This window comes from Camellia sinensis, chromosome 11, assembly GCF_055761805.1.
Source record: "Camellia sinensis isolate YWXY chromosome 11, ASM5576180v1, whole genome shotgun sequence".
Lineage (NCBI taxonomy): Eukaryota > Viridiplantae > Streptophyta > Magnoliopsida > Ericales > Theaceae > Camellia > Camellia sinensis.
Genome location: NC_138971.1, coordinates 90,281,907 through 90,353,995, shown reverse-complemented (window position 1 = coordinate 90,353,995; position 72,089 = coordinate 90,281,907). Strand labels below are relative to the sequence as shown.

The window sequence follows — 72,089 nt, the reverse complement described above, 5'->3', positions numbered from 1 at the left end:
AGCTTCTTGGGAAGGATTCTTAAGCTCTGAAAACTGGTTTCCACCCCTTGAAGTTGCTGGTTTCGAAGAGGGTCTTCAAAGGTGAGCATTTCTCCCATTTTTGCACTTTCTTGCACGTTGCTTTAGCCCTCTTTGCATATTGATTTAGGCTTTGATTATAACTGGAAAAAGTCTTGTTTTCAAGTTCTTTTTAAGTTTGGTTAAGGTCATTTTTCTGTTTGGGGTGTGTAGCCCCCTTGCATGCTTTGTTTGGCTTTGTTTCAAGCCATATCTTGAGGCCTCCAAGCTAGCCTTGGTTTGGCCTTCCTACCACTGAAATCTAGTGGGATTTTGGTGGTAGAGGTGTGGTTTTGAGGTCCTAAATCAGGGGGGGTTAGTCCGCTCTCTTTGTGTTCCTCTTTGCTTACATTTTTGGCCTTCCAAAGGACCATCCCTCTATGCATTTTTGAGGCTTGGTTCAGGCATATTTTTGTGACTTTTAGGACCTGCCTTGGCCCTGTCCATGGCTGGTTTGGTTATATTCTACTTGCATCTAGCATGTGTAGTGTAACTCCATTCATAGCTCATCAAAGTAGCATATGTGCTTAGCTTGTGTTGAGTCCATTTTTGTAGGTTTTTGGTGATGTTTTATAATGCCATGAACCTGTTTTGGGTTGGTTTTGTCACTCCATGCTTGCATAATACACTTGTAGTGTAATTTTGCTCCCTAGCCATAGCTTGTTTCATGTTTTAGCCTATCTTCGTAACATGTGCTAGCTTAACTTTGGCCTGCAATAGTCCATATTTTGCTATGATTAAGCTCTGTTTTGAGGTGTTAAGGTAGCTTGTGCATTGCTTTGCATGGTTATGGTTTAAATGCTTAGAATGGCCTAAAGGAGAGCATGCTTTTCTAGTTTGTTTTGACTATTTTCCAGCATGTTTTAGGCCCTAAATTAACATGTAGAAACTCTGTTTTGGGCTGGATAAAACTCTCATGCATTGCATTACATAGTTGTAGTTCATGTGCTTCAAGAGTCCATTGTTTGGGCATATCATTTGAGCTTGTTTTGGTGTATGATCATGGCATTTTCAGCATCAATATGGCATGTGGGGTGATTATTTTGAGGTGTTTGAGACCTGCAAGCATTGTATCATATAGCTCTAGTTTATGTGCTCATTGGCCTCTTGCATGAACATGCTTAATCAGGTTGTTTTGGCCTTGCTTCCTTGCACTTTGGCCACTGTTTTGGGATGGGCTGAGGTCTGCCCCTTTATGGTTTAAGCCCACCAATGCATATTTGATATGTTGCATTACATTGGTCACATGCTTGCATCATATCACATTCGCACGTTTGCACGTCATTTAGCTAGTTGCATTGTGTATCCTTGTTGCATACTTAGTGTGTTTGTGTTACATTAGCTTAGTTTGCACACTCGCATGCTTAGTTGCATAGTATTTGGCATGCCTTGCATATTTGAGCCTCAAATTGCATATTTGAGCTACATAAAGCATACATGCATTGCATTGTTCGGATTAAGTGTTAATCCGAGCACGGGAAACGAGGGACGTTTCATTCTCCGAGTGATGAAATGTGTCTCAATTCTCGGTCGCCAAAGCTCTTGATGATTCATGATAGAGTTCTAGGCTTTACTTACTTTATTTGTGCATTCATTTTCATATTGATTTGCACAAGTTGGATCTTTGGCCATCATGCATCGGGATGCGTGATTGATGGTCGTGGATCCGACTAGGCCTCTCCCTTAATGTTTTGAGGTGATTTGGAGTGCCACGGTGCGTACATATCCTTGGAAAACCCTCCCTTTTCTCTATTTTGTGCTTCGTTCCAGTTTGGTGTCACAGCACACCAGTGGCCGGCAGCCTATCACTGATTGCCGGCAGTGTGCCACCCTTGGCCGGCAGTGGACCACCTTTGGCCGGCAGTGATCCTTCCATGGCCGGCAGGCCACTGGTAACTTCCCCTGCAGTGTTTTGGTAAGGTCCAGCAACAAGCACTGGAAGACACCCTGCAAACAGAGCCTCTAAAGAGCAACCGGAAGGCGTTTCAAGGCAAGGAACCAAAGCGAGCATGCATACCGTCCTCTTCTTCAAACAGAGCTGGAACAGCATCGTTTACTGCTTTCCCTATTTGTTTGTTGTCTTTCATTTGATAGTTAATTAATTTGTTAATTAATTAAGTTGTGTAATAATTAGTTGTAGTTAGTTATTCATTTGGTTTTGTAATAATTAATTAGCTCGTGGGTTAGTTAATTAGGTGGCTTGTATTATTTATTCGGACCCCCCGAGCGAGGGCACAATTGTAATAAGTGTGCGTGCGTGTGATGTATGTCTTCCAACCCCACGTCTTTCTCCCTTTTATTTACCAGCTTATGATGGTTAGATTAGGGCATGTTTCAATTAGCATACTTATGATAGCATGTTTGCATTCGTTCATCTATCTTGCATGCACTGGGCTCAGCGTATCATACTAACTGCATTGTATTTCAATTCCGAGTTGAATACTTGTTAGTTGTAGCATTTCGCATGCCATTGTAGAATAGTCGAGCCTATAGTTGCATTTTGCATGTGTTGCATTAGGCATTTCTGTATAGTTAGGATCATGCATGGATTTCTAACATAACTTTTGTTTTGGCTTGGAGTACTCGGTAAATTTTATGCTTTAAGCATCCTTGCATGCGTGTGAGTGACTGCCATGATAGCATGCTTACCATGAGGCTAACTGCTTATGTGATATACCTGCCTGAATGCCTGCGGGTGAAGGTTGGGTTATTTGGATTGGAACAATTCATCGATTGTCAGTTTTAAGCCCACTTGAGAGTGGCAAATCCACGTCTTAGCCTACTTACGAGTAGCACCATCAAACCATTTTCAAAATAAAGAAACATGAGATGTGTCGTTCCAATTCAGGCGATCCAGTCTATATTTGTATGTTGTGCGCATCACATAGTAAATCTAGGCTAATAACCAGAATAGGAACGCATAATGTTTTCAAAACTAGATATCATGGTTGGTAGAGGCCAATCTTTGATCGGGCGAGCGGGGGTACTCACGAAGTGACCTTTCCCAATCGTACCCAAGTTCCCGAGCCGAGGCAACTTTGGTGATGATGGACATGTGGCCTTAGGCACGAGTCAGGGTTTCCTAAATTTCCCCCAAAATAAAATATTTAGGTGGCGACTCTGTTTCTGGCAAATCAGTCCATGTTTGGCACTTCTTTCAAAAAATTTGTTTTCAAAAACGATTTGCCAGATTTGGACTCTTTGATGATTCATCGGTCTTGCATTGCACTCTGCGAGATTATATACAGGACCGTGACATTGAGTCCTGAACTGTAGTGAGCCCAATGAACAAAACGGGATTCACCCTCCCAGGACGTTCGAGGACATCTACAGTTTTTGGCGACTCTGCTGGGGATTTAGAGAACTTGACTTGAACTCATGATATCCTTTTTTATTGCACTTGTGTGTTTCTTTGCATTGCATGTGCATTGGTGCGCCTAGGACACCGTGTTTGCCGTATGCTATTCCTAAACGGTTTGTCGGAGGCTTGCTTCGAGAAGCGTGCCATAAGGCTGACTGGTTGCGGGCTCTGCCACGACGGGAACACAAACCCCAGTTTTACTGGGGCACCCTTTTCGACCATTCGACCTAGTGCACATTCGGAATCCATAGTGACCATTCCAAACTAGGACAGGTTGCTTACCCGTTTATAGGTTGTTTGAAACCGCTGCGTGCGTAGTGAAACCCTACCTCCTGACAAAATAGGACAGGGAAACCTTACCCCAACATAGGTGTATTTTGGCTCTCACTTGTTTGTTATGTGCTTTTAGAGTGCGTCTCTATACGAATGCATGTATCAGTTTACAAGTTTAGGCATCAGGCCTGCGGGCACCAGTTCAGTATTTTGGGTATTAGGCCTGCGGGCACCATTTCAGTATTTTCGGAATTGGTTATCTGCGGGTATCAGATTCAGCTTCGGGGACAGTGATTTGGGAGTAATGATCAGTCTTTGAGAACAGTGTATCAATTGCGTGTTAATTATACCTGACTGTGCGTTGTGTTTATTTACGCTGTTATGCTGTCCGTTTGTCTGCTCGTTTATTCACTTATTATTGCTTTATTTATCTTTTTGCTAGGTAGTTTAGCACAATTGCTTCAAACCAAGCAGATATTCCCCAAGCACTCTGGACAAGAGGTTGCCGACTCAATCGATTTGAGGATCTGGTCGACAGACAACCAATGTTCCACTCTCTACCCCCGGTTATCAGACGAAGGCCGAGAAGACGCAGTGTATCCGAGCAGAGATTGCCAGATCGGTGGACTTTGAACAGTCAGGTTGAGCTTTCTAAGGTTACTCCAGAGTTAGACCTTCCAATATTTCAGAGAGATCAGGGCAGTATGGCGGTACCGACAGGAGTCGAAGAAATGATGCGTCAGATGCAGGACACCATGAGAGCCATGCAGCTGGATGCTGTTCGCCGAGATGAATTTGCCAAACAACAGGCCAAGATCATGGCCCAGCAGGCAGAGTTGATTGCCAGGTTACAACAACAAACTGGGGCATCTGCTCCCAACCAAGTTCCTCCCCCACCAGGAGTCCCGACACTCGGGGAGGCACCGAATGTCCAGGCAGATACGGGCATCCCGACGGGGCCGGCTCCGCCCCCGATTCTACCACAGTTATCCAAGGCACCTACGTCTGTCAATCAACTGGACTCTCCCTTCGAGTTTGAGGTAGACCACACAGCATTGAAATTGAGCAAGCTTGAGAAGTTGTTCAAGAAATCGCAGGGGGTGAAATCCATTCTAGACATCGAGGACGGATATACCGATGTGGCTGTGATGCTGTCGGATAGGTTCAAAATGCCAAAAATCGACCGCTTTGACAGATCCGGGGATCCCATGGTCCATCTTCGGTTATTCTCGGATATACTGCGACCGATGGGCCTCACCAGACCACAGAAGCTTTCACTATTCGGTCGGACCTTGTCAGGTGTGGCCGCTATCTAGTATGCAAAGTTAGAAGATGATGTTAAGCGGAACTGGGACGAGATGGCCGAGGCTTTCATTGCACAGTACTCCTATAACACTCAAATCGAGATTACAACCCGTGATCTCGAGACAACAAGGCAAGAGCCTAAGGAGAGCTTTTCAGATTTTGTGGCCCGGTGGAGGGCGAAGGCCTCAATGATGACCCTAAGGCCTACAGATAAAGATCAAATCCGGATGATTGTGCGCAATCTCCAGCCAAAATTGATGTAGAAAATGATTGTGCTCCCCTTCCCTACCTTTTCAGATTTGCACGAGATGGGGGTACAAGTAGAGGATGCTATGAAACAAGGTCTGATTGACCAAGATAGAGAGCAATCCCAAAGAACTTTCAACTGCAACAACAACACAGGCACCAGCAATGCCGCAAATTCTAGAGCTTCAGAAGTAAGCGTGGTCACCACCATCCCCCCTCCCAGACCCATGGCAGCTACACCTTTCTCCGGCGTGTCCAGAAGCAACACACAAACCACCCGATTCCAACCCAAAGGCCAAAGAACCTTCACCCCACTGTATATTCCCCTGTCCAAGGCTCTGGGGGTATTAATCAGGAAAGGGCACTTGAAGCCCCTGGAGTCGAGCCCATTGCCAGAAAAACTTCCCCCTTCCCACAATCCAACCAAATATTGCGCATATCACCAACAACACGGTCATGACACCGACCAATGTTATAGATTGCGTCACGAGATTCAGGATCTCGTTGACAAGCAGGTGATTGTGCCTCCAGAAAAACCCAACGTCACAACAAACCCTCTCCCATCACACAACCAAGCTCCACCTCCCAAAAGAATCAACTTCATCCAAACTGGGGTCGTGTCTTACGATCCCAGCATATATATCACTCCTTCCCACCTACCTAAACTGGAGGTGCTCCTTCCTGACTGCACTGACTCTTTGTGCATGTTGGACATCTCCAGAACCCAACCCGAGCCAATGGTGGTGACTGGCCAAGACAGAACAGAGGAGATTTCAGAGGAGGATGGAATTGTTCAATCAGGGTTTGAGCAGTCTGGGAGTGTTGCTGAGGAAGCCTATGATCCGAGTGATTACATTCGGCCAGCAGGTCAGTTTGAGCCTAATATTGAATTGCTAGAGAGGGCAGAGCTGTGTGTGATCTAAGGAGATGGATTTGAGTAGGGGACAGATGGTTTGACGGCTGTGGAAGAGGACTTTGCCAACCTCCATTTTTTCAATGAACAATAGCTAGAGGGCATGGTGGTCAACTAGTCAGATTTTGAGGAGTCAGCAGAGGTCACCGGGTGGCTTGATGACCTGCCAGACGTTGTTGATAAAGCTCAGTTGGAACAGGGCCCGACAAGGGCAAGAATATCAGTGGTGGCCGGAAGGGCCGCAAATCAGAATGAATCGCCGGAGAGCGCCGGTGCTAAGAATTTCGCTCAGGACTTGGGCGTCGTGAATGCGGGAGTTGTTGAACAGCCAGCTGTACTGACACAGTTGGAACAAGAAAGGTTTAAGGATGTCGAGAGAATTAGGAAAGCTAAGGGCCCTGAGGGGACTGAGAGTGTTGTGTGCACGAAGAGAGAAAATGCTGCGAGCATGTGGACGGAGAGTACTGCCGGTGCAATTGAACCGGAGCCAGACAGGTGCCTGTTGGCTACCGACGGAATGTGGTGGGAGGACGATGATTTATGTCTTGCCCACACGGATGAGGATTGGGGGAGTAATCAGCCAGATGATACCTGGTATATCGGTGAGGTTGATCATATGACGAGAAGTGGGCGGTATTTCAAGCCCCCGCACCTAGACCAGCCAGAGACATTTGGGAAGGATAAGGAAGCTGAGACACAGAAAGAGAAACAAATCGAAGAAGAGGCTGTACTGAGGCAGTTAAAGAAGATACAAGCAGACATCTCCATCTGGGGACTGCATATGGCATCGCGAGTGCATTGACAAGCTGTCTTATCGGCCATGGACAAGGCCAAGCTCTAAATAGACACCACGCCCGAACAGCTGGTGGGCTTAGTTTTTCCGGGAGGAGCTACCCCGATGTTGACCTTTTCTAACAAAGAACTACCACCTGAGGGTGCAAACCATAACAAGCCACTCTACATCTCCGTGGAGTGTAGAAACAAATGGATACCTGTGGTACTTGTCGACACAGGGTCCGCCATCAATGTGTGTCCAGTAAGGACTGCCTATGCAATCGGTTTGAAGACCGTGGATTTTGTGCCAACAGCCCAGGTGATTCGGGCATACGACAACACAAGCAGAGAAGTCATGGGGACAGTGAAAATTCAAACCAAGGTTGGGCCGGGGAAGCATGAAATTGACTTTCACAACCTAGAGGTTCCCGCCACTTTCAATTTGCTTTTGGGACGGCCATGGCTACATCAAGTGAAGGCAGTTTCTTCTACCTTGCATCAAATGGTGAAATACCCCCATGGAAAGGGAGTAGCCATTGTTTTTGGGAATTCATCGATCCATCCACCGCCGGAAGTATCTACGCCTGTTTTGGAAATTGAGCACGGTATGGAGAATGTATTCTTATCCGATTTTACCCTAGCTGAGGCCCGGGTCGTGCAGAACATCTTGGCTGTTAATGAGGGGGTGTATGTTAGTGCTCAATCAGTATACCTCATGAACAAGCTTCAACACATCCCCGGGATGGGATTGGGAAAGAGCGGCCGAAAGGGCGTCGCAGCATTGGTTGAGGTGCCACACAACCCACATACCTTTGGCTTGGGTTATCTGCCCACCAAAGAGGATTGGATAAGGAAGGGTAAGGAGATGGCTGGGAGAGCCAGAGCGAAGAAGGCGGGAAAGCCTTTTGACTTAATGCACCGGCCCATTCAGGGTACCCTAAATGGATGCTTCGTCTGGGAGGGGGAGGACTTTCCGTTTTGTGGCTTCCCAGAGCCGTGGCTAAACGCGGAGAGGAAGTGCATGCCAGGTTTTGAGATTTTCTTTGACCTGCAGTTACCCGGGGATGACGTTGCCAAAGAGCAGACAGACCCATTAGCTGAGGTTGAGCAGAGCAAGAAAGTGGAGTCTGAGGACGCCGAAAGCGAAATGGGGGTAGCGCTGGCGTGTCTACTTTCAGATCCTCCGATCGAACAGAAGTGCTTGGGGGATAACTTCTCGGTATGCAAAATCGGGAATGGAACGGCTGCGGGCCTACCAGCAACTATTTTGGATGCATCTATCACACCCTCTCTCATTTGGCAGTATGAAGAGGGATTTTTGTCCAGCAGCACCGGGTCAGGTAGTGAGCCGGAATCTGATTCCATCGAATCTTGTGAGTCGGAATCAGGTTCTAGCTCGACTAAGTCTGAGTCTAGTAATCCTGGGGGTGATAACCCGAATGCCACAGTCTTGTCCAGGTCGTCTTTTTCTTTCTCTTTTGAGTCTGTTGTAACCGAAGAATCGGACGATTTAGATGTGCTTAATGAGAATCAAGTAGCTGTGGTTTTTGAGTACTTTTCTGTGCCCTTGATTTATTGCATTAATTCAGACTTTCAAAATTTTGATGAAAACGATGAGGAAGAAATTCCTCCGATTTTGCAATGCTTAATTGAACAAGGGCAGGAAAGATTTGTTAAACCCTTAATGGATGAAATCACTACTGTGAATGTCGGTACTAAGGAGGACCCGCGGCTGGTCCAGATCGGGTCCACGTTGTCTTCGGAGGAATGCGAGCGCTTAGTCGCTTTATTAAAAGATTTCAAAGACGTTTTCACGTGGTCCTACGATGACATGCCTAGAATCGATCCTGAGATCGTACAGCACCGGATCCCTCTTGACCCCGAGGCCCGACCCATTAAACAAAAACTCAGAAGGATCCGCCCGGACTGGGCTCTCAAGATTAAAGAAGAGGTCACCAAGCAAATTGACGCAGGTTTCCTACTGGTATCCGAATACCCGACTTGGTTGGCCAACATTGTTCCAGTACCGAAGAAGGATGGCAGGATCCGGGTATGCGTGGATTTCAGGGACTTGAATAAAGCTAGTCCGAAGGACGACTTCCCCTTGCCGCATATCGATGAGTTGGTGGACTTCACAGCGGGGCATGCTTTGCTTTCGTTTATGGATGGCTTCTCAGGCTATAACCAGATAGTGATGGCACCTGAAGACCAGGAAAAGACTGCATTCACCACCCCGTGGGGGACCTACTGCTACAAAGTGATGCCGTTTGGGCTGAAGAATGCTAGAGCTACATATCAACGGACCGCGACCACAATATTGCACGACATGATCCACAAAGAGGTTGAGGTGTATGTGGACGATATGATTGTCAAGTCCAAGGAAAGAGAGGGCCACTACACCGCCTTGTGAAAGTTCTTTCAAAGGATCAGAGAATTCCGGTTGCAGCTGAATCCTCAGAAGTGTACGTTCGGTGTCACAGCAGGGAAAATGCTGGGGTTCCTCATTACACAGAGAGGTATCGAAGTCGACCCTTCCAAAATCAAGGCCATCCTAGAAATGCCACCACCAAGGACTAAAAAGGAGGTGCGAGGCTTTCTGGGTAAAGTGCAATTCATAAGACGGTTTATCTCAAAATTAACCTTGACTTGTGAACCACTTTTTGGCCTCTTGAAGAAAGGAAAGAAATTCCAGTTGGACGGCCAATGCCATGCTGCTTTTGAAAAGATCAAGCAATATTTACAGAACCCACCCATGTTGTCACTGCTAGAGCCGGAGAGACTGTTGATATTGTACCTTTCAGTAACTGAGACCACAATGGGCTGCATGCTCACGCAAGAATCAGAGGACAAAGTGGAAAGGGCCATCTACTATCTGAGCAAGAAGATGCTAGAGTATGAGACTCGCTACACACCATTGGAAAAGGCTTGCTTAGCCTTAGTATGGGCTACCAGGAAGCTGTGGCACTACCTGTTAGCTCACTCTGTAATGTTGGTTTCGAGATTAGATCCCATCAAATATCTCTTCGAGAAACCGACACTTACAGGTAGGCTAGCTCGTTGGTTGCTATTGCTTTCCGAATTCGATCTGAAATATGTGACGCGCAAGTCAGTCAAGGGAAGAGCAGTAGCAGAATTCTTAGCTGATCACCCGGTGGAAGAGGGCGAAGCAGTTGAGTACTTATTTCCAGATGAGGCCATTTTGCATATCGACGACGAGTTTTGGACGATGTATTTTGACGGAGCGTCCAACCAGTACGGGTATGGGATAAGAGTGTTGCTGATAGCACCCGACAATTCCCGCATCCCTTTGGCCTTCAAACTCTGGTTCAAAGTCTCGAACAATGAAGCAGAATATGAGGCATGCATTGCCGGTCTAGAAGCAGCTCTGGAACTAGGGGCAAAACGGTTGGACGTCATAGGGGACTCGAATCTCGTTGTGTCTCAAGCAAAAGGAGACTGGAAAGTCAAAGAAGAAAAGATGATAATGTATCACCAAACCTTAGATCTGATGATTCCTCAGTTTGAGAAGCTAAACTTCACTCATCTACTAAGAGAAAACAACAGGTTCGCAGATTCACTAGCAACTCTATCTTCCATGATAGACATCCCGTTTGGAGTCAGGATGCGTCCAGTCATTATCGACTAGAAATTTGTGCCGGCTTACGAGTCAATTGCTGCTATAGATGAGGTTCAGGATGAGAACCCCTAGTATTACGATATTTGGAATTTCTTGGAGAAAGAGTTGTATCCACCAGGGGCAAATGCCAAGGATAAAAGGGCAGTCAGAAGAATGGTCGTTCAGTTCATCATCTGTGGAGGTAAGCTGTATAAGAGAGGTCATCTGGGAATGCATAAGCTGTGCGTAGAAGCCGAAGAATCGAAGCGCCCGATGGAGGCCATCCATGGAGGGGAATGTGGTGCACATATGAACGAGGTAATGCTAGCCAGGCAGATCCTCCAACCGGGTTACTACTGGTCCACCATAGAAGAAGATTGTATCAGCTTTGTTCGGCGATGCCCCAAATGTCAAATCCATGCAAACCGCATGAATATCCCACCGTCAAAGCTATACAACATGACTTCGCCATGGCCATTTTCAGCTTGGGGAATAGATGTGATCGGGGCTGTTACTCCGAAGGGGTCGAATGGGCATGAGTTCATCCTGGTCGCGATAGATTATTTCACGAAGTGGGTTGAGGCCCAGTCTTATGCGGTGTTGAAGGCTTCACATGTTGCGAAGTTCATCAAAAACAACATCATCTGTCGCTATAGGGTCCCAAACGAGGTCATTTCAGATAACGGTTCCCACTTCAAGAAGGAAGTGATTGACTTGTTGGAAAAATACAACGTGGCTTTTCATAAGTCATCCATATACCAGCCGCAAACCAATGGAGCGGTTGAGGCCGCCAACAAGAATATCAAACACATATTGCAGAAGATGGTGGAAACCTACCAGGATTGGCCAGACAAGCTGCCGTTTGCTCTATAGGGGTACCGGACTTCAATTAGAGCTTCTACTGGGGCGACTCTGTATTCCTTAGTTTATGGGATAGAGGTCGTTCTACCTATTGAAATTAAGGTTCCGTCTTTGCGAGTATTGGCTGAGTGTCAAATAGTCGAAGCAGATTAGCAACAGAGTAGATTTGAAGAACTCATGCTTTTTGACGAGCGCAGACTGAAAGCACTGTACCATGTTCAAGGCTATCAATGCAGAATTGCCAGGGCTTTTAACAAGAAAGTTAAGTCCAGGAATCTAAAAGAAGGAGATTTGGTGCTCAAGGACAACCGAGCTCCCATCCACGACCCTAGGGGCAAGTTCAGACCCAATTGGACTGGTCCCTACATCATTAAGTCTATCTGGTCAGGTGGAGCTGTGGTTCTAATGGACCTAGATGGCCTAGAGTTCTCCCAACCGATCAATATGGACAAGTTGAAGAAATATTACCCCTAAGAGGCTCGCTAGGCCGAAAACCCGAAAGGGCGACCTAGGCAAAAGTTAGAGCACAGAAAATTGGAAAATATAAAAACTGAGCTCGCAAGGTTGAAAACCCGCAAAGGGCGGCCTTGGCAAAAGTTAGAGCGTAAAAGGAGAGTGAAAATACTCGAGTGAACCTCAGCCTGAACTACGCAAGGCTTAATTCCCATCTTTGGGATACGTAGGCAACTTCATCCTGAAGTTCAGTCATAAACTTTTCCCCAATCAACTTAGTCCATTTGATCATCTCGGCCATTTTGTCTACTCGGCATTCAAGAGTTCGGTTATGATCTCCAGTGCAGTGCTCTTCAGACTAGGGGCAACTTTCCGTTGCTGCGCAGTGCTGCGGTATTATTCAAACTAGGGGCAACTTTCCAGTTGCTAAGATCCGAGGTTCTGCATCTCAGTGACAAATTTCAAGCGTGTCCAGTTCTGATCCATATCGAAAATGGTTTTGAAAAGTTTTAATAAAAGTTGACTTTGTTCAAAATTAATCTTTTTACAACTTAGACCATTTTTGGACCAAAGAGGAAAATTTTCAGTACCCGCAACCTTCAATTTCATTGATTTCAATACAGAGTTCTCCTGCTCTTGCATACAAATTGAAGTTGCTTTTTATTACAATCATAAAGAAAACTTGAAAGTACGAATAAAGCAATAAATCCGGGGCATAGCTAAGTCAGGTGTTCCTGCGCCCCCTCCCAGAGCTGGTCAAAGCCTCTGATGCCAAAGTGGGCCCTTCATGTGCCTCTTCATTGAGCCAATCCAAGCACTCATCAGACAAAGTGCAACTGAAAATGGAAGCGGGGGCCAGGAGCTCTCTAGTCCTCCATGCTGTGGCATACCGAGCAAGCTGTGCGCCTCGAATCTGGAATACAGCAGGATACTCTATCCCTTCCGGCGGGCAAGTTTGATCATGTCCGAACAGGCGCTGGAACCGAAAAGGAAAGTAAAAAACACAATGTGTCATGCTAATCAATTGAATCCAAGGTTGACGGGTCATATTGTAACTCATCGCCGGCAGATTGAGCCAAGGGCAACGCCAAGCGATGCGGTTTGCGGACAAATTGCACATCCAGCTATACCACCATCCCTCATCAAGGGCATCGACCAAGCATTGTCGAAAAAAGTAGCCGCGAGCTGAGTATGCGGGGCAAGACTCCACAATCTGTAATTTGTCCATCAACCACACCTGGGGAGGGATTGAAAATGAGAGAATAAAGAATAGAGAGATGTACAATGAGAGAAAAGTAAGAAAAGGGTTTTGTGAGAAAAACCGAGCCTGAGGGCCAAGTGATGTGAGCAATACATATGTAAGATTGGGTGGGAAACATTACCTACAGTAGTAGTGGACTCCCCGCAAATCTGGTCGTCTCTCGGCGATAGAAAGCATCTAAGCCCATCAATGTTTTAGCCAATGTCATGGCAGTGCAGCTCTTGCCCTCCTTCATGCCTTGGGCAATCTCGATCAACCGAACACTGAATCCTCCGGAGCCCGGGGCAAACAAGAAATGAGATAGCAAGCATAGGCAAAGCGCGTGTCGTCGATGGCCCTGTCGATAATGGTCGCCGCGATCGCCAGCATCAGAAAACCGACAAACCAAGCTTGGGATGTCCAGCCCCTCATCATGCATCAATGATTGAGCATCATGCAAAGTGAGGCTGCACATTTGTCCTAGGGCTTGGACGTGGCCAAATCAAAGTTGAGGCAAGATTTCCTCGTTACGCTCGGATTCCATCAAAGCTTGGAAATCCTCAAAGGTAGGACACATCTCTTGCCCGCTAAAGCTAAAGACATGTGTTACCGGATTCCAAAACCTTGTCGCAGCATGGAGGAAAGGAAGGTGCAGCGGAGTACGGCCCAGCGTGAATAGTGTATTCAAGACGAAGCCCCGGAAGTTTAACTTTTTCGAGCCATCTAGAGAAGCGATCCAATTTGTGAGGTTTTGGGCAAGGAGTGCTTCCATTTGGTGCAAATTTGAGCTGAAATGAAGAGAATCCCGAAGCTGGAACTCATATAGAAGATAAGGAAGTGAGTGGAGGACAGATGTCATCGTTTCGGAGAGTCTGCCATCGATGGCCAGCAGTGGCTCATCAGTGGCCGGCAATGGCACACTAATGGACGACAGGGATCCATTGATGGCCGGCAGTACTTCCCTCTTGCTCATTGGCTCCCTTACTGAAGACCCAGTTGTCCGTTGCAGTGGAGTCCTATCCCTTGTGTCTTTCAAGGTCTTGTTTTGTCTTGTTAGACTTTGTCGTAGGCATATTATTTTATTTTTCTGTGTTAGGTTGTAACTATCTTCCTTTCATTTATCAAGTTGTTGCAATTTGCTTATCGAGTTGTAAACTTGCTAGGCTTTGTTTTGTTTATCGAGTTGTTTTGTTATTAGTCAATTCACTACCTGATTAGTGCAATTTGAGCGTTTGGTCTTCAAAACAAAAACTTCGATTTCATTTACATTGTTGTGTAAAGTAAAGTAATGCGATGCGATGCATGTACAAGCAAAACAAATTTTGAACAAAAAGGCTGCTTTCATTCCGTCATAGTTTCTTTTCACAAAAGAGATTGGTTTTAAACCAAATCTACCTAACGCAGTACAATGTGCAAAACTAGTAGTAAAAAGGAAAATAAAACAAAAGAAGATCAACATCTGAAGTAGCAAAGTGTCTGGATCAGTGCCGGTGGCCTCAAGCGCGAGAATTCGTCCTGGTCCTCTTCCTGGATGAAGGTCCAGGATCTCCACCATCAACATCTGACTCTGACTCTGACGGCGGACTCATCGCCTCCTCATCAGACTCATCATCGTCTGGGGCAGGCCTCCGTGAACTAGTCCCTCGTCCTGCTCCCTCTGCTGCTCGAGGAGGTGTTGAAGGGCCCACCCCTGCTCCTGCTGGAACACCCGATAGGCCTGGCGGCAAGAAAGGAATCTGAAAAAGGGACAATCCACCAAAGTGCATTAGTAATCAAAATGTATCAGGTGCAGGAAAAGGATGTACTGTGAATAGTAACTGATTTGCAGTGAATGTAGGTCGTGAATGGTGTATGGGAACAATGTATCAGATCAATGTAGTGTGCAAGCTATACAAATAATGGTGTGTTAAGAAAAGACTTCATGGCACAAAGTACAGTTTGAACGAACTTACCGGGATGCTGTAGATACTGAGTAGGTCCATGCTCGTCTGTAGCATCCCTATCACTGAAGCCGTCATCGCCAGGGACTGACGAGTGTACTCAATAGGAGCCTGCAAAAAAAATGGTTGAAATCATTAGTACTCTGCAGGATATTAAGTGAAATCAAATGACTCTACAAGGGATAACAATGTAGTACATACCGGAGTCGGGCCGTAACCTCCGATAAGCTCGTGACCAGCTGGAGGAGGAGCAAAAGGAACTTGATAAATCTCTCCAGCTCACCCTCGGAGTGTCATAGTAGCAGGCAGCACTGGCCATCTGGACCCCTGCCTCTCCTCAGGACCTCTCCTCCTACGAGATCTGGTTGCTCCGCCCCTACCTCTCATAGCTGGAGCCCTCGCTCCCTCTCCTCCTCGGACACCAGTCAAAGGCGGCATCAGATGTGCCTGAATGAAGGTCGCATAGTCGCCCTCGGCACGGAAGTAATCTGTCTCCAGCCTTACCATGAACTGGATCACCTGGTCGGCAGATAACATATGTGTCTCCCTCATCGATGGTGGAGGCGCCATTGGTACAAATGGGGCAGGCAACCCTAGAGTCTGATGCATAAAGCGCTCACTCAGAAATCAGGCTCGACAGATCGGCCCCTCGAAGAGGATACGGTACTGAGACATAATCTGGGCAACGCGATACTGATCCCAGAGTCTTGACGGAATCACCTCCCATGGTCGCCATGTAATCTGAGAAAGAGAATCAGCAAGATGATCAGTCGTCAAATAACTAAGGCAGGTGCATTGGTTTAATTGAAATAATCCTATTGCAGACTTACCTCGCCCGCCGCAACCGTGTCAAAGTGCTGCCGAAAGAACATGAAGCCCTTCCGAGTCCTACGACGGAGCGGACCATCATATACATCAAAGAACGGGACCGTCACTGTAGTCTCCTCCACCGGATCTAGAGCAAGCGCTGGGAAGTATGCGTATACCCAAAGCTGTTGAACAGATGTGATCAGTACAGCGTATGAACAAGAATGCAGAAAGCAGAATGCAGAATGCAGTACAGCACATAACAGGGGCAGGCCTAGAAAAGCGGACATTAGATCCAGTGTGCAGTGTATGGTGTGCAGTGTATGGTGTACAGAAAATGCAAAGCAGAAAGCATGTAGTGTGACAGTAAGTACGGAGAGTACAAATGTTGAACAAAGCAAAACGTACAAATGCTAAGCAAAGTAATGAAAAGGGGAATTAGGTTGTGCACCTCCCAAGCTCGCCAGTATCCTCCAACCACCCTCCCACGCATCCGAGAAGTGGAGCTCATGTATCCATGAAGAGTGGTGAGGCCGGCTGCGCCCCAGTTGTAGGAGTGGACCGGCGGAAGCACCACCAGGGCGCTCAAGAAGTACAAGCCCACGGCATTCCACCTGTTCGAAAACAAGGTGGTGCTAGAAAGGAATAGGAGGATGCCCCTGGCATACTGCTCTACCCCCTCATCGGTCTCGGGATGCTCCCCACGGTAGTGCTCCTCAAACCAAGAGTATCTAACTATACCCGTTCGTGCAAGGGGTGGACGTGCTCCAAGCAATACATCCCATGCAGCCACCCACTCCCCCATGTCAGGATCTAGGGGAATAGGATCACCTCCCACATCCAGACCAGCGATCATAGGAAAATCAAAAGGAGTCATGGTCATCTCCCCCGCCGTGGAAAAGTGGAAGGAATTGGGGGTGTCCCACCACCTCTCCACAAGAGTCCCCAGGAGAGGGCGACTCGCTGTGATCCGCATCAGGCTGCAGCAAAATATACCGAAGCCGGTCTCGTTGACAATCTGGCGGACCCCTGTGGGGAGCACATCGTACCAGTCTCGAGCGGTCGTAGCGCCATAGCCTCGAAAGGAGCGAGATCCCTCCTATTGAAAATGCAGGTCAAATCAATTCAGTAGTGTATTGAAAATGCAGGTCAAATCAAATCAGTAGTGTATTGAAAATGCAGGTCAAATCAAGTCGGCAGTGTATTGAAAATACAGTTCAGATCAGATCAATGATGTATTGAAAATATGGTTATATCCAGAGCAGTGATATGTCAAAGATGCATTTGAATTCAGAGTAGTGACGCATGAGATGCGGGTGTGTATAGTACATACAGGGTAGTGATGTGTAAAGTATAATCAGGTGCATATCAGCAATGTATGAAATACAGTTAGATCAAAGCATGCGACGCAATCAGATCAAAACAGCGCAAGAAATACAGGTATTCGAAAGTGATACTACAGAGAAACAAAGGTGGTACCTCCACGGCAATGGCCGACAAATGAGACATCGACTCTCTCAATAAGAGGTCGTCTGGCACATCCTCATTGAAATCGGTGAAAGTATGGATGCCTCCCGCCACCGAAATGATGTGAGTCTCCGGATGGTACACCGCGGGGTCAAAGGGACGTACGTCCAATGGTAACGGCAGAGGCTCAACCTTAGGCTTAGCCGCAAACTCTACCGCTAACTCTACTGGGGGAAGTGCGGGGAAGCCCTCACCATGAGGCACATCGTCAGCCATCTGAGATGGATGCACAAGAATGACGTAAAAATGAGCAAAAATGAGCAAAATATTGAAATTTAGAATAAACTCAAACCCTAAGAGAGAGAAAATTCAAGAAAAGTTGAAAAACCCGGGAAAGTGAACTAACCTCGAGAGAAAATCGGGAGAAATGATCCTTGAATGAGGGAAATGATGAAAGAAGCCTCGGATGCAATTTCTGATCGGTTCAAATCGAAGAAAACCAAGAATCCTTAGTGATGCAAGGTTGTATAGGGTGTTGGGAAACGCATAAAATGCGCAAATCTAGAGAGAAGGCACACCTAGGAAGGAAGGAAGTTGATTTCTATGGGAGGATTTGTGAGGAAATGGGTTGGTTTTTAGCCTATTTAAAGACCCACGGCTTGAAAGCCCTCTTTGCCCAAATCTGCCACCGATGGCCAGCAGGTGCCCATCGATAGCCGGCAGACTGTTGTCGATGGCCGGACTGCAGATGGCCGGCGGTGGCCGGTGGTTGTCCCTGGTGACCACCAAACCTTTTCCAGCTTTCCTGATCTATTTGATCTTGGAATATGTTCCTAGGTCCCAACAATCCCGCGGAATACTCAAAACTTAATTCGAAATGTCTCCGGGGGAACTCGGGAATCATGTCCTCAACATAAGATGGTAGACATCCATCAATGCGCGCTAGGTGTATCCTTTTTACGCATCCTAAACCCTCCGAGAGGTAAACCGGAGGTCTCCTTTTAAGATGTCTTTATTGAACATCTTTTTCTTTTGTTAATGTCAACTAGTATTCATCTGTTACAATAAACATCCATCTAGTTCACATGCATTGTTTTGCATATCTCTTATATGCATTGTCATGCATTTTCTTATCTCTATTATGCATTGTTATGCATTTTCCTTATCACGCATCGTCATGCGCACCTTACATGCATTGTCATGCATTTTCTTATCTCTATTATGCATTGTAATGCATTTTCTTTATCATGCATTGTCATGCATGTCCTTGTCACACATCATTATGCACTTCCTTATCATGTGTTGTTACCTTTGCTTGATTACACATTGCATGCGTTTCCGCATGTGCTTTACTTACATGTGTTTATGCATTTCACAGGAGGTTACACATTGTATGCGTTACTGCATACTTTACTTACATGTGTTCATTCCTGCCATACACATTGCTTGCATTACTGCATGCTTTACTTACATGTGTAAATGTATTCTTAGGTGGTTACACATTGTATACGTTTCGACGTGTGCTTTACTTACATGTGTTCATACCTTGCTTGCTTACACATTGCTTGTGTTACTGCATGCTTTACTTACATGTGTTTATGCATCTCACAGGAGGTTACACATTGTATGCGTTACTGCATACTTTACTTATATGTGTTCATTCTTGCCATACTCATTGCTTGCGTTACTGCATGCTTTACTTACATGTGTATATGTATTCTTAGGTGGTTACACATTGTATACGTTTCGACGTGTGCTTTACTTGCATGTGTTCATACCTTGCTTGCTTACACATTGCTTGTGTTACTGCATGCTTTACTTATATGTGTTTATGCATCTCACAGGAGGTTACACATTGTATGCGTTACTGCATACTTTACTTACATGTGTTCATTCCTGCCATACACATTGCTTGCGTTACTGCATGCTTTACTTACATGTGTATATGTATTCTTAGGTGGTTACACATTGTATACGTTTCGACGTGTGCTTTACTTACATGTGTTCATACCTTGCTTGCTTACACATTGCATGCGTTTCCACGTATGCTTTACTTACATGTGTATATGTATTCTTAGGTGGTTACACATTGCCTGCATTAATCCCGCATGCTTTACTTACATGTGTTCATACCTTGCTTGCTTACACATTGTATGCGTTACTGCATACTTTACTTACATGTGTTCATTCCCGCCCTACACATTGCATGCGTCAATCCCGCATGCTTTACTTACATGTGTTCATACCTTACCTGCTTACACATTGCATGCATTTCCACGTATGCTTTACTTACATGTGTTTAGGCAACCTCCCGCATTATTATGCTTGTTTCGAATCGCATTGTTATGCACGCGCCTGCGTCGCATTGTTATGCACTCCCTTCCACCTGCATTGTCATGCATCTCCTTACTCGCGTTGTCACGCACTTTCCATTGCATTGTTATGCACACTTCTAACAAAATCGTACCTGTTAAGTTTTGTTTCTCTTTCAGTCACGATATTGTATGTACGGCTCATTTGAAGCTGGCATGGCCAGACGAACCGCACAAGTATTATATGCACTTCGCGTGAAACATGGTAAGAATTGCATAATTTTCTTACATCCTTCCTGTTGGAATATGTAGGACTGTTGTTCACATGCTTAAAATTGTTGCATGATTTGCTTCATTACAGCATTCTTGGCATGATTACTAGTCATGCTCTTGCATCTTGCACATCATTTGCATTATGGCCCAGCCTCCGGGCGCATTTCCGCATGCTTATATTGACTGATTGTCTGAGTCTTCGGCCTTGTCAAAAATGGGTCGTCTCTGGGCTTTGACACTCACTCCCGTCACTTTGTGACTGTTGAGCTCTGTCAAAGAGGGGCAACTGTAGACACCCCATTTTTGACCATCCTCGGGACTTGGTTGTGCTAGCAGGTACACCCAACAACTAGTTCGACTGCTCGCCGAGTACTCGACTGTCGCGGCAGAACGTCACCGGTTCAAGCTTCCCGGACCCTATATCCTTTCTGCCTCATTTTTGGACCCTAACTAGGTCCTGTCAGAGTGGACCCTGTGGTGCACTGTTGGCCATGGCATGGCACTGCCGGCCATGGACTTGTTCCTGCCGGCCATTGATGAGGCCCTGCCGGCCATAAATGAGCCACTGCCGGCCATTGATGATGGCCGGCACCCCCCTGTCTCAGCTGGTTTTCCTCCAGATCTTTTGAGCCAGCTGGTTTTTTGTTTGCTCCTCTCCATACACGTGTATGGAGGGATGAAGGGCTTGCAAAGCTTCTTGAAGAAGCTTTGGCTTTTCATTCCTCTATATAAGGAAGAGGCTTCTTCCTTAAATAGGGTTCTGAACTTTTAAAGAGGAAAACCTCTCTTTCTCTCTATATTGCTTGAGTTTAGTGCTTAGAAATTGGATTTCCTTGCACTTTTACACTACAACACATAGAGACACACCACCACCATTGAACCAAGCTTCTTGGGAAGGATTCTTAAGCTCTGAAAACTGGTTTCCACCCCCCTGAAGTTGCTGGTTTCGAAGAGGGTCTTTAAGGGTGAGCATTTCCCCTATTTTTGCACTTTCTTGCACCTTGCTTTAGCCCTCTTTTCATATTGATTTAGGCTTTGCTTATAACTAGAAAAAGTCTTGTTTTCAAGTGCTTTTTAAGTTTGGTTAAGGTCATTTTGCTGTTTGGGGTGTGTAGCCCCCTTGCATGCTTTGTTTGGCTTTGTTTCAAGCCATATCTTGAGGCCTCCGAGCTAGCCTTGGTTTGGCCTTCCTACCACTGAAATCTAGTGGGATTTTGGCAGTAGAGGTGTAGTTTTGAGGTCCTAAATCAATGGGGGTAGTCCCCTCTCTTTGTGTTCCTCTTTGCTTACATTTTTGGCCTTCCAAAGGACCATCCCTCTATGCATTTTTTAGGCTTGGTTCAGGCCTATTTTTGTGAATTTTAGGACCTGCCTTGGCCCTGTCCATGGCTGGTTTGGTTATATTCTGCTTGCATCTAGCATGTGTAGTGTAACTCCATTCATAGCTCATCAAAGTAGCATGTGTGCTTAGCTTGTGTTGAGTCCATTTCAGTAGGTTTTTGGTGATGTTTTACCATGCCATGAACCTGTTTTGGGTTGGTTTTGTCACTCCATGCTTGCATAATACACTTGTAGTGTAATTTTGCTCCCTAGCCATAGCTTGTTTCGTGTTTTAGCCTATCTTCCTAACATGTGCTAGCTTAACTTTGGCCTGCAATAGTCCGTATTTTGCTTTGATTAAGCTCTGTTTTGAGGTGTTAAGGTAGCTTGTGCATTGCTTTGCATGGTTATGGTTTAAATGCTTAGAATGGCCTAAAGGAGAGCATGCTTTTCTAGTTTGTTTTGACTATTTTCCAGCATGTTTTAGGCCCTAAATTAACATGTAGAAACTCTGTTTTGGGCTGGATAAAACTCTCATGCATTGCATTACATAGTTGTAGTTCATGTGCTTCAAGAGTCCATTGTTTGGGCATATCATTTGAGCTTGTTTTGGTGTATGATCATGGCATTTTCAGCATCAATATGGCATGTGGGGTGATTATTTTGAGGTGTTTGACACCTGCAAGCATTGTATCATATAGCTCTAGTTTGTGTGCTTCATTGGCCTCTTGCATGAACATGCTTAATCAGGTTGTTTTGGCCTTGTTTCCTTGCACTTTGGCCACTGTTTTGGGATGGGCTGAGGTCTGCCCCTTTATGGTTTAAGCCCACCAATGCATATTTGACATGTTTCATTACATTGGTCGCATGCTTGCATCATATCACGTTCGCACGTTTGCACATCATTTAGCTAGTTGCATTATGTATCCTTGTTGCATACTTAGTGTGTTTGCATTACATTAGCTTAGTTTGCACACTCGCATGCTTAGTTGCATAGCATTTGGCATGCCTTGCATATTTAAGCCTCATATTGCATATTTGAGCTACTTAAAGCATACATGCATTGCATTGTTCGGATTAAGTGTTAATCCGAGCACGGGAATCAATTCTCGGTCGCCGAAGCTCTTGATGATTCATGATAGAGTTCTAGGCTTTACTTACTTTATTTGTGCATTAATTTTCATATTGATTTGCACAAGTTGGATCTTTGGTCATCATGCATCGGGATGCGTAATTGATGGTCGTGGATCCAACTAGGCCTCTCCCTTAATGTTTTGAGGTGATTTGGAGTGCCACAGTGCGTACATATCCTTGGGAAACCCTCCATTTTCTCTATTTTGTGCTTCGTTGCAATTTGGTGTCACAGCACACCAGTGGCCGGTAGCCTGTCACTGATGGCCGGCAGTGGACCACCTTTGGCTGGCAGTGATCCTTCCATGGCCGGCAGGCCACTAGCGACTTCCCCTGCAGTGTTTTGGTAAGGTCCAGCCATAAGCACTGGAAGACACCCTGCAAACAGAGCCTCTAAAGAGCAACCGAAAGGCGTTTCGAGGCAAGGAACCGAAGCGAGCATGCATACCCTCCTCTTCTTCAAACAGAGCTGGAACAGCATCGTTTACTGCTTTCCCTATTTGTTTGTTGTCTTTCATTTGATAGTTAATTAATTTGTTAATTAATTAAGTTGTGTAATAATTAGTTGTAGCTTGTTATTCATTTGGTTTTGTAATAATTAATTAGCTCGTGGGTTAGTTAATTAGGTGGCTTGTATTATTTATTCAGACCCTCCGAGCGAGGGCGCAATTGTAATAAGTGTGCGTGCGTGTGATGTATGTCTTCCAACCCCACGTCTTTCTCCCTTTTATTTACCAGCTTATGATGGTTAGATTAGGACATGTTTCAATTAGCATACTTATGATAGCATGTTTGCATTCGTTCATCTGTCTTGCATGCACCGGGCTCAACTCATCATACTAACTGCATTGTATTTCAATTCTGAGTTGAATACTTGTTAGTTGTAGCATTTCACATGCCATTGTAGAATAGTCGAGCCTATAGTTGCATTTTGCATGTGTTGCATTAGGCATTTCTGTATAGTTAGGATCATGCATGGATTTCTAACATAACTTTTGTTTTGGCTTGGAGTACTCGGTAAATTTTATTCTTTAAGCATCCTTGCATGCGTATGAGTGACTGCCATGATAGCATGCTTACCATGAGGCTAACTGCTTATGTGATATACCTGCCTGAATGCCTGCGGGTGAAGGTTGGATTATTTGGATTGGAACAATTCATCGTTTGTCAGTTTTAAGCCCACTTGAGAGTGGCAAATCATCTTGTTTTCTAAGCCCACCTGAGAGTGGCAAATCCATGTCTTAGCCTATTTACGAGTAGCACCATCAAACCATTTTCAAAATAAACAAACATGAGATGTGTTGTTCCAATTCTGGCGATCCAGTCTATATTTGTATGCTGTGCGCATCACATAGTAAATCTAGGCTAATAACCGGAATAGGAACGCATAATGTTTTCAAAACTAGATATCATGGTTAGTAGAGGCCGATCTTTGATCGGGCGAGCGGGGGTGCTCACGAAGTGACCTTGCCCAATCGTACCCAAGTTCCCGAGCCGAGGCAACTTTGGTGATGACGGACACGTGGCCTTAGGCACGAGTCAGGGTTTCCTAAATTTCCCCCAAAATAAAATATTTAGGTGGCGACTCTGTATCTGGAAAAGAAGTCCATGTTTGGCACTTCTTTCAAAAAATCTATTTTCAAAAACGATTTGCCAGATTTGGACTCTTTGATGATTCATCGGTCTTGCATTGCACTCTGCGAGATTAGATACAAGACCGTGACATTGAGTCCTGAACTGTAGTGAGCCTAATGAACAAAACTGGATTCACCCTCCGGGACGTTCGGGGACGTCTTCAAAGGGCTTAAAGCCATTTTAGTTAAAAAGGGGCCTAAGGCTATTCTGACATTAGTACAGAATCATATTAACTACCTGTCTTTTATATTATATACGCTCTGATTTGCATTATAATTCAAGTTGAACATTGAGTTATTCACGTACTATTATTCACTGAGGTTATCTCACTCTGTATTTTGTCTGATTTCGTAGGTCCTACGTTTGGAGGTCAGCCACAACTCTTAATGCTCGTCTCCCTTTGTTAGCCTCTGTGTGTCCAAGCATTTGGGTGAAGCCTACCCGTTTTGTGAAGTTTTGGCTTACATTCTGATTGTCCATAATATGTTGTAAATTCTAATGTTTTTTTTTTTTTGTTATACGCCCAAACACGGGCGGGGTTGTATATGTGTATGTAACTATTATTATCTGTCTGTTTGTGATCCTGGCATGATAGTGGTCGCTCAATGGATGTAGCACTTTTCTTGCTTGTTATTATATAAAATTTATGCTTCCACTCAGGCCCCATATGTTATATATAGCAGGTTAAGTGTCCGTTTCTGAAGTGGTCATGCCCAAACTTCTAGGGGCGGGTTTGAGGCGTGACAAGTGGTATTAGAGCACGAGTTGCTATCTCACACACAACTCCATTGAGCTTTGGGATGTCTAGAAAAGACTTAGGCATCATGCATGACATCCTTAGTACATATGAAAGGAATTGATAGCAACGATAATGGTATATGTAATGACGCTAACCGCAATGGTTATTATTCATGTCTGTTATACGTTTCTTGTATATATTGTGATTGATTGCTATGCAGAACATGGTAAGATCTGCAGATGGGATTAAATCAATAAAGTTGTGCAGCGGAAGCGTGGTGAGGGTTCGAACTGGTCAGTAAGACGACATATATGTAAAGATTAAATAAAATGTATGTTGTTGGTTGTTAGTCATTTGTGAGAAATGACGACGATATAATTAGGCTTTTTAGCATCTCTCTAAGTGAATTGGTGAATTGATTAAACTCTAAGCATGGGATATTTCTAAGAACAAAGGAAATACTATATGTGATACTCTAACTTTAAGCTAGAGTTATGTCTTCCTTACCATGACAATGTTTAGATCTGTGATTTTGAGAAAGTACTGCATTTGAGTAGTTTTATAAAATGTGGTTGCATACTAATTGAAATTGTATTGAGTACGATTGACTGTAAGAAGAAGTTATGCATATAATGACCTCTCTTAGCGAGTGTAATTTGTTTATGGAAACCTGTAAGCTAAAATGTGAATTTTGAAATCTGAAATCTAACTTTACTATTTGTAATCTGTTTTGTTATGTGTAAATTGTAATCCATAATCAATATTTCTCTACATGATATGTATAAAGAAACAAAAGGCTAAGGTTTATGAAATTGTAGTGTTTTGACTTGACTAATGGGAAGCACAAACACGTTGAGTTCTGGAAATATGAAATGATGAGAGACATTAGAATTATGGTAGTTGACAACTCATGGAATTATTATGATTGAAATATTTAATGATTGATAATGAGCATGGAACTAGTGATCAAGAGTTAGAACGTTGAAATTGCTACCTGGAATGTTAATAAATACAAGTATCATGATTTGTGATCACATAATGTTCGGTAGAATTTTATGGAAGTTTAGTGATATAGGGAAGTTGTGTTTCTTTTGTGGACTACCATTTGTCTGAAGGATATAATTTTGTTCTGATACGTTTCCATTCTGAACCTAGCGTATTGTTACCATAAACTCACCATTATTAATTAAGGATGAGATATTTGTATGAGAATTAATTCAAGGCTTGTTCCTTTATTGTGATTTGCAAATGAGTGATCATTAGAATGAAACTTATGTGATCCGTGTTATTTAGAGATGTTATACCATCAATTACATTCGGTACTTCTGACAAGTGTGACCTTGTGTGAGTTGACCATGGACCTAAGTGATTAATGTCTTTGTAAAAGATACGTTTGTATAAATGACTATGCTATACAATGTTTAAAGAAATCCATATTTTGTGTTACGAAATGTTTTATATGATAAGTATTTTCTTAAATGATAAAAATGCTATGAACTTCCGACATGTTTATGATATGATAAGCTTTCTGGGTAATTTTCCCAAAATGACTAGATACGCTACGAAACTCCGAATGTTCAAGATATGACAAGTTTTCTGAAAGAGATATTTTGCTATGCATGAATGAGTTCTTCATTTGATAATTTACTGTGGCATACTTGATGAAGGCTCTATGTTGAGCTTCAAGCTATTCTGTCTTATCTGTTATAAGTTGAATCGGAGATTGTTCTATCAAAGTTTAAATAAGTTTAATGCTATTGGGAATTATACCATCATCTGATATCTTTGAAAGGTCTGATAAGTTTCTGAATAATATCTCTAAACAACGTATTGTATGTAATTATGAAGGGTTTGAAGAACTTTAAGTATTACGTATTTTTGGAAAACATTTTTGTCCATGATAGGAACATTTTACTAAATATGGAACAAGAATATAATAACTTTATGGTAAATGTATTATGTGCTTGATGTCATGATGTTGACTTTGAGACCTTCTAAACCAGTATGGATTTTAAATGAGTATTACTTCACTGTAATTTGGGAAGTATGACCATTAAGGTTTGATCTGTATTTGATTTTACTAATACTCTACTCTGAACATGTAATTCCTTGATATGAGATTTAAGTTGGTATTTGGAGTCTGTTAGAGATTTGATTTGAACTAATAAGTCTAATTCAGATAATGAACAAAGAGCCACGAAGTCGTTGATTTAGAACTTAATTGCTACTATGAGTCTAATTGTTGTACGAAGTATATACCTTTGACACATGATTATGCCGTGAATGTTTCCTTAACCTTTGAGAAATTATGATAATGTGGGTTATTTGTGAACTTAAAAAGTTTGAATTATGTTTGATAGTTTATGAGTTACATGCAAACGAATACTTGAAATGAATTCATTTCTGAATACCCTTAAGCTGTTATATTATGTGGAAGATATGATTTGTGGAGTAATAAATGAAAATGTACAAGGTTATGAATAATGAGACGATGTTTTGATGTTATTATGTAGTATTATCAAACTCCATTGAAATTAACTGTATAGGATTGTGAATGGCTAAATGATTGAGAAATGTTATATGTTCAGGACGGAACTAGACTTGGGACAAGGTGAATCAAGTTTGGAGGACCAAACTTCTTAAGGTGGGGAGAATGTAATGACCCCAAAATACATAGAGGAAGTAGGGGTTAATGTGTTTTAATTCAACTATATCTATTGGAATTGAAGAACTATCTGTTGAGTTATGACTTTAAAACTAGAATTGACGACCTTTACTGTAATGATCTGAAATTTTTCCCTCCGCTCGAGCTGGGGGAGTTGGCGCTCAAGCGGACTTTTGGGATTTCCAGTAATTTTGCAGGCGGGTTGAAATTCTGGGAGTGGTGATTTTCCACTCGAGCGTAGAAATGGTCGCTCGAGCGGATGGCTTTGTTGGTCTCCGTGCTCGAGTGCAAGGTTGGGCGCTCGAGCGGGCCGCCTGGTTAAGTTTGAACTTCTGAGGCACATGGGCTCATTTTTAACATTCTTATTAGTGTATTTGGAATGTTCTTATCTTATTTTGGGGTATTGATTGAGGTGGTGGTATAATGGTAATGTAAGATTGGACCAAAGAATATAATCCGGATAGTTATTTTACGATCAGCTGTCATTCATTTGCCCTTTTCTTTTTCCACACTTTGAATTTGAATGTGAGGTTAAAACCATTGGAAAGCTTATTTCCGGAGCTTCAATTTGGACACAAAAACGACCTAAAACGGAGTCCAGATGGGAGAGTTATACCTGTTTGAAATTTTGGAATCTGTGCTGGGAGCAGGTACGCTCGAGCGTGAATAGGGACGCTCGAGCGGGTTTCGTGAGCACAGCAGCGTAAAAATGGGATTTTTGGATCATTTCTTATATTTTCTTCTTCCCTCTTCCTTCCTCTCTTCCTAGGTCCGAAAACCTAACCCTCAAACCTTTGATTTCATCCATTCTCACCAACAATCCACCATGGATCGTGCATCAAGGATGAAGAAGAAGTGAAGATCAACTTTTCCAACCGATTAGATTTTGAGATTCTCGAGAGGACGCTTTCGATCTAGCTTCTTTGCTTCCAATCTTGAGGTAGGGGGTTCTCTTAGCCTTGAATGTTTATGATTCAAAGTGATTTTGTTGCCACTTTGGGATTTTGTTGACATTTTGGAATTTTGAGTTGATTATGGGTTAGAAACATTAATAGCTTGTTGTTTACTTACAAATGGGGTTTCCACTTCAATTTTCAAAGGATGTTGAATGTTTTTAGCATATTGACAAATAGTAATTGTTGATTTAAAGATTTAACTAAGAAAAGAGGAAAATCCCCAATTTTCATTAAAATCCTAGGTTGATTAATGATGATAACCAATGATTTGGCCCAAATTGAAAGTAGAATAATGAAATTGAGGTATTGAATTATATGTGTTCAAGTTTAATTGGAATTTAGAAATGTTTGAAAATTATGTTTAAAAATTTGCGAATGAACTACGTTATGAACATTGTAATTCATGCTACAATGTGAAGGGAAAATTGGGGAAATAATCTATGACTGACATGGATGATATGAACTCGGTTTTGGAATGTTGAAATGAGATTCAAGGGTTTATTTTGAATTATGTTGAATTGCAAATGGTGTTAATGAACTAAGTGGTGTTGACTTTGTTGGATTATGTTGTGTTGACTAATATTGAATTGAATAATGTTGTACTATGATGAATTATGTTTGAATTACGTGAATTGTGTAGGGTCAGCTACAGGGGCGGACCAAGCACCTGAACACTGTGAGTAGTAGTACGGAGATTGTACATTTACTTACTGTTAATGATTTTTATGCTTAACACTTTGTTCTTTGCAAGTAATTATGTTCACATTTATGTTAATTGGCAACCGGTGCGAATGAATGGGAACGTTGAAAGACTCGTTTACATCGGTATGACTCTAAAAATAATATGCACTCCGGTTATGATTAATGGTTATCGATAATGTGCCATAATATATAAATTACCTATGGCTTTGCATGAGAATGGTATACGACTTATTAACGTTTGGTTAGTTTAAAAAAAAATCTAACTGGATTCGTTATGCTAAAGAATGTCCTGTGTTATACAAAAACAAGAGTGATGTGTTTTAAGAGAATGGTTGTACTGTGTCCTGTATCCGAGAGTTCATACGGTGGAATTAGTTAACAGGAAGAAATGGTAAATGTAAATTGTTCTGTCTTTGTTAAGTGTATCGTAATGACATGACATGGCATGACAAGAAATGTTCTATTTTCTGATATGTTACATTTTGAATCAACGAATGATAGCCCACACACATATATATATAAAAGTATGCATAGCATCCTTAGCACAAGGCCCTTGCCCGAGGGTAATAATATCGTGGTTCAAGTATGTTACAAGTTATCTCTTGCCATCGACGGTCTTGTACGGATGGTACCACCGACGGTCTTGTACGGGTGGGTTATGATCAAGCATAAACTCTGATTTCTGTTTTTGACTCAAGCATAATATTTATCCATTCCATTTATGCTATGTTATGCTATGATATGAATTGATCGGTTTTTAAGATTTAATGATTTCCGGTATGGAACAAAGTGCTGTACAGAACTACGTGCTGCAATGCGAGTCACCTATAGAATCCGTACGAGCCACCTCTTGAGTCCATACATATGTGAACCGGGCTTAAAGCCGATGTGAAGGTTATGAGGCCTAAAGCTGTACTGTGAAGGGTATGAGGCTTATAGCCGTTCGGTAACATTTATGAGGCCTGTGGCCAATTTGTGACATCTAGGCCTATGGCCACTCTGTATGATCTATTGGTGTGAAACAAAGCGCTGCTATGCGAGCCACCTCTTGAGTTCATGCCATTCTGATAAGGGCTATAATGCCATTCTGATTGTAATGCCATTCTGATAAGGGCTTAATGTCGTTCTGTTAAAGGGCTCAATGCCACTTTGTTCAAGGGCTTAAAGCCATTTTAGTTAAAAAAGGGCCTAAGGCCGTTCTGACATTAGTACAGAATCAGATTAACTACCTGTCTTTTATATTATATACGCTCTGATTTGCATTATAATTCAAGTTGAACATTGAGTTATTCACGTACTATTATTCACTGAGGTTATCTCACTCTGTATTTTGTCTGATTCCGTAGGTCCTGCGTTTGGAGGTCAGCCACAACTCTTAATGCTCGTCTCCCTTTGTTAGCCTCTGTGTGTCCAAGCATTTGGGTGAAGCCTACCCGTTCTGTGAAGTTTTGGCTTACATTCTGATTGTCCATAATATGTTGTAAATTCTAATGTTTTTTTTTTTTTGTTATACGTCCAAACACGGGCGGGATTGTATATGTGTATGTAACTATTATTATTGTCTGTTTGTGATCCTGGCATGGTAGTGGTCGCTCAATGGATGTAGCTCTTTTCTTGCATGTTATTATATAAAATTTATGCTTCCACTCAGACCCCATATGTTATATATAGCAGGTTAAGTGTCCGTTTCTGAAGTGGTCATGCCCAAACTTCTAGGGGCGGGTTTGGGGCGTGACAGAAAATATCTCCCGCATTTACCGGGTACAATACAACAGAACGTGGGCAGCCAAAATCATCTATTTTTCCGCTTTTGCTAACTATTATACGGCAAGACCAGTGGACACCCAACAACATTTTCCCACATTCGTCCGGCGATATGTGCAAACAAGGCAATTGGACACCTTAACTCCCCGCACGGTTACCAACACAACACAAGTTCTCAAACCCGACTCTCTACCCCGGACTCATACTCAATTTTCCTCCCCTTGAACCGTTTTCAAATGAACCACTTTCTAACATCACAAGAAATAAATACAGAAAACAAGATTTATAATTTCATTTATATTAAAATCACAATCTCAATTCAACTATTAACTTCCATAGCTTCCATCCTCTAATCATTCATAGAATTCCAAGAATTCAAAGTAATTTTGGTCACAAATACACTATTCATCAAGATCAAAATTAGGATTTCCAATCATTTTGGAGCTTTTACTTTATTTTAAATTTTTAACATCAATAATCATACTCTATGAAAGATTGAGTAAAACTCTAACTATAATCAAATAAAATTCCCCTCATTATCAAATACAAGTTTTAACTCAAGTCTTATATTTACAGTCACACCACATAAACATCTTCAAATCAAAGCGATACTAACTTAAAAGTGACCCTACCTTAAGCTAAGAGCAAGTAAGTCAAGCTTCGAAGAGAATTCTTTGCAAAGACAAAATCCAATTAGTAAGGAGGATGATCTTCACGTGTACTACACTCCTAGCAAGTGATTTGGGATAGATCTTAGAGAAATGATAGAGATTTGGAGTAAGAAACTTAGGGTTTCGGAAGGGAAGAAAAAGGAAAGAAGAGAGAAAGAAAAGGATAAAGAAATGATCTAGAAAGTCCCTTTCTAAAAAACTGAGTTTGCGCAGACCACTCCAGCGGTATTTTCATTGCTCGAGCGGCGAATGACATGCCTCAATACTTTTGTTTGCAAAACGAGATACTGGGAGCCCTGCATCTTCACTCGAGTGACCATTAATCAGCTCGAGAGGTCCACCCTAACCTGCAAAACTACTGGATGGTCTTCATCTTCGCTCGAGTAGTGCTTTCATTGCTCGAGCGGTCACTTGGAACAAAATGTGACATCTCTAGCTCACTGAACCGAGATATGTCTTTTGTAATTTTGTAAACAAAATCTACAGTTCAATGGGAAAGAGAAACATTTCTGTGGAATTGTGTTATGCATTTAAAAGGAAGTATAAGAGTGGGGTGTTACACATGCCAGCTATATACTTACATTCTGACAGTGAAGCTGTAATAGGATGAACACAGAATCATATGTATAACGGCAAGTCTCAACACATTCATTGACGACATAACACCGTTAGGCAGTTGCTCTCAAATGGTGTAATTACCATTGACTATATAAGGTCTAGAGACAATATTGTGGATCCGTTAACAAAAGGGCTAGCCAGAGGGCAAGTGTTTAATTTATCAAGGGGAATGAGATTAAAGCCTATTGACTAAGAATCGCCATAATGGCAACCCAACCTAGAAGACTGGAGATCCCAAGAACTAAGTTCAATGAGATAACCCAATTATAGAGATTCCTCGATCACTAGAGAGGTTTACTCTCCTACCCATTTCTGCGATAAGAAGAGTGATCCCTCCACCGTTGTTACAAAAAGCTTTTTAATGATTCTTATATCTTGGTTATCCAAGTGGAGTGTGGTGGGACATTCTTAATAAGAATCACCTACGTGAGTACGAAGTGGGCCGATTCTATGAGAATTAACAATGCTGAATTCTCAAGAGCACTCATTGAACCAAGTATTGTTCAGGGCCACAATGTACACAACCGTAAAACAAGACTGTGTCTGGTAATACTTTGTGTGTAATCTATTGTCTTGGATTACACCAACAACTAAACAATTCAAGGCATCACGTCCACTAGACAACTAGTAAGTCCTATAGATTTTCACTAGGGGAGGTTCAAAACAAAAAGCTACCTATCCTGAAGCAAGGTATCTTCTTAATGTACTTTCTCACATTTTTTTCATATTATTGCATGTCCGTTTCCATCAAATCCATTCATGTGGGGGATTGTTGGAAAGTTTGAGCTACTAGGCTTATTTTTGGGCAACTTTGAGCCCAAATTGAAATGGGACCAGTGCACCATTTGAGGTGGGTCCAAATGGTGACATGTTCTTTGCCACGTGTTGAATCACGTTTGGAAAATGGTTCATCAAACACATTTCTGAGTGAACGGGAAATTGACGTCATTTTTTAGGTTCGTGAAAATGGAAGTTGAACAGACAACGTGGGTTTGTTCATTAAATGGCTTGTCCCACATTGAAACAAAGAAAGAGTTTATATGGGTATATAAATTGTAGGCTAACATACTTGGGATGGCCCCCAAGGGGCACCCGAAGTTTTGTAAGGAGGGAAGTTGTGGACAAAGTAGGCTTGACCTAAATCCACCACACATATGTGGGCGCCGCAGTCGTTCAGCTAATTAGTCGGGTCGGACCGGGCGCGAGTGCGTGTTATGGGTTGTGGGTCGGGTCCTAACTTTAATTTTTTGGACAAAATTCATTTGAATTTTTTCAAAACTTTTACGGGAAAAATCAAATTCTTTGCGGGAAATTTTGAATTTTAGAATTCAAATCCAAACCAATTCCTTTCCTTCTCTGATCACCTCTCTTCACTCCAATGGTTTTTTCGATTCGCACCTGTTCAGAGGGTTTCCTAACCCATCCAAACAGTCACCTTTAAGCCTATAAATTCAAGCCCCTATTCAGCAATTCATTGTTTGTTTTTTCTTCTCTTCTTCAGTGCATACTCTTTTGCATATTTGTCCTTCTGATTTTTTTGTAAGAGAGATTACGTCTATTCACCATATCCAGATTTGTAGTGCTACAATTTTGGGATATAGTCAATGCATCCTAGGAGGTCGGCGTCATCTGTTTTCAAACACCGTAGCGAGGATGTAACGATCTTATGGAAAGTGTAACCAACACATGCCTTGGCTTTTCTTTACTTCTGCATTTTGATTCATCAATAATCTATAAGTTTTATTTAATTAAATTAATGTACAATGTATGTTCTTGTTCTATTTTATACTTCAACAAGAAATTTCTTTGCTCACTTGTTTTTGGGAAATAATTCTTTTTCGGGTGTTTCAAAAATAATTTACATTCTGAAATTATTTTTAGACTTTTATTAGTCATTATTTTATTTATAAATACACATAGTTCGCTAGTTTAATAAATAGTTTCCTACATTTTTTTGGGGCACTGGACAGAATTAGAGTCTGCGGCATCTAAAACCAGGGGCCTTAAGCTAATGCTTCACTGGATTTACTATTTAGCCATTTTTGTATGGCCGATAATTTTCCATTTTCTTGAAAATGATTATGTCATGTGTCCATACTCATGTTCGTGTCCCTGTTCGTATTAATATTCGTATTTGTGTTCGTGTCTATTAGGAGAAAAAGTGACTTGCTCATATACAGGAACGAAACCAAACTTTTGAGAGAGAGAGAGAGAGAGAGAGGTGGAGGCATTAAATAAGGGTATGGATTTATAGTGGTGCTACATTAATGTTCCAGACAAAATCAATGAAAAATAAAAGATTTAATGTAGCAATGAATAATCCAAATCTTAAAACAAAAGCAAGAAATACTTAATGATATAAGAACATAGTAACAATGAAAAGATTACGGCACACACTCTCTCCTATTATAAAAAATAAAAAAATAAAAAAAGTAAAGATTTTTTTAGTTACAAACAATTGTGATTATATGCAGGGCGCGTCATAAAAAAATCTTAATTATGAACCATTGTGGTTATATATAAATATTAAAATGATACAAACTATTATGATGAGAAAAGTTACTTACGAATTATTCTAATTTTATTACAATTCAATATAGTAAAATTACAAAAAGTATTCTTTCTTTTAGGGATGAATATTATAGCATTTCCCTAACAATGAATTTTAAAAATATGTAATTCAGTCCACGTTGTCAATTAACTAGAATAAAGAAATATGTAATCAATTAAGATAAATTGATTGATTACAAGATATTTAATATAAAAAGATATTTCATCATAAATTAATATTCTAAGTCCAACTAATGAATAACGAAGAAGAACAAACAAAAAGTTCTTTGATTTTTTTTTTTTTTTTTTTTTTTTCAAAAAAGAGTTCTTTGATTTGAGATACAAAGAAGAGTCCATAGAGGAGGGGCCAAGTAAGTATAAAATGAAAAGCATAGACTATTTGCAAATATTAACAACAGTATGTTCAAGTGAGCAGGGGGCCATGGCCCTCACCGTCTCTTTTAGGGTCCGTCCTTGCTCATATGTATCCAAAGAAAAATATATATATATATATATAATTATTTTTTTTATGAAAAAATCAAATTTTCCTTTTATGGCCAATGAGAGTCTTGCTGAATGCTGAACCACAATAATTTACAGAGAGAAAAATTAGGGATCATGAAAATAATTATGAAAGATTTATGATCTTTGGATTACCTTAATTAGTGTGTGGTGCTTTATTCTAAGTATAATCAAAAGGTCACAAAACTTTCATGATTATTTTCATGAAAAGTTGTTCATGATACCTAGCATTGTTGATTTACAGAACATTGTTATGTATTTATTACTTGTTTTAAATGTTGAATCAATTCGTAGATGTTCACATGATTCATACTACAAAAACGAAAAAATTAGTTAATGTACAATATTTTTCTCTAGTATATAGAGGTGAGAAACAGATAGAACTTACTGGGAAAAATTCTAGACGATGCAATTGAAAACCTGTAGGCATCCATTCCCGTGTCCTTCATAAGTTTTATATCTTCTTGTTTCCAAACAATCATAAAATTACAATACACAAATGTTTGACAAAAGAAAAACAAAAAAGCATGGTCCTACAGTCATATCAAAAAATTTTGAACAAAATGACAAGAAACAAGAGAAAAAGAAAAAAATATGATTTGGCTATTTCTACGATCATTTCTTGTAGCTCTGTGTACATAGTTTTATTTATTGATTCTACAGTGAGGATTTGACATCTTCAATTGTGTAATGTTGATATCTTAATTTTTATGAAGTAAGGAAATTTAAAAAATGTATCGTACGAGTATCGAATACATATTAAATATAAACCCACATTTAATATGGTGAGATACGTATTCGATATTATAAATAAATATTTTTTTTTCATTTTTTTAAAATTTCAAATACAAGGGGAATATGTGAAGCATACTTAAGAGATAAGACAGGCTATGTGCGAGACCATGACAGGCTATGGTTGTTCATCTAATTCGAGACCATGACAGGCTCTCAAAATTCAAATTCAAAACGGCTAGTTTGCAAATTCAAATTCATAACGGCTAGTTTTTCAAATGGCTTCTTCATAATGGCTAGTTTTTCAAATGGCTACTTTGTAACGGCTAGTTGGACTATTCTCTCTCCCAATGTCTATATATATATAAGGCATCTCTTGTAGCATAACACAGCGAAGAGAATAACAATCTTTATATGTGAAATTTGCTCCATCTCTACCTGATTCGATTCTAACCTTATTTGTTTCATATTTTGAGAGATATATTGTGTAAGTTTTTGGATGTAATATGTGCTCATTAAGGAGTTGTTTTTCTTGTACTAAAATCCATATTTACTCATTGTATACAAAGGGTTAGGTTGTAACCCTTGTAAGGAAAAAGCAGGATTGTCTTCATCCTTGTAGAGTTGTAAACTCTAGATACTTGTAAAAAGTGTTCTCCATCTTTAAGAAAAAGTATAGTGGATTGTGAAAATCCTCAAGGGATGTTCTTGAGGCGTGGGTGTAGGCAGATACTAAACCATGTACAACTCGTTGTGTTTGATTTCTCTCTCTCTGTCTGTCTCTCTCTCTCTCTCTCTATATATATATATATATATTACTTATTTGTTGAATTTTATTTAAGATTGCTTGCCGCTACAACATGTTTAATTATTTGTTCATCTGTTTAATAACAAGTGTTTGAAGATTTGTTTAACACAATTTAATTAGTCTTCCTAAATACTTGAATATTGCACACCAAGTGTTTCATACATTGTTACACATACATTGCACTTGTGTTTTCCTGTTGTTTGAGTTTATTTAGTTAACTTCATTACATTAGAATTATTTCTTATTTAAGAATTTGGGGTTTGCTAAAACACTATTCACCCCCCTCTAGTGTCAAACACATGGGAAACAAATTTTCAAAAAAAACAAAATGAAGTGATGAGACAGAGAAATTAACGCATAAGAAAAGAAGAAAAGGATGTGATAAAGTGTATAACGATTTCAGTTTACACCCTACCCATCTATTTTTTTTTTTGGATTTGGGATTCCTTGTCTTGATGGTTGTTCATGTCCTTGTTCATCTTATTTCTTGTTGAATTGGATTATTTAAGTATTGCGGTTGCATTTGAAACAAGTTGGGGATCGTTTTTCAAAGGAGTTATTACCTAGAATTCTGCTTATTCGCTCGAGCGAACTTTCTTGTTCTCAAGCGGTCTTTGCGAACTCTCAGTACTTTTGTACGTTTGCAAAACTTCTAGGACTATAGTGTTTCTAGCTCGAGCAAACTTTCTTGCGCTCGAGCAATCTTGGCTTAAGCAGCCTTTCTTGTGCTCAAGCGGTTAGCCTCTGTCTGCAAAACTTCTAGGAGTGTGTCATTGTGCGCTCGAGCGGTCTCACTTATTGTGTCGTGTTGCTCGAGCGGTGTTTTGGTCGCTCAAGTGGTTTGCACGTATATTAGTCCGTAAAAGTCACTTTTTGAATCACTTTTTCATTTCTCTCTCTCTCTCTAAACATTTCAAAAACCTAGATCTACTCTCCCTTTCTCAAAAATTCACCTTTAAACCTCAAATACACCCTCACCCTTTGATCTCTACATCTTTGTCCTTTGGAGCAAATATAGAGTTAGTAATCTAAAAAGTTCGTGTTTTCGTCGACATTGAATTTTGGAGATTTTGGGCTTTCTTCTCTTTTGGAGTAGAGGTAGGGATTTTCTTAACGACGTGCATATTTTTTAGCTTTGTTATATGTTATTTTTGTTAGTTATAGGTTTTCAAAAGCATAGATTTGGATATATATTTATTAATGCACAAATTTGGGAAAAAATACCTGTTTTCAATTATGGTTTGGGATTGGTAACCTAGTGCTTGTTATGTTATGTAGTTTTGAAGGAAACATTTGGTTTATAATGGGTTTTCAAATGTTAATCAAAAACTAGGGTTTTGAATGCTTTTATGGAAAAAGATGGAATTAGAATGGTTGTGGGATTTTGGTTGAAATGAGGTTTGGTTGACAAATGTTTTCAATAATTGGAAAATACCAAGTATTATTTACTCATTTGAAATGCTGGTTTTGTTGGAAACTATGTAAGCGGTTTATTTGGAAAAATTGTATATTTTCAATTGAGGTTGACAAGACTCGTGAGGAGTGTGAATGTTGTTTTGGAAATCATTAGATTTTGTATAAATCATTGGGATTCTGATTTGGTTATGATTTTGGAATATTATTGTTGTTGTCTTTTAATCAAAGATAATTGTTTTTGGCAACCCGTGGAGGGTTGTATTAATTGTTGTAGAAACTTCATGTGGATTAGGGAAATGGAAATGTTCACAAATCATACATCGCATTGTGCATATCATAGATTTGTAACTGGAGATTTCACGTTTCGGAAAATGTATTGTTGTTTTGAGATGCATGTATTGTATTATTGAAATGGTAAATAAAATGGTGAAGCTGTAAGGGGGTGTTAAAGTATAATAAAGTTGGCATGTGTGTCTATGGTATGAGACCTAAAACTCATACAGTAGGTGCTGAGCATTCTGGTGAGTACCAGTAAAAATGGCATATTGACTTGTATAGTTACTATTATGAACACTAGCCTTGGAGATTTATTCATTATATTTACCACTTGATTGTTTTGAAAGAATTTTATTGATTTGAAAAGATGCTTTGGAAATCTCGCCTTACATTGTTTCAAAGAAAGAAAATGCATGTTTTACCATGATATTTCATGTGCATTCATCTTATGACGTCGTTAAGCTTCATATATGTTATTAAATTTATTTCTACTGAGCTTTATGCTCACTCTATGAGGGAAACCACTTTTTAGATGAACTAGTGTGCCTCCACCAAGGTAATGACTTGGGAGGTTCTTGGAGCTTGAGGCTCATATTATTGTTTTCCTTAGTTATCTATTGTAATTTAAGCCACGGGCATCTTTGTAATAATTTAGTTTGTATTGAGTTGTGACTCATTTGCTGTATCCGGGCAAGGCCTTGGAATTTTGTAGCCTTTAAGGTATTAACTTATAATAATTTAGTTTTATTCATTATGGATAAAATTCATGTTGTAGAACTAAAAGCATGTACTAAGGCATATGTTGGAAACGGTATTGCAAAATTATATTGTTGTTATGTTCCACATGTTAGCAATATTATAATGGAGTAGAATGTCTCTTTGTTTTGGGGCGTTACAATATGTAATAATGAATCAGTTCAAAAAAGGAAAAAGAAAAGTATAATGATGAAGTGATTGCTCTCTAATCGAGAGCAGTGTAATGGCAGAGCATTAAAAAAATATAGTTGTCTAAGTGATAAGACACCAACAAATGAGATTATGCCACCTATGAAGTAGAGTCAAATATCTTCAGGCGGGCAGGTTTCATTTGGGTGGAACACTTTGTATCAGATCTCCAAACTGTGACTTAGTTTTTTAGTAGATTGGCACTCATTTATGACCGAATAAGGCAGCAAAACCGACTATGAAGTAGTGGGTTGGGCTGGTTTGGGCAGTTAAGTAGGTTGAATGAGCTTATGAACAACCCTAAAATGTATGCAATTTTTGAACATTTAGAAATTTAACTGACTACTTGTGATGGCACATTGAGATTTTTTTTCTTCCCGCATGAAAGGATTCTATTTGCTGGAAGAAACAACCAAAGACAATGCTTTTTTCCACATAAAAACATGTGAGTAATTTTTCAGTTAATAATCAACACATTAAAGTGAAAATGTCTTATAGTAATGAAGTTCACAGAGGTAAAAAAAATGTACCAAAACAATCCTTTTACGTATTAATTGCATGTGTGATCATGCCTGGTGTAATGTGCAGTTGCAAAAGCAACTCATTTTCATGTAGAAGTCAAAAAAGACTTGAACCACTTAACCGAATCCTTGGGGTACCTCTTCAGCTTGTCATTGTAATCCACAAAATAGAGACCAAAGCGCGAAGTGTATCCTGATGCCCACTCCCAATTATCCAATAGAGACCATACAAAATAACCTTTGACATTGCATCCATCCTCTCTGCAATTTAGTAAAACCCATAACCAATGAAGCACAGACACAGACACGCGACACGACACGGACACGCAAAAACGTAAATTTTAAAAAAATAGGGAACACGACACGTTGGGGACACGTTCAGTATATATAATTAATTTTATTTATTATATGTCATAAAATTATTAAAAAAATCAAATAAAGGTAATAAAATATACAAAATAAAATTGTTTCAAAATTTCCTATAATAAAATTAATAAACATACAATATTAAATTATATACTCAAATAATAGAAAAGAAAAAATCAAATCAGAATATAAAAAAAAATAAAAGAAAAGAAAAAATGAAATAAAATCAGAATAAAATAAAAAATAAAAGAAAAGAAAAAATTAAATAAAATCAGAATAAAATAAAAAAAGAAAAGAAAAGAAAAAATTAAAATCAGAAAAAAGAAAAAAAATTAAAAGAAAAAAAAATTAAAAGAAAAATAAAATTAAATTAAAATCAGAATAAAAAAAATAAAAGAAAAAAAAATGATAAAATCAGACGAGTTCGATCGTCTGAGGAAAGAAGAACAGAGGGAAAGAGAGAGAGAGAGAGAGAGAGAGAGAACGACTGACGATCGACGAAGAATGAAGATCGCAGATCGCAGATCGAAGAAGGGCGAGAGACGATCGACGATAGACGACCGACGACAGACACCCGACGAGGAGCGACGATCGACGAGGAGAGAAGACGAAGACGAACGACGAACAACGAAGTCAAGTGCTCTCTCTCACCCTTTCTCTGCCGTTTCTCTACTCTTCGAAGTAGTTTGAAGTAGATTAGGGCAAAATCGCAGATCTGTTTTTGCTTAGTTACAAATCGACCCCAAAAATATTTTGTAAATTGTGAAATTGCCCCGCGCGTGTCCCAAACGTATCTATAACGTGTCCTGAACGTGTCCGGATGTTGAAAAATTAAAAAAAAATGGGACACTCTCTGGTGCGTGTCAGACACGTGTCAACTGCGTGTCCGACGCGTGTCCGTGTCCGACACGTGTCTGACACTGGTACAGAGCCCTCGGAGAGGTGTCCGTGCTTCATAGCCCATAACATATTAGCTTACATTTGCCAAATTGTCATACCTATTTATGTAAAGAAATTACTTACTTGATAAAAGCTAGCAAGTTTGAGAGATAGTCATTATGGTATTTGATCCTTTTCTCATCCTTTAGGGCATCCTTAATCGAAGTGAATGGGTTATTTGAATCATCCATTCCTATAAAGCCACGCAAAAGATAAGTAAGTTGCGTTTTTCATGATTTTTCATCCTTCTTGTTACAAGGAAGAATTTGGGCTTGAAAATATTGAAATCATCTATAATGTTATAGATTTTATCGGTTTTTCCTTTACTAATTGATTTGCTTAAAGTATGACGATATATGGACATGAAATCATGTTGTTGATGCTTTACAATATTTCAATTACTAGACACAGATTAATTACAGTACCAAACGAAATCACATATTATGCCAAATGAAAATAAAATCCAACTAGTAACCACTTCAACTAGTCAAACAATGATATAGAAACAAATATAAGTGGGATTTGAAAACTTCAAAGCTCAAATGCAATGTTTTGTAAAAGAAAATAAAAGAATGGATTGAACAATTATATACTTTGATGCTTTTTTGTGCGTTTAGAGGGTTACCATTTTCAGTGATGATGACTGGAGGATTCCCATACTTTTCCTTGATATAATTCATTAAACTTCTGATCCCATGAGGTACTATGTACAACCATATTGAATGTGCCTACGTATAAAACCATAATTTTAGGAAAAAACAATTAAATAATAATGAAAGAGCTTCCATGTGGCTCTTGTAAAATCCAAATTTTTATGTGTAGAATTATTTTTTTGAATAAAGTAATAGTTAAATTAATTTATATGGGTCATTTAGTACTATCAAGAAATTAGTTATGAGTTATGAGGTGGCTTCATAATTTTTATTACTTAGATGGTTAAGTTTGTAATTTTGGGAGATTGGGTTATAAGCCCACTTGGGCTTTAGGTCTTGGAAACATATAAGCACAAACAAATAGAGGTTTTGGATGGTGTGGCTGCTGCGGCAGATTTAGGAGTAGTACAAAAAAAATAAAATAAAATAAAATAAAAAAGAGAAAAAGAGGAAGAAGAAAAGAAAAGAAAGAAGATTCATAGATTTGTGATTTTGATCTAATCATCTCTTGGAGGTAAGATTTTTTTATGGTACTCCTAACTATTCCTTTCTACAATTATCTGGTATGTGGTTTGGGTGTGCATGTTTGGGTCTGATATGTGATAAGCAATCCTATTGGTTTTGACTTCTAACAACTATGGGTTTATATATGTAAAAATAAATAAATAAATAAATAACAATAGAATAGATGAAGTCTTGAAGATTGAGGAAGCTGTATTTTGGGGTTTGGGGTTTTGGATTTTTACTTGTAGACTATATTATTAGATTATTATATTATAAAGAAAAGAATGATAGATGCATCATGGTGGTCAATAATAATTGTTTATGTGGTATAATATTTTATTAGGTTTGTGTGATTGAAGCTGGGTGTTTAGAGTTAGTATTGGAATATTATTTTAAGCGTTTGAGGTAAGTAACCCTCTATCACTGTTGGTTTATTTTTAATCCTATCGAATCGTTTAAAATCATAAATATTTATTCGTAACTTTCCTGTTCTCTTAAAAATAAAATATGGGTCAAGTATAAAACAACATCGAATATTATTATGAAAATTATTTGAATATTCGGTGAAACTATTCTGAAAATTATACTAAACATTTATTCTGAAAATATCGAATGTTTTATTTAAAATTTGTGTATTGTGTGAATTTTGAACATCACTCTAGTCTGACTATGATTTGGACCCTAGCCAATGGGGCTTATTTATTGGCACAGAAACTAGTTTCTTTTGGGGCTTTACCACCAGCCTATGTGTAGTTCTGGGCCTTGTCACGGGCTAAGTAACCGTAGTCGTTAAGACTTGGGTTTTGTGAACCGATCATTGAACCATCTGAATATCGATCTATCAATTTTGGATAACAAAATTTCATCGAGTTACCCCATTGACTTTTAATTAAAATGTATTGCTACACTGTTTATTTTCAGCTATGAAACCATCTTACAAATAATCATGTCATTTATTGACTTGTATCAAAAATTATATTTATTGGTTATCGACTATTTATTTACTTCTTTTTGATATACTTGATCCAGCTGGCAGTGATGGTTGGTTATTTACTAGGCTGTCTAGCTTACCCTTATTTTATTTTTTTCGGATTCTGAAGAGTAGAGCTGCGCGGGATTTTTTTTTACATGTAGGAGTGCCGAGAGTAGGACTATGATTTAAGCACTTGGATTATTTGTTTTGTTAATGGATTTTACAAGTGTGGACTTGGTGGATAATTTCATATGATAAGAATAATCAATTTTTTATGGATTTTAGTATTATGATAATTAAGGATTTAATTGGAGTATTTTACATTGTTAGCTATGTGTTGGACTCTTAGCCTTGCATGCTCACTTAAATGAGTGTGCGGCGTTGTCATGGAGCTTGGGACGTGACAATTTAGTGGTATCAGAGCCAGATTGTAATTTTAAAGGTTGGTATAGAATAGTGGTGAGATTAGGTAGATGTAGGATTGGGAACGCTTATAATTTGATATAATGTTAATTTTATTATTTTTTTTTATTTTTATGTTATAGGAGCTTGAGAATAGAATAAGATAAGGTTTTATTATTGATGCATTTAGGTTGCGATGGAACATGAGGAGACATTGGCAAATATGGCTAGGAACACACGTCAGGGTCAAATGAATCGACGGACTGGTAGTAACAATCGGCGAGGGAACGTGACTAATAATGGTAGTGGTTCTCAAGCAGTCGGAGGAAATCAGGGGCAAGAGTTAGGACAACAAGAACAAGCTGCAATCCCCAATCCAATTGAAATGGTTCAAGTGCTTCAGACGTTGGTCGGGGTGGTGCAACAACAAACCACCATAGGGAATAACTTGACTAGACTTATGGAGCAACAACAGCGGATGCAGCCAGGCGTTGGGCCACAACCAAGGCCACGTTGTAACATTACTGAGTTTAAGAAGATAGCCTTGGCATTTGACGGTGCCACAGACCCTTTGGAGGCTGAAAAATGGTTGACAGAAATGGAAAAATTGCTTCCTGTTTTTGAGTGTACGGATGATCAGAAGGTGACCTATGCTACGTTTATGCTACAAGGGATAGCTAATGATTGGTGGCAGATGGAGAAGCGCATACACGAGCATGATGCCAACCCCTATACATGGGAAAGGTTTAAGGATGCATTCAATGAGAAATACTTCCCTAGGAGTGTTCGTCTACAAAAACAGAGGGAATTTTGAAGTTAGAGCAAGGGAATAAGACGGTTGCAGAATATGAAGCTGAGTTTACGAAGTTGTCTAAATTTGCATCAGCATTTGAAACAGATGAGGATAGTAGAGCACGAAAGTTTGAAGGTGGGCTAAGAACGAACATTATGCAACAGGTGGTTCCTTTCGAGTTACCTACTTTTGGAGTAGTGTTGAATAAGGCTTTGTTGGTTGAGAGTGGCTTCACTAGAGCCCAAGAAGAGAAAGAAGAGAATTATAAGAAGAGGCCTAGTTCTTCCAACTTCTAAACTAACAGTTCGAAGGGCAATGCTAAGAGACAAAACACTCCTTCAGTTGGGAGTTGGGGAAGTCGAACTATGGGTAGTAGTGTTGATAAGAAGAATGATCGGGTACAATGCACTAGGTGTAATGGATTCCATCAGGATAGTGAGTGTTGTTGGAATACTGGGGCTTGTTTCTCTTGCGGGCAACAAGGGCACAGGATAGCTGATTGCCCTAACCGGAAGGGGCATGAGATTGAATAGAAGACATGGACAAATAAAGGAGCATCAACAGACAAAGGGTCTTCAGGAAGTCAAAAGAAAAATGGAGGTCATAAGCCAAAGACTCGAGGTCGAGTGTACGCACTCACGCAACAAGATGTTCAGACTTCCAACACGGTGGTGTCAGGTACTGTTTTAGTGTCTTCTGTTTATGCACATGTGTTATTTGATTCTGGCGCTACAAATTCATTTGTGTCTATGGGATTTGTTGAGAAACATGGATGGAAATATGTCTCTAGAGAGATCGAAACCCCGATAAGAGCTGTTATGGTTGCTGACTTAATTTGCAAATCTCGTGTGGTTAGTATAGATGACAGAAAATTGCTTGTAGACTTAACTGTTTTAGATATGCGGGACTTTGACATAATTCTTGGAATGGATTGGTTGGCAACCAATTATGCTTCTGTTGATTGTCGAGGAAAAATGGTAGTATTTCAGATTCCTAATCAACCAGAATTTTGTTTTGTGGGTAGTGGAGTAAACACTCCTCTTTTGGTCATCTTAGCTTTGCAAGCTAGACAATTGTTAAGGAATGGGTGCGAGGGCTATTTAGCTTCTGTGAGAGATACCCGTGAGACTGAATTGAAGTTAGAGGATATTCTAGGTGTGAAGGAATTTCCCGATGTTTTTCCTGAAGAGTTACCGTGGTTGCCACTAGATAGAGAGATTGAGTTTGCCATTGAATTGATACCCGGTACGGGTCCTATCTCCAAGGCTCCGTATCGGATGGCTCCAACAGAGTTGAAAGAGTTGAAAGAACAGTTACAAGAGTTATTAGATAAGGGCTTTATTAGGCCTAGTGTTTCTCCTTGGGGTGTGCCTGTTTTATTTGTGAAAAAGAAGGATGGTAGTTTTCGCCTTTGCATTGATTATCGAGAGTTGAACAAGGTGACAATCTGAAATAAATATCCTTTGCCTAGGATAGATGACCTATTTGATCAGTTGCAAGGAACACAAGTATTTTCTAAGATTGACCTTCGTTCTGGCTATCATCAGTTGAAGGTTAAAGCGGAAGATATACCTAAGGCAGCCTTCCAAACTAGATATGGGCATTATGAATTTTTAGTGATGCCATTTGGGTTGACCAATGCGCCTGCAGCTTTTATAGATTTAATGAACAGAGTATTTAAACTCTTCTTAGATCAGTTTGTGGTAGTTTTTATTGATGACATTCTTGTGTACTCGAAGAGTAAAGAGCAGCACGAAGAACATCTGAGAATAGTGTTGCAGATATTAAGGGAGAAGAAGTTATTTGCTAAATTAAAGAAGTGTGGATTTTGGTTGGAGAGTGTATCAGTTTTGGGTCATGTGATATCTAAACATGGGGTGTCTGTTGACCCCAAGAAAGTGGAGGCGGTGGTGGAGTGGAATCGGCCTACTAGTGTCACTGAAATTCGTAGCTTCTTGGGTTTAGCAGGATATTATAGAAGGTTTGTTGAGGGATTTTCCCGAATTTCTATGCCTTTAACTCGTTTAACACAAAAGGGGTTAAATTTGAGTGGTCTGATGATTGTGAGAAGAGTTTCCAAGATCTAAAGAGTCGATTGGTGTGTGCTCCAGTACTTATAGTTCCGTTCGGAGATGAAGGTTTTACCATCTATAGTGATGCATCGAAGATAGGCTTGGGTTGTGTCCTGATGCAGAATGATAAGATAGTGGCATACGCGTCTAGGCAGTTGAAGCCATATGAGCAGAATTATCCTACGCATGATTTGGAGTTGGCTGCCGTGGTGTTTGCATTGAAAATCTGGAGGCACTACTTGTATGGGGTGAAATGTGAGATATTCACTGATCATAAAAGTTTGAAGTATATTTTCACTCAAAAAGAATTGAATATGAGGCAAAGGAGATGGTTGGAGCTATTAAAGGACTATGATTTGACTATCAATTATCATCCAAGAAAAGCCAATGCAATGGCGGATGCCTTGAGTAGAAAGACCCCGAGTAATTTGGCTACCTTGATCACTGACCAAAAGAATATCTTGGAGGACTTGCAGAGGTTGAATATTGAGATTAGATGGCATAACCATGGAGTGCAGTTGGCAAACCTTAGGGTTCAACCCATATTGATTGATAGAATTAAAGATGCTCAAGGAAGAGATCCTCAGTTGCAAAAACTTAAAGCTGAAATGGAAATAGGGCTACAGATGGAATTTTGTATGCATAAAGATGGAACCTTGAGGTTTGGAAAGAGGTTGTGTGTGCCTAATGATTTGGAGCTCAAGAGAGAAATCCTGAAAGAAGCTCACAGTTCAGGATATACGGTACACCCAGGGGGCACTAAAATGTATAAAGACTTGAAGAGGAACTTTTGGTGGAATAATATGAAGAGGGAAATTGCTCAGTATGTTGCTCAATGTTTGGTATGTCAACAAGTGAAAGTGGAACATCAGAGACCTGCAGGTAAGTTACAACCTCTTCCTATTCCCGAGTGGAAGTGGGAACATATTACCATGGATTTTGTGACAGGGTTGCCTAGGACCCAAGGTGGTAACAATGCTATTTGGGTTATCGTTGATCGATTGACCAAATCCGCTCACTTTCTAGCTTTTAAGGTGGGGTTCTCCTTAGAGAGGTTTGCAAAACTGTATATCAAAGAGATTGTGAGGTTGCATGGTATTCCGATGACCATAGTGTCGGACAGAGATAGCAGATTTGTATCTATGTTTTGGCGGAGTTTGCATGCAGCTTTGGGTACTAGTTTGAATTTTAGCACTGTCTTTCATCCTCAAACTGATGGACAGTCAGAGAGAACTATTCAAACCTTGGAAGACATGTTAAGGGCTTGTGTTATTGATCTTGGAGGTTCTTGGGATGAGCATTTGGCCTTAGTGGAATTCTCTTATAATAACAGTTATCATGCGAGCATTCAAATGGCACCATATGAGGCTTTATATGGACGGAAGTGTAGATCACCTATTTGTTGGGATGATGTGGGCGAAAGGAAGTTGTTAGGGCCTGAGATTGTGAAACAAACAGTGGACAAAATCAATCTTATTAGAGAGCGACTTCGTACTGCACAGAGTAGACAGAAAAGTTATGCAGATAACAGGAGACGCGATTTGGTGTTTGGGGTTGGAGACCATGTGTTCCTTAAGGTGTCTCCTATGAAAAAAGTAATGAGGTTTGGTGTTCGTGGTAAACTGAGTCCTAGATTTGTTGGACCGTTTGAGGTTTTAGATCGAATTGGAGAGGTAGGTTACAGACTTGCTCTACCACCTTCACTAGCTAGAGTTCATAATGTTTTTCATGTCTCAATGTTAAGGAAGTATATATCGGATCCTAGTCATGTGATTGATCATGCACCGTTGCAGTTTAAGGAGGATTTGACTTATATGGAACACCCTATACGAGTTGTTGATAGGAAGGAACAGGTTTTGAGGCGTCGTGTCATTCACTACGTTAAGGTTCAATGGAGTAATCACTCGGAAAGAGAAGCTACTTGGGAACTTGAGGATGAAATGAAACGAAAGTATCCACAACTTTTTAAGACTCCAGGTATGTCAAATTTCGAGGACAAAATTTCTTTTAAGTGGGGAAGGATGTAAAATCCAAATTTTTATGTGTAGAATTATTTTTTTGAATAAAGTAATAGTTAAATTAATTTATATGGGTCATTTAGTACTATCAAGGAATTAGTTATGAGTTATGAGGTGGCTTCATAATTTTTATTACTTAGATGGTTAAGTTTGTAATTTTGGGAGATTGGGTTATAAGCCCACTTGGGCTTTAGGTCTTGGAAACATATAAGTACAAACAAATAGAGGTTTTGGATGGTGTGGCTGCTGCGGCAGATTTAGGAGTAAAAAAAACAAAAAAACAAAAAAAAAAAAGGAGAAAAAGAGGAAGAAGAAAAGAAAAGAAAGAAGATTCATAGATTTGTGATTTTGATCTAATCATCTCTTGGAGGTAAGATTTTTTTATGGTACTCCTAACTATTCCTTTCTACAAGTATCTGGTATGTGGTTTGGGTGTGCATGTTTGGGTCTGATATGTGATAAGCAATCCTATTGGTTTTGACTTCTAACAACTATGGGTTTATATATGTAAAAATAAATAAATAAATAAATAACAATAGAATAGATGAAGTCTTGAAGATTGAGGAAGCTGTATTTTGGGGTTTGGGGTTTTGGATTTTTACTTGTAGACTATATCATTAGATTATTATATTATAAAGAAAAGAATGATAGATGCATCATGGTGATCAATAATAATTGTTTATGTGGTATAATATTTTATTAGGTTTGTGTGATTGAAGTGGTGGAGCTGGGTGTTTAGAGTTAGTATTGGAATATTATTTTAAGCGTTTGAGGTAAGTAACCCTCTATCACTGTTGGTTTATTTTTAATCCTATCGAATCATATAAAATCATAAATATTTATTCGTAACTTTCTTGTTCTCTTAAAATAAAATATGGGTCAAGTATAAAACAACATCGAATATTATTATGAAAATTATTTGAATATTCGGTGAAACTATTCTGAAAATTATACTAAACGTTTCTTCTGAAAATATCGAATGTTTTGTTTAAAATTTGTGTATTGTGTGAATTTTGAACATCACTCTAGTCTGACTATGATTTGGACCCTAGCCAATAGGGGTTATTTATTGACACAGAAGCTAGTTTCTTTGGGGCTTTACCACCAGCCTATGTGTGGTTCTGGGCCTTGTCACGAGCTAAGTGACCGTAGTCATTAAGACTTGGGTTTTGTGAATCGATCATTGAACCATCTGAATATCGATCTATCAATTTTGGATAACAAAATTTCATCGAGTTACCCCATTGACTTTTAATTAAAATGTATTGCTACACTGTTTATTTTCAGCTATGAAACCATCTTACAAATAATCATGTCATTTATTGATTTGTATCAAAAATTATATTTATTGGTTATCGACTATTTATTTACTTCTTTTTGGTATACTTGATCCAGCTGGCAGTGATGGTTGGTTATTTACTAGGCTGTCTAGCTTACCCTTATTTTATTTTTTTAAGATTCTGAAGAGTAGAGCTGCGCGGGATTTTTTTTTACATGTAGGAGTGCCGAGAGTAGGACTATGATTTAAGCACTTGGATTATTTGTTTTTTTAATGGATTTTACAAGTGTGGACTTGATGGATAATTTCATATGATAAGAATAATCAATTTTTTATGGATTTTGGTATTATGATAATTAAGGATTTAATTAGAGTATTTTACATTGTTAGTTATGTGTTGGACTCTTAGCCTTGCATGCTCACTTAAATGAGTGTGCGGCATTGTCACGGAGCTTGGGACGTGACAGCTCTCAAATTAAATTGTCCAATGGAAGCAATATATGTGGCAATTTAATATATCTATTGCACCTAGACCCAATAAAGACACTTGAAAAATAATAGCAAAGATATTTCAATATTTGTGATACACGCCAGAGAAATAAGCTATTGAAACCCAACAGTTATTAAAATGAATTTGATTTCAAATTCAAAAAGAAAACGGAAGCATGCACGAAGTAGAAGATGGAAGATCACGGTGTTGTGCGAAGCAATTGCTGCCCCTTCGATCAGAGGATCAAAGGAGCTGTTGTATCTATAAATATTCAAACGAAGATAGAAGCCTCGGATCAAAGTTTATCAAACCAAAACTGTATTTCTTTTGTTTCAATCTTGTCTTTTCATTCCATAGGAGTAGCCATAACCGTAACTTAAATAACAACAGATTTTAATTCATGTGTTATTCTTTACTTGTAATTTTACTTCGAGGTAGTAGGAATATGAGTAGAAGTGTATTGAACTTCTAGTTTTTCCTTGTAATTGATGAATTCATTTATCAATTACAATTTTCGATTGTTTATTTATCTATCACCTCTCATTTAATGTTTACTTAATTGGTTCTTATTTTTGACATTTAATGTTAAAATTCTTCTTCACTGAGGCAAAAGAACCTTAAACACTTACGCTTGAGTTTCATTCGGCTTCAATTATATCTATAAGAATTATTCAATCCTTGTTGGCACGTCTGTAGTTAGATTTTTGTCTTTCAAAGAAGGAAAAAGCCAAGACATGACTAATAGTAATTGAATAACTGAATTTTTATTTATTTATTTTTATTTTTGAGACACCATTATTAGCAAAACAAAGGAACCAGACAGGCTGAAAATCAGTTTTGAAAAACTAACTTTATCGTACAAAACAATATAGAATAGTATGTGGATATGGTTGCCATTTTCACGTTTTTTTTTTTTTTTTTTTTTTTTTTGGTTTTGTGCGAAAAAAACTCAAGCACTGGTCATGCTTGAAGTGCCCAAATGATAAAACTTAATGTTGTTAGTCAGATTACATACCCGGTTTCCAATAGGTTGTAAATCCATGAATGCTGAAAATAACAATGAAACAAAAATAGTTAAGACCTTTTGTAGACGTCCCCGAACGCCCCGGGAGGAACAAGCTCCCGTTCTGTTCATATTGGGGTCACTACAGCTCAGGACTCTCAAATTTGTCACGGTTCTAAGTCTGAACCAAAGAGTCCAAATCCGGCAAATCGTTTTGAGAAAACTGATTTTTGAAAGAAGTGCCAAGCATGGACTGCTTTGCCAGATACAGAGTCGCCACCTAAATATTTTTTAATGGGAAATTTAGGAAACCCTGACTCGGTGCCAAAGGCCACGTGTTCGTCATCACCAAAGTTGCCTCGGCTCGGGAACTTGGGTACGATTGGGGAAGGTCACTTCGTGAGCATCCCCGCTCGCCCGATCAAAGATCGGCCTTTACTAACCATGATATCTATTTTTGAAAACATTGTGTGTTCTTATTCCGGTTATTAGCCTAGGTTACTATGTGATGCGCACAGCATACAAGTATAGACTGAGTCGATTGAATTGGAGCAAAACATTTCGTGTTTGTTTTTTGAAAGATGGTTTGCTACTCGCAAGTAGGCTTAAAATACAGATTTTGCCACCCTCAGGTGGGCTTAGGAAAAGATGGTTTTGCCACTATCTAGTGGGCTTAAAACTCACAGTCAATGATTTGTTCCAATTTAAGCAAACCAACCTTAACCCACAGGCATTCAGGCAGTTATATCACATAAGCAAATAGCCTCATGGTAAGCATGTTATCATGGCATTCACTCACACGCATGCAAGGATGCTAAAACATAAAACTCACCGCGTACTCCAAGCCAAAAAAGAGACTACATTAGAAATCATGCATGATCCTAAGTATACAAAAATGCCTAATGCAACACATGCAAAAATGCAACTATAGTAGGCTCGGCTATTCTAAACATGGCATATGGAATGCTACAACTAACATGTATTCAACTTGGAATTGAAAATACAATACAGTTAGTATGGTGCGCCGAGCCCGGTGCATGCAAAACAGATGAATGAATGCAAGCATGCTATCATACTGTATGCTAATTGAAATATGCCCTAATCTAACCATCATAAGCTGGTAAATAAAAGGGAGAAAGACGTGGGGTTGGAAGACATACAACACACACACGCACACTTATTACAGTTATGCCCTCGTGCAGAGGGTCCGACGAATAAATATACAGTCCCGAATAAAAGAATATTACAGTCCAAATACTGTACAAATTCCTAATTAATTAATCAAATTAACTAAGAAAGCTGTAAAACTGGCGTGCAAGCCAGGGACTGCCTTGCTTCTGATGAATGTTGTATGTTTGGGCTGCCTTGCGCAGAAATCCACTGGGATGCCCCAATTACCCTCTGTTTAGCAGTTATTCTTGGAAAGCGTGCCAGACTCCGAAAACTTGTTGATTCTTCATTTTGTTGCAACAGAGAGCAGGAAAGGGGCATAGCAATGTATTTTCACAAATATATGCATACCTCGATCCTCGTGCCACCAATCACGCATATCGAGGCATGATGGCCGAGGAGTCGAATTGCACAATTTAATATGGGATGAATGCACACGAAAACACAACAAGACCTAACCCCATCATGGATGATCCGGAGTGTCGGTGACTGGGGAATTGAGATACGTTCCGTTACTCGGAGTAGGGAACATACCTCGTTTCCCGTGCCCGGGCTAACTCCTATCCCGAACACGATGCAATATGCATGATATGCATGAATGCAACTAAGATACAACCTAGCATGCACAATGCTATGAAAATGAGATGTCTCGAAATGCGTGCACACGGGCACGCAAACCGAGACAATGACTGAATGCGATCTAAGATACAACTTAGTATGCACTATGCTGTAAAAAAGAGGTGCCTCGAAATGCGTGCACACGGGCACGCAAACTGAGACAATGACATACGCAATGTAAATGACATGGAAATGTGATATGGGCTTACACTAACATGAGAGAGCCTCAGCCACACTCACGTAAGAGGCCGATGGATGAAAAATGAAGTGCCTCGAAATGCGTGCACACGGGCACGCAAACCGAGGCAATGGCATACGCAATGCAATGGCATGAAAATGGCACATCGAATGCAACACGGACTTATACTAACATGAGAGAGCCTCGGCCACACTCACATAAGAGGCCGATGGATGAAAATGAAGTGCCTCGAAGTGCGTGCACACGGGCACGCAAACCGAGGCAATGGCATACGCAATGCAAATGATATGAAAATATGATATAGGCTTATACCAACATGAAAGAGCCTCAGCCACACTCACATAGGAAGTCGATGGATGAAAATGAAGTGTCTCGAAATGCGTGCACACGGGCACGCAAACCGGGGCAATGGCATACGCAATGCAATGGCATGGAAATGGCACATCGAATGCAACATGGACTTATACTAACATGAGAGAGCCTCGGCCACACTCACGTAAGAGGCCGATGGATGAAAATGAAGTGCCTCGAAGTGCGTGCACACGGGCACGCAAACCGAGGGAATGGCATACGCAATGCAAATGATATGAAAATATGATATGGGCTTATACCAACATGAGAGAGCCTCAGCCACACTCACATAGGAAGCCGATGGATGAAAATGAAGTGCCTCGAAATGCGTGCACACGGGCACGCAAACCGAGGCAATGGCATACGCAATGCAATGGCATGGAAATGGCACATCGAATGCAACATGGACTTATACTAACATGAGAGAGCCTCGGCCACACTCACATAAGAGGCCGTTGGATGAAAATGAAGTGCCTTGAAGTGCGTGCACACGGGCACGCAAACCGAGGCAATGGCATACGCAATGCAAATGATATGAAAATATGATATGGGCTTATACCAACATGAGAGAGCCTCAGCCACACTCACATAGGAAGCCGATGGATGAAAATGAAGTGCCTCGAAATGCGTGCACACGGGCACGCAAACCGAGGCAATGGCATACGCAATGCAAATGATATGAAAATATGATATGGGCTTATACCAACATGAAAGAGCCTCAGCCACACTCACATAGGAAGTCGATGGATGAAAATGAAGTGCCTCGAAATGCGTGCACACGGGCACGCAAACCGGGGCAATGGCATACGCAATGCAATGGCATGGAAATGGCACATCGAATGCAACATGGACTTATACTAACATGAGAGAGCCTCGGCCACACTCACGTAAGAGGCCGATGGATGAAAATGAAGTGCCTCGAAGTGCGTGCACACGGGCACGCAAACCGAGGGAATGGCATACGCAATGCAAATGATATGAAAATATGATATGGGCTTATACCAACATGAGAGAGCCTCAGCCACACTCACATAGGAAGCCGATGGATGAAAATGAAGTGCCTCGAAATGCGTGCACACGGGCACGCAAACCGAGGCAATGGCATACGCAATGCAAATGATATAAAAATATGATATGTGCTTATACCAACATGAGAGAGCCTCAGCCACACTCACATAGGAAGCCGATGGATGAAAATGAAGTGCCTCGAAATGCGTGCACACGGGCACGCAAACCGAGGCAATGGCATACGCAATGCAAATGATATGAAAATATGATATGCAAACATGCCAATGGAATTTCAGCACTGAAATATGGGGGAAAACAGCCCCGAAATGAGGCGAAAACACACCCGATGCATGGAATCTCTCCCGAAATGCAAATTAGGCACATAGAATGAACTACAGCTATGCAAAGCATGCCTAATTGGTACATGAGATGAAAAGACAGAAGCAAGGAAGCCTCAAAATAAGCATTTTTTCAGTTTATGGCATGGCCAAACAGCAAACAAAGATAGGGCAACAATGGCATGCAAAAATGGCCCTAAATATGAGGTTATGAAGCAACTCACAGCTGCTGACCTCAAACAGGTTAGGGCCCTTCAACAACATTGAAGAGGGGCCCAAAATAAGCACATTTACAGAACTGTAAAATCCCTAAAAACAAACATAGATATGGCTAAGCTCTTATGCAAGAAAAGGGGCCAAAAGGTGGCCAAAGAGGCAAGTGGTATATGCACAGCCCAAACTGAAAAATTCCCTTCTACAACATTGAAAAGGGACAAAAAATATGCATATTTACAGAACTGTAAAATGACCAAAACAGTATACAAACATGCTAGAAATGCAATGCAAAATGAGGCTCAAAAGTGGCTATAACACAAAATATACAAAATATTCATCAAACAGCCAAGAACCCTTAATGAAACATGAATAATGGGCCAAAATAAGACTATTTTTAGTACTGTAAAAAGGCCAAAAACCGAAGCATAATAGGCTGCCAAAACATGCAAAAATGGGACCCAAAAGAGAATATAAAGGCAAGTATAGCATGGAGGTCCCAAACAGTGTTGAGCCCTTCTTCAATGTTGAAGAGGGGCTCAAAATAAGCCTATTTTTAGTTCTGTAAAATGCCCAAAAATGGAAGCATAATGGGCTGCCAAAGCATGCAAGAAAATAGCATTCAAGGAAGATTTTGAAGCAAGTGCAAGATGGGAGGCTCAAACAGGGTTGAGCCCTTAAGCAAAAGTGAAAAAGAGCTCAAAGTAAGGCCACTTTCAGTTAGGGCCGGAGCTCAAAACAATAAGCATATATGGCTAAGAAAAGATACCAAAATAAGCTCAAAAAAGGAAAAATACTACTTACCCTTGAAGGCTTGACTTTGGTTGCCTCTTGGACCAAGTTGCAGCACCTTTAGCCTCTGAGAAGCCCTCCTTGTTGCTGGAAATGGAGTGGTGGTGGTGGTGCTTGGTGGTGATGAAGGAATGGGGTAGAACTTTGGAGTTTTTGAGAAAATGAAAGAGATAGAGGGAGATTTGGATGCAAGCTTGAAGACCAATTTTTCTAACCTCCCTCACCAATGCTTGCAGCTGGTTATAAGAACCAAAAGGAGGGGGAGCATGGAAGGAAAGGGTGGGGGAAAAAGGACCAAGGCTTTTCCCCAAAAAAATATCCCCCGGATATAGATATTTTCTGGGGAAACAGCTATACAGCTGTAAAGTCCACAGTGTAAAGATTATGGCCGGCCACCTTTTGGAGTTGCAGGTGGCCGGCCGGCCACCCCCCCTAGCCGGCCGGCTAGGGGTCAAAAGGGTCAAGTTCACTTAGTGGCCGGCCACCACAAAAAGGTAGCCTCCCAGGTCCCCTCATCACAACTCTGTGGTTCGAATTTGAAAATTGTAAAACAGGAGAGAGAACAAGCCATTTTTAAGAGGGGTTCAAAAGGGTCAAATGGAATTTCTGGCCGGCCATAAACTTTTAGGGTCCTTCCATGTGTGTACAACACAAATATGTGGTTTGGGGTTGAAGAAAGTGGCCCCAAGGTGTTCAACATTGGCTCGGAAGTGAGAAAAACGGGTGTCGGAGGGCGAAAATGGAATATAACTGGTTGCCAAGATAATTGCTGGCCTCCCACCCTCCAGTGACCTTCCTGGTGATGAAACAGAGGCACCTGCCAAAAATGAACAAAAACCGATGCAAAACGAATGCTCGGGGGCCAAAACACGCAGTTCGGGGTCCCGAAAATGGGCTGCCAAGCACCGAAAGTGGCGTTCGGCCACGAAGTGGGTTTCTCAGACCCCAGTGTCCCTCAAAAGGGAGTAAATAAGATGTATGCCAAAAATCAGAGCAAATGGAGATGGTTAAGCGGTCCCGAACCGAGACACACGGCCAACAGTCCCGAAAAACCGAAAATCGGGCTCCGAAATAGGCAAAATGGCCTACGACCATAAAACGTAGCCCACGGCCACTGAGAGATGGTCTACAGGACCTCTCCCTCCCCTCAGGAAAAGAAACAGAGAAAACCGAGTCTGGTTCGCAAACCGAGGCAAGGCACAGAAGACGGTTCGGAAATCCGGAGGCAGGACTCATGGCCGCGACTTTGTGACTTCTGAACGAGCGCGATATGCAACATTACCAAGCGCTCAATTGGTGACGTCTGAGTCTTAAGATCGGTCAAAAATGGGGTGTCTATACTTTTCTATCAGTAGCATCCAATAAAATAACGGGATACAAAATGTTAACGAATTGAAATAACGGCCAAACACCTCTAGAATATGATTAGTTGATTACAAGTTATCAGAGGCAGACTGTAAAGACTAAGACAAATGGATAGGTAAATACTTACGAAGAGTAATTGCTCCAGAGTCTGCCGTGGAGTCATTGAGTAGGAATCCAATTATATTAGATGTATTGTTTCGTGCATAAAATGTTGTGTAGTGGTTTATGCCCACAAAGTCCAAATTATTTTTTGACTTTAACTAAATTTTTTGATTTTTCCATAAAGTCACTTAAAAAGTTGGTAAAAAATTAATTTTTAAATTTTTTAAATAATACTTTTTTAAGTTGTCATATCATAAAGTATAACTGTCAAATTACAAAAATGCCTTATTACAATATGTAACCCTACACAACAATGAAGGTAGTATGGTAATTTCGTGTAGTTGCTTATATCACAATCCCAAATCAATGTTATCCAAAAACGCTCGCGTCTGGCGTTGATTATAACCAGCTTATAACCTTGTTGCCAAAATAACACAAAATATCACCACAACCTCCCTCACGCACTATTTCTTAGGGCTGAGCAAGTAATCCGTGAAATCCGTAATCCGATCCAGTCCAGTCCAATCCGATAGGTTTGGATTGGTTTTTTGAATCCGCGGTTCGGTTTCGGATTGAATAATTAAAAATCCGTAGTCTACGGATTGGTTCCGGATTGAACCCCACGGTTCCGGATTGGAACCGATCCGGACCGTATATAAATAGTCTATATTTTTATTATACATCCTCCCCCATAGTATCTTCTCTTAATTTTATATAAAATCTAAAGTCAAACCTAAAACCGTATAATATATTCTTTTATTACTTTTGTTTGTTGTTTTTTAGTTTTAATTTGTAATGGTTTAAATACTTATAGTGAAACCAGTTTTCTTATGGTTATTTAAATTTTAGAACAGTATGTCGCTATTATAGAAAAATATGTTGTTATTGTGGAACTAACATAGCGCTATGTTTAAATTTTTATAAAATTAAAGTGTTATATATATTTTTGTTATTTAATTATGTGAATCCGTGGTCCTAAACCGATCCAATCCGTATTTAAATCGATTGGTTCGGATTGGTTCCATGATTTAAACGGATTGGATTGGTTCCAATTTTTTAAGAACCGTAGATAACGGATTGGTCCTGGTTTTATCCTAATCCGGTCCAATCCGGACCATGCTCACCCCTACTATTTCTCTCTTTCTTCAGATCTGAGACTATCCCCTCTCTCTCTCTCCTCACTTTTTTTTCTCTCTGCCACTCTCTCTCTATCTGTCTTACATTCCCCCCCTCTCTCTCTCTCTTTCTCTCTCTCTCATACTCAGTCTTCTCTCTCTCATCCTTAGCCGAATATTGAGCTCCAAAATGAAGAAGATTCTGTAATCTCCGACTCTGGAACCGAAGATGGTGGACGAAGCGACCTCGGAGCACATGGAGGAGCCGAATTGGGGGTTGAATTTGCGTATATGTGCCATGATCAATAGTGAGGGGTTCAATGGATCAGAGATCGTGGCGCATATACCTATTGCCCTAGACATTGCTAAGACTCCGAGTACTCTAGCACCGTCCCAGTATATGACTCTTCCACCGGCGTTTTGAATCCGATGGAGTTCGTCTGGTCGATCAAGCTGTGATTGATACAAAAAAATATGAGAAATATAGATCTTGATTTTCAATCGAAGTTTGAAGAGATATGAATTTGAATTGAGACCTCACCTTGCGATTGGAGAAGAGAGGAATTGCGACGCCGTTACGGCAAACTACGGCTCGGGAGTCACCGCAGTTGGAGACGATTATCTTCTCCAGAATAACGACCGCGACGACGATCGTCGATCCGACGGCGTCGCACTGCGGTGTTTGGAGCTCGCACATGCAGTTGGAGATGGAGGCTCCAACTCCAACGCCGCTGGACCAATCGGTTACTTCCTTGTCCATACAAGAAAAGCTTCGCTCCATCATTTCCTTCCACGAATCTTCTTCGTGGCTTTCGACCTCGTCTCTCACTATCTCGTTAGGTGCCAAAAGATCAGATAGATCAAATGGAAGAGATAAGGGTTTTAATGGAAAAAGATTAGAGCCATTAGATGGGACAAATGAGGGGATTTCAATGATAGCAAATCATAGAGATCAGATAGGGAACTGAAGGGATGAAGGTTTTGATGAAGGGGATGAAGGAGAGAAGAGCTCCGGCACGGGGGAGGATCTTATCACCGCTGCCTCAAACCACCATCTCACTGTCATTACCTAATCCATCATCTTCACTATGATCTCAACGCCATAGCTACCCAAACCTATATCATCACCTCAACATGGAGGAGGTACATATATTGAGATGAGAGAAAAAGTCTCTTTGAAAGAAGTGATCAGAGAGAAGCTGTCTGATTTTGAAATGAAAGTGATGAGATAATAATGAAGAGAAGAGGAAAATTTTGTGATAAAGTGTAATGGTGAATCAATTCTGTTATCCCTAAGGCTAGTATGCATATATATGAATACGTTTTGATGATATCAAACATATTTTTATGGTACTAATGACTTGTTCTCAAGTATGTTGCTTATAGAGAAGATCTGATGCGAATGTCACAATGCCTAAAGGATCAAGGCAAATCAAGCAAGAAAGGAAAATATTCAAAATCACAATGGCTAATTTTGCTTACAAATAGAAATAAGGTTGATACAGAGAAATTCGAGACCATGACAAGCTCTCAAAATTCAAATTCAAAACGGCTAGTTTTCAAATTCAAATTCAGAACGGCTAGTTTTTCATCAAATGGCTTCTTCATAATGGCTAGTTTTTCAAATGGCTACTTTGTAACAGCTAGTTCGACTATTCTCTCTCCCAATGTCTATATATATGTAAGGCATCTCTTGTAGCATAACACAGCGAAGAGAATAATAATCCTAAAGCTTTATGTGTGAAATCAGCTCCATCTCTGCCTGATTCGATTCTAACCTTATTTGTTTCATATTTTGAGAGATATATTGTGTAAGTTTTTGGTTGTAATATCTGCTCATTAAGGAGTTGTTTTTCTTGTACTAAAATCCATATTTACTCATTGTATACAAAGGGTTAGGTTGTAACCCTTGTAAGGAAAAAGCAGGATTGTCTTCATCCTTGTAGAGTTGTAAACTCTAGATACTTGTAAAAAGTGTTCTCCATCTTTAAGAAAAAGTCTAGTGGATTGTGAAAATCCTCAAGGGATGCTCTTGAGGCGTGGATGTAGGCAGATACTGAACCATGTAAAAATCGTTGTGTGTTGATTTCTCTCTCTCTCTCTTTCTCTCTCTCTCTCTCTATATATATATATATATATATATATTACTTATTTGTTGAATTTTATTTAAGATTGCTTGCCACTACTACATGTTAAATTATTTGTTCATCTGTTTAATAACAAGTGTTTGAAGATTTGTTTAACACAATTTAATTAGTCTTTCTAAATACTTGAATATTGCACACCAATGTTTCATACATTGCACTTGTGTTTTCCTGTTGTTTGAGTTTATCTAGTTAACATCATTACATTAGAATTATTTCTTATTTAAGAATTTGGGGTTTGCTAAAACACTATTCACCCCCCTCTAGTGTCAAACACATGGGAAACAAATTTTTCAAAAAAAAAAAAATGAAGTGATGAGACAGAGAAATTAACGCAAAAGAGAAGAAGAAAAGGATGTGATAGTGTATAACAATTTCAGTTTAGACCCGACCCATCTATGTTTTTTTGGATTCGGGATTCCTTGTCTTGATGGTTGTTCATGTCCTTGTTCATCTTATTCCTTGTTGAATTGGATTATTTAAGTATTGCGGTTGCATTTGAAACAAGTTGGGGATTCGTTTTTCAAAGGAGTTATTACCTAGAATTCTGCTTATTCGCTCGAGTGAACTTTCTTGCGCTCAAGCGGTCTTTGCGAACTCTCAATACTTTTGTACGTCTGCAAAACTTCTGGAACTATAGTGTTTCTAGCTCGAGCGAACTTTCTTACGCACGAGCAATCTTGGCTTAAGCAGCCTTTCTTGTGCTTGAGCGGTTAGCCTTTGTCTGCAAAACTTCTAGGAGGGTGTCATTGTGTGTTCGAGCGGTCTCACTTATTATGTCGTGTTGCTCGAGCGGTGTTTTGGTTGCTCAAGTGGTTTGCACGTATATTAATCCGTAAAAGTCACTTTTTGGATCACTTTTTCATTTCTCTCTCTCTCTCTAAACATTTCAAAAACCTAGATCTACTCTCCCTTTCTCTAAAATTCACCTTTAAACCTCAAATACACCCTCACCCTTTGATCTCTACACCTTTGTCCTTTTGAGCAAATATAGAGTTAGTCGAGGGCTTCGTTCTAATATAAAAAGTTCGTGTTTTCGTCGACATTGAATTTTGGAGATTTTGGGCTTTCTCCTCTTTTGGAGTAGAGGTAGGGATTTTCTTAACGGCGTGCATATTGTTTAGCTTTGTTATATGTTATTTTTGTTAGTTATGGGTTTTCAAAAGCATAGATTTGGATATAGATTTATTAATGCACAAATTTGGGAAAAAATACCTGTTTTCAGTTATGGTTTGGGATTGGTAACCTAGTGCTTGTTGTGTTATGTAGTTTTGAAGAAAACATTTGGTTTATAATGGGTTTTCAAATGTTAATAAAAAAAACTAGGGTTTTGAATGCTTTTATGAAAAAATATGGAATTAGAATGGTTGTGAGATTTTGGTTAAAATGAGGTTTGATTGTTTTGAATAATTAGAAAATACCGAGTATTATTTACTCATTTGAAATGTTGGTTTTGTTGGAAACTATGTAAGTGGTTTTTTTTTGAAAAATTGTATATTTTCAGTTGAGGTTGACAAGACTCGTGAGGAGTGTGAATGTTGTTTTGGAAATCATGAGATTTTGTATAAATCATTGGAATTCTGATTTGGTTACGATTTTGAAATATTATTGTTGTTGTCTTTTAATCAGAGATAATTGTTTTTGGCAACCTGTGGAGGGTTGTATTAATTGTTATAGAAACTTCATGTGGATTAGGGAAATGGAAATGTTCACAAATCATACATCGCATTGTGCATATCATAGATTTGTAACTGGAGATTTCACGTTTCGGAAAATGTATTGTTGTTTTGAGATGCATGTATTGTATTATTGAAATGGTAAATAAAATGGTGAAGCTGTAAGGGGGTGTTAAAGTATTATAAAGTTGGCCTGTGTGTCCATGGTATGAGACCTAAAACCTGTACAGTAGGTGCTGAGCATTCCGGTGAGTACCAGTAAAAATGGCACAGTGACTTGTATAGTTACTGTTATGAACACTAGCCTTGGAGATTTATTCATTATATTTACCACTCGATTGTTTTGAAAGAATTTTGTTGATTTGAAAAGATGCTTTGGAAATCTCGCCCTACATTGTTTCAAAGAAAGAAAATGCATATTTTACCGTGACATTTCATGTGCATTCATCTTATGACGTCGTTAAGCTTCATACATGTTATTAAGTTTATTTCTACTGAGCTTTATGCTCACTCTACGAGGGAAACCACTTTTCAGATGAACTAGTGTGCCTCCACCAAGGTAATGACTTGGGAGGTTCTTGGAGCTTGAGGCTCATATTATTGTTTTCCTTAGTTATCTATTGTAATTTAAGCCACGAGCTTCTTTGTATTGAGTTGTGACTCATTTGCTGTATTCGGGCAAGGCCCTGAAAGTTTGTAGCTTTTAAAGTATTAATTTATAATAATTTAGTTTCATTCATTATGGATAAAATTCATGTTGTAGAACTAAAAGAATGTACTAAGGCATATGTTGGAAACGATATTGCATAATTATATTGTTGTTATGTTCCACATGTTAGCAATATTATAATGGAGTAGAATGTCTACTTATTTTGGGGCATTACAAAATGTAATAATGAATCAGTTCGAAAAAGGAAAAAGAAAAGTATAATGATGAAGTGATTGCTCTCTAATCGAGAGCAGTGTAATGGCAGAGCATGAAAAAAATATATAGTTGTCTAAAGCGATAAGACAGCAACAAATGAGATTATGCCACCTATGAAGTAGAGTCAAATATCTTCAGGCGGGCAGGTTTCATTTGGGTGGAACACTTTGTATCCGATCTCCGAACTGTGACTTAGTTTTTTAGTAGATTGGCACTCATTTATGATCGAATAAGGCAGCAAAATCGACTATGAAGTAGCGGGTTGGGCTAGTTTGGCAGTTAAGCGGGTTGAATGAGCTTATGAATAACCCTAAAATGTATGCAATTTTAGAACATTTACAAATTTAACTGACTACTTGTGATGGCACATTGAGATTTTTTTTCTTTCCGCATGAAAGGATTCTATTTGCTGGAAGAAACAACCAAAGACAGAATGCTTTTTTCCACATAAAAACATGTGAGTAATTTTTCAGTTAATAATCAACACATTAAAGTGAAAAAGTCATAGAGTAATGAAGTTTACAGAGGTAAAAAAAATGTACCAAAACAATCCTTTTACGTATAAATTGCATCTGCGATCGTGCCTTGTGTAATGTGCAGTTGCCAACGCAACTAATTTTCATGTAGAAGTCAAAAAAGACTTGAACCAATTAACCGAATCCTTGGGGTACCTCTTCAGCTTGTCATTGTAATCCACAAAATAGAGACCAAAGCGCGAAGTGTATCCTGCTGCCCACTCCCAATTATCCAATAGAGACCATACAAAATAACCTTTGACATTGCATCCATCCTCTCTGCAATTTAGTAAAACCCATAACATATTAGCTTACATTTGCCAAATTGTCACACCTATTTTTGTAAAGAAATTACTTACTTGATAGAAGCTAGCAAGTTTGAGAGATAGTCATTATGGTATTTGATCCTTTTCTCATCCTTTAGGGCATCCTTAATCGACGCGAATGGGTTATTTGAATCATCCATTCCTATAAAGCCATGCAAAAGATAAGTAAGTTGCGTTTTTCATGATTTTTCATCCTTCTTGTTACAAGGAAGAATTTGGGCTTGAAAATATTGAAATCATCTATAATGTTATAGATTTTATCGGTTTTTCCTTTGCTAATTGATTTGCTTAAAGTTTGACGATATATGGACATGAAATCATGTTGTTGATGCTTTACAATATTTCAATTACTAGACACAGATTAATTACAGTACCAAACGAAATCACATATTATGCCAAATGAAAATAAAATCCAACTAGTAACCACTTAAACTAGTCAAACAATGATATAGAAACAAATATAAGTGGGATTTGAAAACTTCAAAGCTCAAATGCAATGTTTTGCAAAAGAAAATAAAAGAACTATCTGGATTGAACAATTATATACTTTGACACTTTTTTGTGCGTTTAGAGGGTTACCATTTTCAGTGATGATGACTGGAGGATTCCCATACTTTTCCTTGATATAATTCATTAAACTTCTGATCCCATGAGGTACTATGTACAGCCATATCGAATGTGCCTACATATAAAACCATAATTTTAGGAAAAACAATTAAATAATAATGAAAGAGCTTCCATGTGGTACTCAAATTAAATTGTCAAGATATGTGGCAATTTAATATATCTATTGCATATACTATTGCACCTAGGCCCAATAAAGACACTTGAAAAATAATTGCAAAGATATTTCAATATTTGTGATACACGCCAGAGAAATAAGCTATTGAAACCCAACAGTTACTAAAATGAATTTGAATTCAAAAAGAAGATGGAAGCATGCACAAAGTAGAAGATGGAGAAGATCACGGTGTTGTGTGAAGCAATTGCTGCCCCTTCGATCAGAGGATCAAAGGAGCTGTTGTATCTATAAATATTCAAACGAAGATAGAAGCCCCGGATCAAAGTTTATCAAACCAAAACTCTATTTCTTTCGTTTCAATCTTGTCTTTTCATTCCATAGGAGTAGCCATAACCGTAACTTCAATAACAATAGATTTTAATTCATGTATTATTCTTTACTTGTAATTTTGCTTCGAGGGAGTAGGAATATGAGTAGAAGTAGCAAGGTAATGTATTGAACTTCTAGTTTTTCCTTGTAATTGATGAATTCATTTATCAATTACAATTTTCGATTGTTTATTTATCTATCACCTCTCATTTAATATTTACTTAATTGGTTCTTATTTTTGACATTTAATGTTAAAATTCTTCTTCACTAAGGTAAAAGAACCTTAAACACTTTCGCTTGAGTTTCATTTGGCTTCAATTATGTCTATAAGAATTATTCAATCCTTGTTGGCACGTTTGTAGTTAGATTTTTGTCTTTCAAAGAAGGAAAAAGCCAAGACATGACTAATAGTAATTGAATAACTGAATTTTTATTTATTTATTTTTATTTTTTGAGACACCATTATTAGCAAAACAAAGGAACCAGACAGGCTGAAAATCAGTTTTGAAGAACTAACTTTTTCGTACAAAACAATATAGAATAGTATGTGGATATGGTTGCCATTTTCACGTATTTTCTCTTCTCTCTTTCTTTTTTTTTTTTCGTTTGTTTGTTTGTTTTGGTTTTGTGCAAAAAAAAAAAAAAAAAAAAAAACCTCAAGCACTGGTCATGCTTGAAGTGCCCAATTGATAAAACTTAATGTTGTTAGTCAGATTACATACCCGGTCTCCTATAGGTTGTAAATCCTTGAATGCTGAAAATAAACAAAAATAGTTAAGACCTTTCTATCAGTAGCATCCAATAAAATATTGGAGTACAAAATGTCAATGAATTGAAATAATGGCCAAACACCTCTAGGATATGATTAGTTGATTACAAGTTATCAGAAGCAGACTGTAAAGACTAAGACAAATGGATAGGTAAATACTTACGAAGAGTAATTGCTCCAGAGTCTGCCGTGGAGTCATTGAGTAGGAATCCAAGTATATTAGATTTATTGTTTTGTGCGTAAAATGTTGTGTAGTGGTTTATGCCCACAAAGTCCAAAGACCCCTTGAGAAGAGCTGACTCTGTTTTTGTAAATCTTGGTAACCGACTTCCAACTCTACTAATCATTGATCTTGGGTAATTGCCAAGAGTCAAAGGTTCAATAAACCTGCAATAATATAACATGATTTTGCCAACGACTTCTAGCAGAACAGATAAATTATGCCAAAGATGAGGTTGTATCCATATAGGCCTTGCCATAACGACATTTTTTGAAGTGAAAGTGTGACTACAAGTATGTAACATTTATGCAAATGAGCAAACAGTCCCCAAAATGAAGAAATTTAGGTGTTAGTAACATTTTGAATTAACATATACAAGGAAATTGGATTAATTGAAAAAAATATATCACAAGAAAAAAAGAAGTCATTTTCAGAACACATAAAACTTACGATGCACTAGTATACATCTCGCAATTAGCCTGGCTTTTATAGCTTCAGTTCCATAAAGAGAACATAGACATAATTTTTATATGCCTCTACAATGCAAAGTATATTCTTTTCATTTAACTCAAGAAACTCTTAAAACTAGATGAGAATCCGTAATAGATTTTACCAGCCTAATTGAAAATCTTGCGCTCTTTGTGTTGCTTCAATGTCATCCGTGGAATTTGTTGCTGGTTCAAACCAAATAACATCAAATGATATCCCAACTGATCCACGTTGTTTTGGCTGTCAATCAATAAGTTATGATAAATAACAAAGCCATAACACTAAATGTATAGTGTTTCATGCATGATCTTGCACATGTGCAAGGGCATGTGCACTTGATCGAAAGGACAAATATATTAGGTTCCATTTCTTAATTTCCTCTTTTTTATTTTTTATTTTCTTTTTCTAGAAGAGGATAGTAATTTTTAGGTACATCTTAATTGAAAAAGTGGATAGTAATTACACTCACTTATTCTATCTTCCTTTTTACCTCATTACAATCTTGTAAACTCAAATTGGTATTCAAGCAAAAAAAAAAAAAAGAAAAAAAAAAGGAAGCTCCAAATTATGATTTTTTTTTTTTTTTTCCATTTACTCCTAATAGAATCTTTTATCAATACCTTGTATTTCCTTCTGTAAATATCTGCCACAGTTGCGTGAGAAAGGAGAACATTGTGGCCAACTATGTAAGGTTCAGTTGCAGAGTTTCCACCTCTACATAAGAGGCGAAGAAGGATGGAGCACCGTCCTGGAGCTTGGAGACCCACATCATAGCCTTGTATGGTAAATGTATGAGGCTCATTGAATGTAATCCAATGCTTCACTCTATCACCAAACTTCTGGAAGCACGTCTCAACATATGTTGCAAAATCCTTTCTGAAAAAGAAAAAAAAAAAAGAAAAAAAGAAGAAGAAGAATAAATAACTTAATGCCATATTTCACTAGCTTTGAAATCTTTTGGTATCTTTCCCCTAAAAGTAAAATAAAAATAAAAATAAAAATAAAAATAAGAAAACAACAACACCCAATTAGTACATAATAATGTGCGTTTGAGAGGGGAAAGATTGGGTATGTTTCCCTAATAATAATAATTTACTTACATGATTTGTTGGTCAAGCCAACCATTGTATCTATCTTGCAAGGCTTGAGGAAGGTCCCAATGGTAGAGGGTTACATATGGTTCAACTCCTGCATATATAATGTTTGAATCAATGATAAACACTGCACACATGGTTCAACTCCTCCATATATAATGTTTGAATCAACGATAAACACTGCACACATGGTAGAGGGTTACATATGGTTCAACTCCTGCACACACTTTGTTGAGACTTGCTTATTCCTTACATATGGAAATTTTTGAAATTGAAAATACACTACATAGGTTCAATTTAGTGTTTACACCAAACTAACATGTTCACTTTATATAATATAATTCAACTAATTGAAAAAGGAAAGATATGCAATTATTACCATTGGCTAGTAGGGCATTGATGAGATTGTTGTAGTGATCAACTCCTGCTTGATTGATTTCTCCAGTTCCATCTAATGCACCAAGATAAAATAAGAAGAAGAAGAAGAAGAAGAAGAAGAAGAAGAAGAAAAATTAACAAGAAAATTATTCTTTTCTTTGTTTTAAAGGTGCCTTTAAATCAAGAAAATTAACAAAAATAAAATAAAATAAATTGTTGTGAAGAATAGTAAGGATCTTTGGATAAAAGCAAAATAAAATAAATAAATATGATATAAAATTTTCTTGAACATCCATCATATCATATGATACATCACGATTTTGAAAGTGTTTAGCCCATTTACATATGGCTTAGTTCAAATAATAGCAGTTGCAGTTGGAGGAATAAGTAATCATTGGAGTGCATTTTATTTTATTTTTTTATTTTTTATTTTTATTTTATTTTTTTAGCTAAACTTAACGATCCCAACTAGGTTGGCACCGCAAAGTTTCAAAGTCAGACAAACACGACATTGATAAAAGTGGGAATACGCTCACGTGTGTAAATGCATATAGCACCAGTTCAAGCTGGCAGTCCATCCTCAGAGTTACAATAGCGATTTTGGCAATGTATTTAAGAGGATCATTTTGTCGAAACAATAGCATAAGAAATAGTTTTTGTCACGACACTTTCTCAAAGAAAAAAGTATCATTTACCAATTTTCAAAAGAAATATGTTTGGTGAGAATTAAAGGGCTTCAATTAATCCCTCTCATAAAATTTTATTGTCTTCTCAAATAGGCTTTTACTTGTTAGGTAACCTCAATGAGACTATTATTGGCTATAGACATGCCAAGTAATTTCAGAGAAGAGGACACTAGCAAAGAGAACTTTACTAGGGAAAATCCTAGACCAAGCAATTGAGAATCTGTAGGCATCCATTCCCATGTCCTTCATAAGTTGTATATCTTCCTGTTTTCAAACAACAACAAAATCTCTAAAATATATTTTTGCACAAGAAATGCAATAATAAACATCAGGGAAAAATGAATGATCACTAGCACAAACATAGTTTAAAGCTAAAAATTAGAGTTAATTACACTTAGCACCCTTAATATTTTTACTAACATTTCACTTTCTCTCCCTCAACTTTCAATTATGAACAACTCCTTACATTTTAAACCAAATTGCAATGTTTCCCTTCAGTCTATAACTTATTAATGAGGGCAATAGTATGTATGCCACAAGACCACAAGTGATATTTTTTTAGAGTGGGATTAAAAATGGCGAGACCAAAGTGAAATTTTGGGAAAAATACAGGACTAAAGTGTAATTTTAGTGAAAGTACAAGAACCAAAGTGTAGAGGTGTTAATGAGCCAATAAAAACATCATGTGTGGCTCAAATGCCAATTTATGTTAACCTCGTAACCATGAGATAGACAGAAGAGCAACATTGCAACCTAATTTAAAGTGCAAGATGTCGACTATCACAATTGAAAGTAAAAGGGTCAAAAAAGAATTTTGATTTAAAGAAAAAAAAAAAGGGGTGCTAAATGTAATAACTTTAAAAATTATCACTCTCCAGAAAAAACAATATACTGTTGGTATGAGACTTACATCAAACTGGTGATACTGATCTACAGCAACATCAGCATTACTGAAATCAAGAACCTTTCCTACAACAAAAAATAAAAAATTAGTAAATAAATAAATAAAAGAAATGTACGTAGAGGGCATCACTTAAGAGTAGTTTTTTTTGTGTGTGTGTGTGTGTGTGTGTGTGTGTGTGTGTGTGTGTGGGGATAAATCCAATTAAGAGTGTTTGTTATTGCTACATCCAATGGCAATCTATACTACCAAATGAGTGTGCAAATGTGTCCCAGACTGTTGGGCCCCTTCCACCCTCTTTAACTGCTCCTTCATACTGCACATACAAATTTAAGATTGACTAATTAACAAGAAGTTGTAAGACAACGTAAACTAAGGTATTAATAGATTACTTAAGTTTCCATAATCATCAACTGTTATTCATATAAGAAATCTAGCTACTATGACATAAGAGTTTATGGTGAGAAACCAACTCTAGTTCTACAAGTCCTCTCATCACATCATGCTTCCTTCACCTTTAATGACTTATTTGTTGGCGAAAGGAATGGCCAAATAGCGCCAGTGATTTCTCTGAGCTGATCTGGATTTCTCTAAATTTTTACTTCTGTTTAGTCTTACTACTCTTCGAAATGGAAAGACAAAGGCATCTACTTTAATTAGTTAACTAAGTGTCCATGACTACAAACGAACTATGTTATTCATGAATAGTTTGAGTTCAACTCGTTTGTAGTTTGTTTAATTATGTATATGAGTCGAGCTCGAGATTAAATTCTACCTCATTTGAAAAATGAAAAAAACTCCATTTTAACCCCCTGTCGTGTAGCACAGTAGCAGTTTACCCCCATATCTTTTAAACATAGCAACATACATTCCTTGTGGTTTGCTATTACAGTTACATTTTACATCCAAATTAACGAAAAGTTTACCTGCCTATTTAGAGAGTGTAAGAGGGAAAAAATTTAGTCAAAGTTAAATTCCATTGTGAGAAGACAAATTAGCCTTATCTTGTACTTTTCATCTTAACCTACCTCAAGGATTTTGGAGCGTTATGCTCACTTTTTTTTATTTTCTTGTGGAGCCAAGGGCTAAATTGTATTTAGGATTGAAACCCTTTTTTGGTGTAATGGGGTGAGACCCTTGGAACTTGTTAGCTTTTAAGACATATGTTTTTGTGTTCGTATTTAATACTACATCCTGTAATTTGCATGCTATATATTCAAGCTTGTAGAGTTGTGAATTTATCAATGCAGGTAATTTTATTTTGAAATATTGAAACCAAATATAATGAATGTGGAGAATTACAATGACAATGATTATTTGTGTGTTTGAGATAAATTATCGTTTCTGCATGTTTAATATTATTGATAATTGAAATTGGCTAATAAATATGGGTTGTATTTCATATAATTGAGGACGTTACAGATTGCATTGTGGAGTGATCGATCACCAGGCAAGTGTGATTGATTGCCTTGTCGAACAGATTTTACTACAAGAATTTCTTTCTCTTTCATTCCATTTTCTTTTGCTTCATCCGAAATTTCTTCCTCCCCCTCTCTGCTTTCTCTGTCTAAAATACCTTGTTGGTACATCCAACTTGAATCACCAAATAGAGGCATTTAGAGTTTGATTCAACAAGAAATCCGAGCTTCAACATTGTTTTACACATCAAACTTACCATCTAATCGGTCTTAAATCTTCATTCGGGCAAGGTCATCACCTTGAACTCAACGGTTTGGTCTTTTCAATTGAGGTATGAATTTTCTCGCACATTTAAATATGAGTTGATTGTTATTATGTGGTATTATTCTTATGAAAATTGTTATAAATTTGCATATATTAAATCAAAAGTTATCGTTTGCATAATAAGGAAAATTTCTTAGTGCATCCTCCGTAAAACACATTTTTATCAAGCAATATTAGATTATGTGTAGAGCTGAAAAATGGATGGATTTGGGTAGGTCAAATGAGTTATGGATTTAAAGCAACTTAACTCCAACTTTATACTCAAATAATAACTTAGTACCTTCTATTAAAATTTTAAAATTTTAGCTCATATTATATCCTTATGTAAATTTATTAATAAAAACAAAACATATTAAGTGCTGTTTTGGGAAGTTTCAAAAAACGCAGCATTTTGATCCAAGGTCCAAAAATGCAAGTGGCCAAAAACACAACAAAATTCATTTGGGGAGCCATAAAAACGCGAGTGTGAAATTACAAATT

General features: G+C 39.2%; 2 protein-coding genes across 2 annotated transcripts in view; both read right to left on the bottom strand.

The window, feature by feature from the left end:
* Positions 1-39,743: 39,743 nt before the first annotated feature.
* On the bottom strand, positions 39,744-57,693 carry LOC114283533 (beta-glucosidase 6-like). The gene is made up of 4 exons (XM_082894297.1): positions 57,543-57,693; positions 41,800-41,902; positions 41,259-41,367; positions 39,744-40,130 (listed from the first exon to the last, which is right to left on the bottom strand). The coding sequence occupies exons 1-4, from the start codon at positions 57,576-57,578 to the stop codon at positions 39,956-39,958; spliced, it is 423 nt and encodes a 140-aa protein (XP_082750423.1). The 5' UTR covers positions 57,579-57,693; the 3' UTR covers positions 39,744-39,955.
* A 6,111-nt stretch (positions 57,694-63,804) lies between these two features.
* The window catches only part of LOC114283534 (beta-glucosidase 40), a 20,842-nt gene continuing 12,557 nt past the window's right edge, over positions 63,805-72,089 (bottom strand). The window contains exons 2-13 of the mRNA XM_082894296.1: positions 70,116-70,182; positions 69,876-69,934; positions 69,154-69,229; positions 68,281-68,352; positions 67,908-67,995; positions 67,428-67,683; positions 66,932-67,047; positions 66,262-66,485; positions 66,052-66,083; positions 64,798-64,900; positions 64,252-64,360; positions 63,805-64,171 (exon numbers count right to left, since the gene is read on the bottom strand). Coding sequence (XP_082750422.1) covers positions 63,997-64,171; positions 64,252-64,360; positions 64,798-64,900; positions 66,052-66,083; positions 66,262-66,485; positions 66,932-67,047; positions 67,428-67,683; positions 67,908-67,995; positions 68,281-68,352; positions 69,154-69,229; positions 69,876-69,934; positions 70,116-70,182 — 1,377 coding nt within the window. The 3' untranslated portion in view covers positions 63,805-63,996. The remainder of the gene's footprint in view (positions 64,172-64,251; positions 64,361-64,797; positions 64,901-66,051; positions 66,084-66,261; positions 66,486-66,931; positions 67,048-67,427; positions 67,684-67,907; positions 67,996-68,280; positions 68,353-69,153; positions 69,230-69,875; positions 69,935-70,115; positions 70,183-72,089) is intronic.

Excerpts from the sequence above, each read along its gene's own strand:
- LOC114283533 (XM_082894297.1), bottom strand. The coding sequence starts at position 57,578 with ATGACTCCACGGCAGACTCTGGAGCAATTACTCTTC. Across the intron at positions 41,903-57,542 it reads CTCTGGAGCAATTACTCTTC|GCACATTCAATATGGTTGTA; the intron begins GTAAGTATTTAC and ends TTTTATACGTAG. Across the intron at positions 40,131-41,258 it reads AACTTGCTAGCTTTTATCAA|AGAGGATGGATGCAATGTCA; the intron begins GTAAGTAATTTC and ends ACTAAATTGCAG.